Here is a 70,875-nt window from a genome sequence, read left to right as displayed (position 1 = left end):
ACACGAACAAATAGTGCATTAAGTGTATTGTTCATTGCTTGTTTATGGTAGTAAATGCTTTGACATTAACTGATACAAACTTATTGTAAAGTGTCACCCTTTAAGGTAACACTTTAGAGTAATAGTCCATTAGTTAATATTAGTTAATGCATTTACTGACATGACTTAGAAGTTTAATACATTAATTACAGTATTCATTCATCTTTGTTAACGATTTAATGTTTAAGTTAAATAACGTTAGTTCATTAATGCACTGTGCATTAAGTAATGTCAACAAGCACAACTTTGGATTTTAATAATGCATTAATGTTGACCTGTAATTAATAAATGCTGCACAAGATTGGTGACACTTAGTGTTAGTAAATTGATTAACTAAAGGACTATTATTCTGATGTGCTACCATATTTAGATTGAGAAAGTAAAGGCTTAACTAGCTTAACACTGTTTGTTCTGTAGCCAATAAAAAACATAAATAATAAAACAAATAAAACTTTCTTCAGAAGATAATATACTATCGTAAGTACTGTGAAAATGTCCTTGCTCCATTAGCTTGAATAAATATTTCACAGGAGCGTCCTCAACTGTAGTTCATGCTGCAACAGTATGAATAAATGTTAATAAGTGACATTTATTATGTGATATACCTTGTCTTTCAGAGGAGCTGAGTGGTTTCTTCGGCAGACCGCCTTTGTCCTCAACTGCTAAAGAAGGACAAAAAAACACAAGATAGGCAAAAGTCAGTGTCAAAGCAGCAAGAAGACAATCTCATCAGCACAGTGTTTTGATGTTGTGTTTCATTGATTATGCTATGGTACATAAACAATTAAAGACAATAATAAAGGGTTATACACACTGCAAATTTTAGATTGTAGATTTAACTACCTTAGAGTTCAAATTAACAATCCCTCAGTGTTTATATGGGAACCACTATAAAAGTGTTAAAATAACACTTTTGAAAGTGTTAAAAAATTTACCACTCAGAGAGTGTTAATTAGCAAACTCTTATTGTGTAAAATATATGTAAAATGTATATCAAAATACTGGCAGCAGTAGCCAAAACCAAAGATGAAATCAACTGAGAATAAAACTTTAAATAAAATAATAATGAATGAAAAAATAAACAAATTACAAAGTAAAATTTTATTTTTATTTTCAATATCTTTAAAACAACTCATCACATTAAACAACTCATCATGGAGCTTCACTTATTACTGAGCTTTGGCTTTAATTCTGTCATGTGAACAAAAGCTCTTTATGAAATTTCTGTTGTTCATTTGAAGTCACCATGATGGAGGACAGAGTCTGCTTTAGTAGGGCTCTTCAACTTCTTGCTATAAAATGTTTGTTTTAATTTGGATGCTATAATTATTAGTGCTAATCACACTATTCTTACATGTAGCATGAAAATTCAAAAGAAAATGTAAGAGTCAGTCTGAAGAGATTAACTATGATATCAAAGCCATCTTCTCCTGCTTGTTTTCTAATTCAGTGTCATATTAGTTATGTGTGTGAAATGAATAAAATACATAAATGAAACCACTGAAGCTTTAACAATAAATGACTTTAAAAGCATGATTTACAATGTGAATGTTTGATCTATGGCAGCATTTAAAAACACACAGACATCAACAATTAGTCTTTGAATCTCAATGATGGTGACAAACATAAAAATAAAAATCAATTAAAAAAACTACTGAAATATTACCTCCCAAACACAACACAAAATAAATAAAAAGAAAGAGATTGTAACAACATAAAGCTGCATAATTTATTTATGATGCAATGCATGCTGGGAGCTTTGTAAATTTTGTTTCGCAAAATATGAAATTTTTTTGAAAAAGCACAAAATGAAATTTTTTTGAAAAATCGCAAAATATGAAAAATTTTTGAAAAATCACAAAAAAGAATTTTTTTTGAAAAGTTGCAAAATATGAAATTTTTTTGAAAAATCGCAAAAAATCACAAAAAATGAAAATTTTTTGAAAAATCAAAAAATGAAATTTTTTTGAAAAATTGCAAAATATAATTTTTTTTCGAAAAATCACAAAAAATGAAAATTTTTTGAAAAATCGCAAAAATTAAAATTTTTTGAAAAATCGAAAAATATAAATTTTTTTTTGAAAAATCGCAAAAAATCACAAAAAATGAACATTTTTTGAAAAATCGCAAAATATGAATTTTTTTTGAAAAATCGCAAAAAATCACAAAAAATGAAAATTTTTTTGAAAAATCGAAAAATATGAATTTTTTTTTTGAAAAATCGCAAAAAATCACAAAAAATGAAAATTTTTTGAAAAACCACAAAAAATGAATTTTTTTTGAAAAATCGCAACAAATCACAAAAAATGAAATTTTTTGAAAAATTGCAAAATATGAAAATTTTATGAAAAATCGCAAAAAAACACAAAAAATGAAATTTTTTTGAAAAATTGCAAAATATAAATTTTTTTTGAAAAATCGCAAAATATGAAATTTTTCTGAAAAATCGCAAAAAATCACAAGAAATGAAATTTTTTTGAAAAATCACAAAAAAATGAAAATTTTTTGAAAAATTTAATTTTTAATATGACATTTTTTTGAAAAATCACAAAAAATGAAATTTTTTTGAAAAATCACAAAAAATGAATTTTTTTTTGAAAAATCGCTAAATATAACATTTTTTTGAAAAATCGCAAAATATTAAATTTTTTTGAAAAATCGCAAAATATTACATTTTTTTGAAAAATCGCAAAAATCACGAAAAATGAAAATTTTTTGAAAAATCGCAAAAAATCACAAGAAATGAAATTTTTTTGAAAAATCACAAAAATGAACATTTTTTGAAAAATCGCAAAAAATGCATTTTTTTTGAAAAATCGCTAAATATGAATTTTTTTTGAAAAATCACAAAATATGAATTTTTTTTGAAAAATCGCAAAATATGAATTTTTTTTGAAAAATCACAAAAAATGAATTTTTTTTGAAAAATCACAAAAAATGAATTTTTTTTGAAAAATCACAAAAAATGAATTTTTTTTGAAAAATCCTAAAAAAATTAAAATTTTTAGAAAAATAACAAAAAATCTATTTTTTTGAAAAATCACAAAAAATGATTTTTTTTTAAAAAAACACAAAAAATCACAAAAAATGAATTTTTTTTGAAAAATTACAAAAAATGAAAAATTTTTGAGAAATCCCTAAAAATCACAAAAAATGATTTTTTTTTGAAAAATCGCAAAACATCACAAAAAATGAACATTTTTTGAAAAATCACAAAAAAAATGACAATTTTTTTGAAAAATCACAAAAAATGAAAATTTTATGAAAAATTGCAAAAAAACAAAAAATTAATTTTTTTTGAAAAATCGCAAAATATTAAATTTTTTTGAAAAATCGCAAAATATGAATTTTTTCTGAAAAATCGCAAAAAATCACAAGAAATGAAAATTTTTTGAAAAATCACAAAAAAATAAAATTTTTTTGAAAAATCGCAAAATATGAAATTTTTTTGAAAAATCGTAAAATATGAATTTTTTTTTTGAAAAATCGCAAAAAATCACAAAAAATGAAAATTTTTTGAAAAATCGCAAAAAATCACAAAAAATGAATTTTTTTGAAAAATCGCAAAATATGAAATTTTTTTGAAAAATCGCAAAAAATCACAAAAAAAGAAAATTTTTTGAAAAATCACAAAAAATGAACATTTTTTGAAAAATCACAAAAAATGAAATTTTTTTAAAAAATCGCAAAAAATGAATTTTTTTTTGAAAAATCGCAAAAAATCACAAAAAATGAATTTTTTTTGAAAAATCGCAAAATATGACATTTTTTTGAAAAATCACAAAAAATGAAATTTGTTTGAAAAATCACAAAAAATGCATTTTTTTGGAAAAATTGCTAAATATGAAATTTTTTTGAAAAATCACAAAATATGAAATTTTTTTGAAAAATCGCAAAATATGAAATTTTTTTGAAAAATCGCAAAAATCACAAAATATGAAATTTTTTTGAAAAATCGCAAAAAATGCATTTTTTTAAAAAATCGCAAAAAATGAAAATTTTTGGAAAAATCGCTAAATATGAATTATTTTTGAAAAATCACAAAATATGACATTTTTTTGAAAAATTGCAAAAAATGAAATTTTTTGAAAAATCCTAAAAAAATTAAAATTTTTAGAAAAATAACAAAAAATCTAATTTTTTGAATTTTTTGAAAAAAAAAAATTTTTTTTTTTTTAAAAAACACAAAAAATCACAAAAAATGAATTTTTTTTGAAAAATTACAAAAAATGAAAAATTTTTGAGAAATCCCTAAAAATCACAAAAAATGATTTTTTTGAAAAATCGCAAAACATCACAAAAAATGAAAATTTTTTTTTAAAAATAGTAAAAAATATAAATTTTTAGAAAAATAAAAAATCAAATATTTTGAAAAATCACAAAAAATGAGCATTTTTTGAAAAATCACAAAAAATGAAAATTTTTGAAAAATCACAAAAAATGTAACATTTTTGAAAAATTGCAAAAAATCACAAAAAATAAAAATTTTTAGAAAAATCGCAAAAAATGAAAATTTTTTGAAAAATTGCAAAAAATCACAAAAAATATTTTGAAAAATCGCAAAATATAAAAATTTTTTGAAAAATCGCAAAAAATCACAAAAAATGATTTTTTTTTAAAAAAATCTTTAAAAAATGAAAATTTTTAGAAAAATAACAAAAAATCTAATTTTTTGAAATATCACAAAAAATGAATTTTTTTTAAAGAACACAAAAAATCACAAAAAATGAAATTTTTTTGAAAAATTCTAAAAAATGAAAATTTTTAGAAAAATAACAAAAAATCTAATTTTTTGAAAAATCACAAAAAGTAGAAATTTTTTGAAAAATCACAAAAAATGACAATTTTTTGAAAAATCGCAAAAAAATAAATTTTTTTTGAAAAATCACAAAAAATCACAAAAAATGACAATTTTTTGAAAAATTGCAAAATATGAAATTTTTTTGAAAAATCCTGACTTGTCTACTCAAAGCTTAAGTGTGATGATCCGAGGGCAATAGTTAGCTTCCAATTCTCAGACTTGCTGCACACTTCAATTAGGATTCATCCAATCTTGCTTGAATCTCACTGTCATGTTACAAACCTAAAAGGTTCCGCTAAGCTCTGGGAATGGAGATCTTGACTTCAAGTACCCCGTGGCTCTCAATTGACGGTCTCATGTTAGGTGGATGATGATGAAATGCAAACAAGAAAATAGCTGCAGAAAGGTTGTGATTTCAAGTTAATGAGAGTGGCCTTGACTTGAATTCGAAACTCTCAAGACCAGTCACACTATACACTAGAACCATACCCCAGAACCGATGAGACACGAATGTGAATGATTGCAGAAAGAAAATGTTTGGCCATTAGTTCTTATTTAATAGAATGCAAACTGTCATCGAGATCCTAAAGTGCAGTTTTCCACTTGATAGAAGATTGGTGATATGGCCCAGTGGCCTAATGGATAAGGCATCAGCCTCGGGAGCTGGGGATTGTGGGTTCAAGTCCCACCTGGGTCGTTCTTGAAAATCTCCCTTTAACTTGAGATCAGTGTTTGGTGGATGAAACACGGTAGCTGTGAAAACCTTCTTGAGATGTGTTTGCGTGTCATTAACTTCCTTCATTGGCATCCATACTACCTGTTATGACTAAAAGGGTAACGAGATACCTAACGCAAATGGCCATTTTGAAGCCTGCATGGTGCCTACAGAGAAGAGACTGTGTACAAACACAAAGATGATGCTTACATATTAAGCTGGTACGTTGTTAACTACCGAATCATTCCCGCTCCTTTTTTGTCTGTATTATTGTACAGGTTAGACTAATTTAGATCAGAAATCCAATAAATCTTCATTAACTAAAGTTGCTACAACTAACACAGAAACACCAAAGCATCACTGCTTTTCTGTGACAGATGTAGGGCTCGTTCAGGATTTGAACCCAAGACCTCTCACACCCAAAGCGAGAATCATACCCCTAGACCAATGAGCCCAGTAGAAACGCTCTGCAGTGTCAAAAAAAAATTCTGTAAAACCGGTCCAATCTACTTTTTGTTCATGTAATTTTTGTTATGTGTGTCAGCAACTCCCTGGATGCATGTTACGGTTCACATGCAGTACAGAAACAGCATAGTGGCCTAATGGATAAGGCACCAGCCTTCGAAGCTGGAGATTGTGGTTTTGAGTCCCACCTGGGTTGTCTTTCACGCAGTTCCTTTTAAGTTGGCTGTGCTGCACAATCCATTGTGACTTTCAAAAAGCTAGGTTCATACCCTTAGGTCAAAAAGACATGACAATGGAAAACTCTTCAGAGAAGCTGTTTTGTCATTAGGTGTATGCACCAGATCGTCTGAATGCAATATGGTGTAGGGATCCTAAAGTGCTGTTTTCTGAGTTAAAAGAACTTCCTAAACCGTACAACAGATGTGGCACATGCTAGTATTGGCCCAGTGGCCTAATGGATAATGCATCAGCGTTCAAAGCTGGGAATTGTGGGTTCAAGACCCATTTGGGTTGTGTTTGTTGGGTTAAATATAAATTGTGTGGAAAAAATCCTGACTTGTCCTCTCAAACCTTAGGCTAGATGATCTGAGGTCAATATTTAGCTTCAAATTCTCAGACTTGCTGCACACTTCAATTAAGATTTATCCAATCTTGCTTAAATTATCCAATCACTTTACAAACATCAAAGGTTCTGAAAAGCTCTGGTAATGGAGATCTTGACTTCAAGTACCCTGTGGCTTTCAACTAATGGTCTAATGTTAGGTGGATGATAATGAAATGCAAACAAGAAAATAGCTGCAGAAAGGTTGTGATTTCATGTTAATGAGAGTGGCCTTGTCTGGAATTTGAAACCCAAGATCAGTCACACCATACCCCAGGACCAATAAGACACGAATGTGAATGCTTGCACAAAGAAAATGTTTGTCCATTAGTTGCACACATCTTATTTGACGAAATGCAAACTGGCATTGAGATCCTAAAGTGCAGTTTTCCATGCGTTGGCATCTTGTTGAAGGCATACAAGAGCTCCATGACAAAAGCTTGGTAACATGGCCCAGTGACCTAATGGATAAGGCATCAGCCTCTGGAGTTGGGTATTGTGGGTTCAAGTCCCATCTGGGTTGTCTTTGAAGGTCCACTATAGATTTAATTACAGATCATTTCAACCAATTATTGCAATGAAAAAAAAAACTGATGCATCAACACATCAAAGCACTCTCTTGCTGACATCAGGGCTTTCCTGTTGCAGTCGGGTGTGCACGTCTCTAACACCACTATAAGACGACACTATAGACGTCAAAGCCCTGTAGGCCTTCCTAGAAAAACAACTGCAAGGCAAGGAAAATGAACAGGTATTGTGTATTATCATCTTGTCAAATCAAGTATTTCAGCAACACTTATGTCAAAATGTTAATAAAACTAATTAATAAAATTATTGTATGTGTTTGTTGTATAGTGCTGCACTTAAAACGATTGACGAAAAACTGCACAAGGACAATGAGCGATCTGCTAAAAAGATTCAGAGTGAGCTTCTGTTTAGAAAACAGTTAAAAGCATCAGTCTGCAATATTAGAAAACCAGTAAAACAACTCAGGTGGACCTATGGAAAAGCCAGGTAAGCCATTTTGAACAATGCCATAATGAAAAGATTTATTTATTTACATTAATCCATGCATCTCTTTATTTAGGCTATTTGCTTTATACGAGCTTACATGTCCTACAAATTTATTAATAGGACATACCCTATTAATAAACTGCCATGTTGTGAAACCGAAAGCAAAGCATCCAGTAAAAATTCAAGTCTGGGGAGCCATATTCCATCAGGGACCTGGACCGCTAGTTGTGCTAGAAGGTTAGTTCAAATCTCTTTAATATGATTGAATCATTTCTTTGCAGTTTCTTTTTTTATATATATATATATTAGGGATGTAACGGTATTGTAAATACCGTCATACCGCAATATTAAATTTTTTCGATATTACCGAAGTCGCATGACTCGGTAAAACTATAGGTCTTCAGAGAAAATTTGCTCAGGCGAATGAAGCGAACGGGAGGTAGCTGAAACTTCATTTCCCATCAGCCCCGGCGTGGCCATAATCCTTTGCGGTCTGTTGTCGCTACAGATCCAGTAATGCGGAAATGGAGTGTGCTGCTAGTAGCGGAGATGAAAAAAAGATGGAAATGATCGAACCTAAAGCGGGTGTTGTCGCCGCGCGCGTGCTGAATAGCGGTGCTGTCGCGCGCGTTCTGATCAGCTGTGTTGTGGCGCGCGTATTGTAAAGCGCCGAGGGGGGGTTGAGCGCGCATACTCGAGAGGTGTTGTCGCGCGCCTACTGAAGGGCTGGACTGGACGGAGGTTGTGTCGCGTCGCGGGGGCACTTTTGATCGTTTTGGAAGGGCATTTTCTATCCAAGACTAAAAAGGGCATGTGCACTGCACAGGTTGAGCCCTATGTGTGCACGTGCCTGCAAGTTGGGTAATACGACTAATAACAGTCATGGGGACTGCAGAAACACAGCACACTGTTCAGATTGATGCAGACATTGACTTGTACCGCAAAGAGACCTCTATCTCACTCATGGTTTGTCTTCTCAAGTGGGGGAAAGACAACGCACAACGTTACCCCACTGCTGTCAACATGGGCCAAGTCATATCTCTCTTGTCCCAGAAACCTCAGTCCCAAATGAGAGGGTTTTTTTCTGTTGCAGGGGACATTGTAAATACCCAGAGATACCAGCTTTTACCAGATTATAATTATATGATAATTTTTCTTTAAACCCATCTCTATCTAAGTGAGTGATTAAATGTTAAATGTGATGAGTTTTCAACAATACTAAATCGAAACTTTATTTTTTTACATGGTTTAATAATTTTTTGTTATTAAAATTGAAGTTACTGTTTCAAAGCTTACAGATAGATGGCTAATTTGTATGTCATTGACACTTTTGGCACTTTTTTGGAGTATTTTCAAAAGTTTTTTTTTTCCTGTAAATGATTCAATAAATACCGTACCGTGACATTCATACCGAGGTATTACCGTACCGTGAAATTCTGATACCGTTACATCCCTAATATATATATTTTCTATTTTCAGGAATTATGGACAGATGTTTTTACGAAGACACTATAATAAAATTCAATCAGGCTCCATACGTAAAACAACACTTTAAGAACCATATCCCTTCTTCCAAGGTAGATACAGTATGTAGGCCTACTGTACCAACTGTGTGTGTGTGTGTGTGTGTACATGTTCACTGATGTGTGTGTGTGTGTGCACACGTTCACAGCTGTGTGTGTTGAACTTTTTTATCAATCTTGATGATTATTGAATCATGAATAAAGTTAACACATTGCTTAAAGGGCGCATAGTTTACCCCTTTTTTATGATTTAACATTATTATTATGGTTCTTCTGAGTGTGCCAGTTTAGGTTCAGTTCAAAACACAATCCAGATTTTTTTATTATAATGTGTTATAAGGTGTCATTTTAAGGGCGTGTACACAGCTTGCTGTTTTACATTTACATTTATTCATTTAGCAGACGCTTTTATCCAAAGCGACTAACAAATGAGGACAAGGAAGCAATTTTCACAACTATAAGAGCAACAATAAATAAGTGCTGTAGGCAAGTTTCAGGTCTGTAAAGTCTAAGAAGGAAAGCATTAGTAATGTAAGAATTAAAAAAAAAATTTTTTTTGAGTACAGTTAGTGGTATAGCTAGAGGCAATTGCAAATTAGGAAGTGAAGAGGAGACTAAATAGTTGAGTTTTAAGTCGTTTCTTGAAGACAGCAAGTGACTGCCGTTCTGTTGCAGTAAGGGAGTTCATTCCACCAACTGGGCAGATTGAATGCGAGAGTTCGGGAAAGTGATTACTTCCCTCTTTGGGATGGAACCACGAGGCGACGTTTATTCACAGAACGCAAGTTTCTTGAGGGCATATAAATCTGCAGAAGTGAGAGCAGATAAGAGGGAGCAAAGCCAGAGGTTGCTTTGTAGGCAAACATCAGAGCTTTGAATTTGATGCGAGCAGCAACTGGCAGCCAGTGCAAACGGGTGAGTAGCGGAGTGACATGTGCTCTTTTCAATTCATTAAAGACCACTCGTGCTGCTGCGTTCTGGAGTAGCTGAAGGGGCATGTTGCTTCACATGAAAATTAGTTCCAAATTCAGTCGTTCGGTGAGTAAATGAATATGATGAATGAGAACACACAGGCATGTGCGTATAGAGATACAATGTAATGCTGTACAGTAACGTGTCATTTGTTTGTTTCAGTTGATTTTATTTGAATGGTTTCGTGAGGATGTGATGGTGTGCTTTATCTGCCTGATTCCCTCTGAAGTGGGCGGGTTGTGTGACGTTCGATTTGGGGGACCTTATGGGGGCGGGGTTTGCGTGACATGCTGCGAGCTACTAGCCCGAGAGTGGAAACACAACATGATTTCGGCCTCACTGCTTAACCTCCTGGGCAATTGGCCCACCGCGATTAAATCCCTGGCCTCACCTCACAGCCTCGAAGTCCAATGCGCTATCCATTGCACCACAGAGCCTGAGTGCTCTCCTGCCTCAAGCACTATTGCACAGAAAGCACTTTTTGGTACTCTCTGGCCCATAAAAGCACAGCTCACTGCGGACAAGGCACTGCTGGGATTCAAACCTTGACAGGGGCTAATTTTTTAATCGAAAAAAGAAAAAAAAAACTAACTATGGTAGCGCTGCATGTGTGAATGTCTGGACTTGAAATATTAAAGTCCAGTTGGTTAGGCATTACCACACTATGCTATATAAAGCCATCGTCCAAAGCCCTCTTGAACGAGCAGCGTTCTTAAGGATTTGAATTTTGTTAAGAAACAGACTGCTAAAAATCCTGCTGCGTAAACACTCGTTACTCTTAACAAATAGCAACCTTGACAACTGTACATTAGGCACTGCTGGGATTTGAACCCAGGATCTCCTGTTTACTAGACAGGCGCTTTGACCAACTAAGCCACAGCACCAACGTTGTAGAAAAGACAAGACGTTTTTGCATACAGAGACTAAAAAAAGACAGCAAGTCTAAAATTGGCAAGCAAAGAGGTTGTTTAACTCTATTTGTCGCAATATTTATTACGCCTCAAAGCTATACAATTTTATTATGCATTCCTGTAAGCTCTATAAAAGAAGCACACGCACCACCTGGACTAAGGCGCTGCTGGGATTTGAGGCCAGGATCTCCTGTTCACAAGACAGGCGCTTTGACCAGCTAAGCCACAGCGCCACAAAAATGAAAGTAAGAGACATTTGCCCGATAACAAAAATTAAATAAAAATTAAAATGAATAATAAAAAAAAACATTACAAAAACCAGCATGTCAGGATGCAGAAAAGCAAAATTTACTATGCTTTCTACTCAGTTACTTTGCACATGCATAATGAGGCTCTTGTACGACAAATCCAAAAGGCGTGATCTCAACAATAGGTGGTAGTCACTTTTGCCCAAAACCACAGGTTGCCTTCGAGTCATTCCTCAAGTCCACTCGGCCCTGCACCGTTTTCTAATCTCCCTTATTTAAAACAGCTCAATTAAGTCATCGGCTTCATTGTAGAGTACCCCTAGTATCTGAGCCTGCACTGCGCAATGAAAGAAAGAAGCAAAACGGGATGGACAGATGTCTAAAATGTTGGAAACGCACCACTTCTAAGTCAGTGAAGAAAAAGGGCAAAGTCTGCGAATCTGGTGGGACTCTACCCAACAACCTTTGAAAGGCTCAGCTCACAGCCTAGAAGTCCAATGCGCTATTCATTGCACCAAAGAACCTGAGTGCTCTGCTGCCTCTAGCACTGTTGCACAGAAAGCACTTTTTGGTATTCTCTGGCCCATGAAAGAACAGCCAACTGCAGACAAGGTACTGCTGGGATTCAAACCCAGGAACTCCTGTTTACTAGACAGTCGCTTTGACCAACTAAAGCACAGTGCCAAATGATGTTGACATAGGCTAATTGTTTAATCGGAAAAAGAGAAAAAAAAAAAACCTAACAACGGTAGCGCTGCATGCTTGAATGTCTAGACTTGAAATATTAAAGTCCAATTGGTTACGCATTACCACACTATGCTATATAAAGCCATTGTCCAAAGCCCTCTTGAACGAGCAGCGTATTTATGGATTCGAGTTTTGTTAGGAACCGACTGCTAAACATGCCGCTGCGTAAACACTCGTAACTCTTAAGAAAAAGCAGTCCTGGAAGCTGTACAATAGGAACTTTAGGGGTTTGAACCAAGAATCTCCTGTTTACTAGACAGGCGCTTTGACCAATTAAGCCACAGGTCCAACACTGACTAAAAAAAAAAAGACGCTTTTGCACACAGAGACTAAAAAAAGACAGCAAGTCTAAAAATGGCAAGCAAAGAGATTGTTTAAGTAAGCTCTACAAAACAAGCCCACGCATCACCTGGACTAAGGCATTGCTGGGATTTGAGCCCAGGATCTCCTGTTTACAAGGCAGGCGCTTTGACCAGCTAAGCTACAGCACCACAATAATCAATCTTAAGAGACATTTGCCCAATAACAAAAATCGAAAAAGAAAAAAAAACAATACAGAACAAAAACCAGCATGTCAGGATGCAGAAAATGCTGACAAGATGGACGTGATCTTTTAGAGTCTGGATGATCATGTCTCAAACCTGACCAGTAACCTGGCCTCTGTTCAAGATCAAAGCAAAAAATGTGAAAGAACAGCCAACTGCAGATTTTATTTATTTAATTTAAATAATTTATTTTATTTAATCTATCCTTTATCATGTGTTAAGTGTTTTTTGGAACCTACAGTTTCATTACATCAAAACCCAGAGTCAGCTTGGAAAATGGAAATTGGGACAAACATATGCTATTGGCCATTGAAAGAGTTTCAGATCAGAAAGCCACTCTCCCCTAATCTGAGGAAAAGGTGCAGTTTGGATTTGAATCTAGCACCTGCTGTTGCCAAGACAGGTGCTCTGGCCAACTTATGCCTGTTTCACACTGCAAGCGTCAGTTGCGCATGAGCAGAGTGTGCGCAGCGCGTGAAGAGAGCAGAAGCAACACGCAAGCGTTTGCCTTTCACACCAGGTGTCTGCGTGCAGCTCTTTGGCAGCTGCTGCAGAGATCAACCTATCTCTGTCTATTCTATCTAGTTACGTATGTGTCTCTATATTAGGGATGTGCGGAGCAGCCGGTATTTGTATTTGTATTTGTTGAGGGGGGAAAAGTATTTGTATTTGTATTCGAGTAAAATTCAAAATGGCGCAAAAATATATATTTTTTCTATTACACTTCTAATTTACGTTATAGTGAAAGTATTGTTTAATTATACCCATTATATAAATTATAGATATGCAATATTGGTTGTTGTTTTTGAACATGTGACAAGAAATGTCATTGAAAAGAAAATAACATAGAAGCCATTATCTCATCCATGGTTAAACCAACAACTAATAAAATACCATTGTGAATATTATGAACCCCACCACCACCGTTCTTGTTGAAGGACACTGAATAGACAGAATAAAAACAAATAATACTTCAAAAAACTGTTCTTCTTCTGAAAGAACTTCTTTCCAATGGACAGAATTCCAAAAACTAATATTAACTAAATCAATCTAAATAAAACCCTGCCTGGGAGATCTGGCAGAACAAAAGTATTCTATATAATACTAAAAGATACAGCCCTGCTATTATCATCTGCCAGCCACAAAAAAGACACAAAGTTTGTTTGTTTGTTTGTTTTATGTTTGAAACTGACTTGCTGGGGCAGAATGTGGCTGTGTTGATGCTTTTAGTGCATGTGATAATACATTACATAGAAGGTTGCGCGGTGCTCTGTTCAGTGAGAAGCGCTCTCTATGGCAAGCCTTTTTAGCATTTAAATCTTTGTTCTGACTCCATAAATATATTAGAGATATCTCTAATTATATTTTGACTAGTCATAATTATAATTCCACTACTCAGAATGACAATTAGACATATCTGCAATTACAATTGTACTAGTACGAAATCAGATGAATTTTGACTAGTAACAATTGTAATTTTTACTAGTCATAATACATTTAGAGATATCTTTAATTCATCATATTTAGAGATATTTACAAATATATTTGAAGATATCTCTAATTAATTTACTAAAAGTCTAATTACAGTTGTAGATATCTTGAATTGGATTTTTTACTAGTCAAAATTCATTTGGAGATATATCTAATTACAATTGTGACTAGTCAACTTATTTAGAGATATCTACAAATATTTTTCAATGGAAGTCAATGGAGGAATATGACTAGTCTATCATAATATATTTGCAGATATTTCCAATCTGACTAGTCGAATTATAATTATGACAAGTCAAAATATAATTAGAGATATCTCTAAATATATTTATGGATAGTCTGAACAAGGTTTAAATGCTAAAACGGCTTGCCATATGCTCTCACCCAGTAGCACAGTGGAGAGTTCTCTAGTTATATCCTTTCAGTCGTTTGATATGCAGTGACATGCAGTCAAATATTTCGCCAAACAGTCCTTAGGGATGCGGTGACACGCAGTCAGATATTTTACCGGACAGATCCGCCACTTTTGGCGCGCATAAACAATCATAAAGCTCTCGTGCTGCAGGAATGAGGAGGTCTGCTGAAGGCGCGCAGCTGACGTGCTGTGAGAGGTTTGCGTCTTTAATAAACTACGGCAGTTAGCGATCACCGAACAGTAAGAATGATTAATAAATCCATATGAAACAACCCCTTAAAAGTCACGTCTCGCTTTCAGTTTCGGGCTTTGGCGCGTTTTGCCTCTCTCTCTCTCTCACGCGGGCATGCACTGTGGTCTCATGAGGAAACGCTGCTTTTTGATATAGTGTTTTTCTTGCTTCCGAATACAAATAATTTTTCAAGTATTTGTTCGAATCAAGTATTCGTAAAAACACGCTATTCGTGCCTTTCCGAATACCGTATTGGGGTTCGGCTCCACCCTTACTCTATATACAAATACACTTTTTAAACTTTTCATCTGCACCAAGACTCGCGACAACTTCATCCTATGCTGCTTCTTTAACCTGCAAATGTTTATTTTTCAAATTTTATAGATCAAATAGTACTGTATGCTTCTCAAGCTCTATGAGAAGTGTCTACAGTCAGAAGACAATCGCCTGTGATATCATGTCGTTTGTTTTTTGATTGTCAGGTTGTTGTAGGCCTAGTTATAACAATATTTATACAATATAGTTATAATGATATTTATACATTGTTAGGACTGCGTTGTTTTGTTTGTGTTTGATTTTTGATTCTAGATTGGGGGCGTGCCTTCAGCGCACCTGATGCTGGTCAGCGCCCTTATTTAAACCCCGGTAGAGAGTTTGTCGGGGCCGCTGTCTATACACTTGGCAGTTCGCCAGAGCCGCGCTCCTATTTGGGCATTATGCTTTCTTTCGCATCCATACACTATCATTGACTACATTTACCGCATCCATTCATTTGCATTTCACACTGATTAAACATACTGATACTGATATTTTGATTATATAATTTAAATTGAGTTAAATAAATATTCTTTTTGATTATACTTCTCCTTGTCGTCTCCCTTATTATGTTACATCCTTGAGCCAGGTGTAACAACATGATCAAACTAGTGTTACTTTCTCTGCTTTAGTGATGTCCAGCGGCAGAATAACAGCTCGTTAATTCATGCTTGTGCAGTTGATGAGACGGAGAAAAGTAATTAATGTATGCACTTCTTTTACTTATTTTCGTGTTGTCAGGTTCACAGTGCAAACAGCTCCCGGTGGGAATAACTTGAGTGAACATAAAACAAAGCCGAAGCTCTGCTTGAGCTCACATCATCCAGCTTGCGTGTCGAACTACACTACCCACAATACACTTCGCTATGGACTACAACTCCCTTAAATATTCTATTTCCCCTCCTGAAACACTAGCGTGCAAATTAAGCTAAACTGATACTAAAATTGTTTTACATTTGGTTTTGTAGTTCGGGCCAAAATAATGTTTGTTGCCGTTTTTAATCGTTTAGGTTCATTTGATCGTGTAACCCTCGATACACAAATGTATTATAAGCTGTTAATCAATTGACCAGATGCTCAGAAGTCTAAATTTCTCCAAAGAGAGAGAAGATACAACAACAGTGAAGGACTCGAACACAGAGGTAAGAATAATAAAAGATTGTATTGTAAAACTTTCACAGAAATATAAAATAAAATTAATAATAAATATAAATAAAACAAATTCTAGGCTTGTTTCACACTCATCTAATGACCTCAATCTTATTTACACTCTCTAATAACACTTCTCTTTCTTCACTGGGTTTTTGGCTGTATCACTAATAAGGTAAGTTAATATTATGTTATTTTTCTGTTTTTCTATTGTTAAGGTCTAATATTATATTTTGGTTACTATTATAAACAATAATATAATACTAATATACTAATAACAATACTATATTAAAGGTTTTTAAGTGTAAGTTAATAATACAATACTAAAATTGTTTTATTATTCAATATATAATCAAGGTTTCCCTTCTTAAACCAATTAACTTCTCTCTATAAAGCTTCAAAAATTGCAACAAATGAACACTCCAATGAAACAATGTACAAATAAAATAAAAATGAAAATAAAACATTCACTTAAAACATTTCAAAATGTCCCAAAAGTCCAGTACAGGTGATGAACACTCAAAAAGATTCTTTTGCAAAACAACTAGGTTGCAAATTCAGTTCCAGAGATCCAGGATGTTGCACTTGTGAGTGTGTTGTAAATTTACACTCTTACCATGACGCTGAATAGGTTTCACTTTGTATCTTTCCAACAGGTGTATCCAAAAAATCCACTTAATGGGAGGCTCGCCAGTCCAACTCCACAATTAGACACGCACCGATGGAAGTTGAGACAATCCAAATCCAGAAAAGAGTTCACACTTCAATTAATTCAAATGCAGAGCTGATCACATTCAGCAACTGACTTCAATAGAACATCTCACCGATGAAAAACCAGAAGAAGATGCACAAGCAAACAAACAAAGGGGAGAAAAAAACCATTAGCATTTTACAGTGTATGCATTATCTCAGCTTAACACATTTGTAAATAAACAGCAACAATAAATGACCATGTATATGCTTCTCTCTGCTGAATTTCTGTGTTTTTCCTATTTCTTTCTCCTATTTGGCATTTTCTTTTTACAAATGACAGCATTTTACTTAAACTCTCTCACTTAAACTTTACACAATCACTTGTATAATACTGTGTATAATACTGTGTTTTTACTAGACCAAACAAATGGTTAATTGATGAAACACATTTTTGACACTAGTTTAAATCATGTTATAATGAAAAAAAAAAAAAAAAAACACGAACTCACCAAGGAAATCATTCAAAATCAAAGCGAAAAACCAGGAAAACTCCAGGTGGCACTCGTGTGCAGATTTCACTCACAGATACAAATCTTGTTTTTTTCTCTCAATCCTTCATTAAAAATATATGATAGAAATCATTTCAGCATCTTATTAATGGTCAATTTTCACAGTTAATACGCATTTAAAACATTAAAAGATATATATCTAATAGTTTTCTACTGTTATTAATATAACAACTTACATCTCTGCATTCCCTTGCAAACACTGAATCACCATAGCAATGGTAAACACAAGCTAACAGACAGAGATTTGTTATTGTTTGTAAATCTGATCTGCTGCTATAGTTGTAGTGAATTAGCAATAACATGTCATGAGGTAGTGTGACCGCTAGAGGGGTCCTTAGCTAATAAGAAGCCTTCCACTGAGAGTTCGACAGAGCAGTGTGTTGTTGTCCTAGCCGGATCCACAGCATGTTTTTGTGTGCAGCATCTGTTAAATAAACAGCCTCAAATTACATCCATCCTGCCTCCAGATTCTACTGCTTCATAGAATATTACATAATTGGCGACGAGGATTTAAGGAGTGGCGTGTCAGAGGACATAATTGATTGATTGCTGAGAAAGGCTGGAGTAAACAGATCGCTCGACATCACTGGCAGAGTATATCAGCGATTATCAAGACAAAATGACTTCATTGGTGGGGACGGTGAGTCCTTTTGATAATGCATCACAGTTATGGGATGAATATATCGAAATGCTCGAATATTTTTTCCAAGCCAATGGAATTGACAGTGCTGAGAAAAAGAAAGCGGTGCTGTTAAGTGGTGTTGGGGCATCGACATATAGTTTATTAAGAAGTTTGATCTCCCCTGAAAAGCCAGGAGACAAAACTTATGAGGAGCTGGTGACTGTGCTAAAGACTCATTACAATCCTAAGCCAAGTGAGATAGTGCAAAGATTTAAGTTTAACTCACGTACACGGAAAGATGGTGAGACTGTTGCTGATTTTGTGGCAGAACTGAAAAAGTTAGCACAGCACTGTGAGTATGGGTCTACACTCCCACAAATGCTGCGAGACAGACTCGTCTGTGGAGTGAACGACGACCGAATGCAGAGAAGGCTGCTATCGGAAGTGGAGCTAACTTTTGAAAAGGCACTGACAATCTGCCAGGCAATGGAGTCTGCAAACAAGAATGTGAGAGATTTGCATGGATTGTTAATGGAGGACACAGCACAAACCATGAAGTCATTTAAAGGACCGGCAGCAGTGCATAGAGTGTACACATTTGAGAAGAAGGGTCGACAAAAAGACATGGTGTGTTACAAATGCAAAGGACAGCATGCACCAGAGGAATGCAAGTTTTTGAATGAGCTCTGCCATAAATGTGGAAAGCGGGGACACATCAAGCGCGTATGCAGGGCGAAACAAGCTGCTGGGGGGGGGGCAAAACACTCCATTCAAAGGACAAAAAGGAGAGAAAAAAGAGAAAGGTAGGAGGACTTATCTCGTTAGAGAGGAGGAATGTAACGGGAGGGAGGACACCAGTGATATTAACACAATATACAGTGTATCCCAAGTCCAGCCAAAAGTGGGCCCTATAACACAGAAAGTGAGTGTAAATGGCATGGAAGTGGACTTTGAAGTCGACACGGGTTGTGGAGTGACAATTATCAGCAGAGGGCAATATTCTAAGTTGTGGAAGAAAGCAGACATGCCAGAATGGAGACCCTGCAGTATGAAACTAAAGACCTATACAGGGGAAAGGATGGAAGTGCTGGGTCAAGCTACAGTAACGGTGGAAATCCAAAATGTAAAAAAAGAAATGACAATGGTTGTGGTAGATGGAGAGGAGCCTAACTTGTTGGGGCGAAGCTGGCTGAAAGATTTTGGGCTGTTGCCACAGCTGGTAAATCAAGTAACAGCAGTGCCGACATGGAAGATAGCAGATGTGTTAGATAGACACGCAGAGGTGTTTAAAGAAGAGCTGGGGCAGCTCAAAGGCACCACAGCTAAAATTCATGTCAACCCCGAGGCCCAACCACGATTCTTTAAGCCCAGACGTATTCCTTTTGCAGTCAAGCCCTTGGTGGAGGCTGAGCTCCAGAGACTGGTTGAGGAGAAAATTATTGAACCAGTGCAGTTTGCGGAGTGGGCAGCTCCTATCGTGCCGGTGAGGAAACCAGGTGGCTCTATTCGAATTTGTGGACATTATAAACTCACAGTAAATAGAGCATCCAGTGTGGAACAATATCCCATTCCAAAAGTGGAAGATTTGTTCACTCAGTTAGCTGGAGGTCAGAAATTTTCCAAACTGGACATGAGCCATGCGTATCAGCAAATTATGCTGGATGAAAGTGCAAAGAAATATGTCACTGTTAACACACACAAGGGACTGTACACATACTGTAGACTACCTTTTGGGGTGGCATCAAGTCCAGCCATTTTCCAACGCACCATGGAGGGAATTCTCCAAAACTTGAAGCACGTTGTGGTGTATTTGGATGACATATTAGTCACAGGAGCTAATGATGAAGAGCATCTGAGGAATCTGGAGGAGGTTCTGAGGAGACTAAAATCGAGTGGATTGAGACTAAAAAGGAGCAAATGTGAGTTCCTGGGAGAGGAAGTGGTATTCCTGGGCCACCGCATCAGTGCTGCAGGCGTGCAGCCAGACGCAGAAAAGGTGCAAGCGATACAGGAAGCCCCCATGCCACAGACAGTGAGTGAACTGAAGGCTTATCTAGGCTTGTTAAACTATTATCATAAGTTTGTGCCCATTCTGTCCACAGTGTTGGCACCCTTGCACAGGTTGTTGAAGAAGGAAACAAAGTGGACATGGGGCTCTGAGCAGGAAGAATCTTTTGCGAAGTCAAAAGAGCTTCTCCAGTCATCTGCTTTACTAGTGCACTACGATCCTACCAAACCTCTTATCTTGGCGTGTGATGCTTCACCATATGGAGTAGGGGCTGTTTTGTCTCACAGGATGGAAGACGGGACTGACAGACCAATAGGATTTGTATCACGGACGTTAAATGCAGCAGAAAAGAATTACTCACACTTGGATAAGGAGGGTTTGGCCGTCCTGTTCGGGGTAAAGAAATTCCACACATATGTGTATGGCAGACCCTTTACCATTGTGACTGATCACAAGCCCCTGATAGCACTGTTTAATGAGTTCAGAGAAGTGCCACAGATGGCTTCTCCACGTATTCAAAGATGGGCTGTGACTTTAGGGGGGTATGAGTACACTATTGTGTATCGAGCAGGGCGTGAGCATGAAAATGCTGATGGGCTGAGCCGGTTGCCACTGTCGGAAAAAGGAGTGGAAACCCCAGCAGAGGAGGAGAGAGTGCTACTGTTGGACGAGAATGATGTTTCATTGGTTAAAGCAGAGCAGGTGGAAAAATGGATTGTTAAAGATCCTGTGTTGGCTCGAGTAAGGGAGTACGTGCTTAGAGGATGGCCCAAGACAGTGGAGGATCCAGCTTTTGGAGTATACCTTAAAAAACAGGATGAACTGAGTGTCCAGGGAGGATGTGTATTGTGGGGTGCCCGCGTAGTAATTCCACCCCAAGGCCGGGCAGCCATACTCAGACAGTTACACAGTGGCCATCCAGGCATAACCAGAATAAAAGGGTTGGCACGGAGCTATGTATGGTGGCCCCAGATGGATGCTGCTGTGGAAGGGCTGGTAAAAACATGTATCAGATGTCAGGAGAGCAGGAACACCCCTCCTTGTGCACCCTTACACCCTTGGGAAATTCCACAGCTGCCATGGAGAAGGATCCATATTGATTATGCTGGTCCGTGGCAAGGGAAAATGTTCCTGATTCTGGTGGATGCGTACTCTAAATGGATAGAGGTGTTTCCTTTGAATAATTCTACATCTGCTGTTACCATCCAGTGCCTGAGACAAAGTTTTAGCCAGCATGGGTTACCGGAAATAGTGGTGTCGGACAATGGCAGTTGTTTCACGAGTAAGGAATTTCAGGAATTTATGAGTCGTAATGGCATCAAGCACATAACCACGGCACCATACCATGCAGCTTCTAACGGTTTGGCTGAACGAGCTGTGCAAACGTTCAAGAGTCTAATGAAAAAGAGCACAGGAGATTCCATTGAGGCCAGGCTTGCCAGAGTGTTGTTCAGTTATCGAATTACACCACAGTCGACTACGGGAAAATCACCTGCAGAGCTGTTGTGTGGACGCAAACTGAGGTCTACCCTGGATCTTGTTCATCCTGACTTTAAAAGCCAAGTGCAAAACAAGCAATTGAAGCAGAAGTGGTATCATGATCTGCATGCAAAAGAGAGACATGTGAGTGTTGGTGAAATTGTGTATACCAAGAACTTCAGTTTAGGACCTACCTGGATTCCAGGAACAGTGCAGAAAAGGACGGGACCCTTGTTGTATACCATCGCACTTGGTAATGGCCAGGTAGTGCGTCGGCACATTGATCAGGAGAGGACCAGACAGGTGGCATCTCCGGCTGAAACAGCTGTGGGGTTGGATACTTCCTTGCAAGAGTTGGAGGAGTGGCCATTGCCTGAATCAGTGGACCCTGTACCATCAGGGAACAGTGTTGGACAGCAGGCAAGTGGAATTACACCCGAGGTCACTGTGTCAGGGACTGTGAAGGCAGAGGAGCAGCCGGAACTCAGAAGGTCTGCGAGGACAAAGAAGTTGCCCAGTTACTTAAAAGACTATGCTTAGAGTAGTGGTGAGTTCCCCAGCCACAGGGCAAGAATGCGTCCTGGAACTCACTGGGATGGAGGCAGTCTACCCGAAGTCCCTAGCTTAGACTGTGTAAAAAAAATAAATAAATAAAAATCATAATGTTGTTAGTATATTTGATTAAGTTGTTAAGGCACTATTGTTATCAGGGGGAAGGGGATGTAGTGAATTAGCAATAACATGTCATGAGGTAGTGTGACCGCTAGAGGGGGTCCTTAGCTAATAAGAAGCCTTCCACTGAGAGTTCGACAGAGCAGTGTGTTGTTGTCCTAGCCGGATCCACAGCATGTTTTTGTGTGCAGCATCTGTTAAATAAACAGCCTCAAATTACATCCATCCTGCCTCCAGATTCTACTGCTTCATAGAATATTACAATAGTGTAAGGCACGATGATGTTCTTCTAAAGCACTATTCCCTTGAATGCTGTATAATACTCTATTATGAATTATTTATATAAAAAATAATTTTAATATATAATATTTAATCGAGTATTCTGCCAATGTTTTTTTTTCATATTTATAAGGGTGTTTCTATTTGCTCTATTGCTGTGTACTACCCACTAGTAACCTGGGTTACAATTGACTATATATAAATCAGTTGACATTATTAAGGCATTTATTGGGTACAATTGCTACTTTTTGCTGTCATTCATTGTGTTTTGGTCATTATTAATGCACTGTCACTTTAATTGAGCGTGAGCAGCGCGTCAAAAATAGACCCGGCGTCGAAACTATCGCTGCACTGCTGCTTCATCGACGCTCACGCCTCGCTCTGACACGCTGCTACTGCGTGCATTATGAAAGCTCTAATCTGTTAACATGGACGCCGAAAAAACACGCTCTGCTCACGCGCTGCTGGCGCTTGCGGTGTGAAACAGCCGTTAGTCTTAACACTAAAAGAAAAAACCTCTGGATACGATACTTCCAAATGCAGTTTCATCTAAGACAGTGCGGGGGAAGCAAAATTTACTATGCTTTCTACTCAGTTACTTTGCACATGCATAAAGAGGCTCTTGTATGACAAATCCAAAAGGCGTGATCTTAACAATAGATGGCAGTTACTTTTGCCCTAAACCACAGGTTGCCTTCAAGTCATTCCTCAAGTCCACTCGGCCCTACACTGTTTTATAATCTTCCTTATTTAAAACAGCTCAATTAATTCATCGGCTTCCTTGTAGAGTACCCATAGTATCTGAGCCTGCACTGCGCAATGAAAGAAAAAAGCAAAACGGGATGGACAGATGCCTGAAATGTTGGAAATGCACCACACCTTAAGTCAGTGAAGAAAAAGGGCAAAGCTTGCAACTCTTGTGGGACTCGAACCCAAAACCTTTAAATGACTCGGCTCACAGCCAAGAAGTCCAATGCGCTATCCATTATCTTAGATTAAATGATTTCCATTTTCCGAGCTGAAAGTGGGTTTGGATGTAATGTAACTGGAGGTTCCAAAAAACACTTAACACATGATTAAGGATAGATTAAATAAAAATAAATTAATGCATTTTTTGCTTTGATCTTGAACAGAGGCCAGGTTACCGGTCAAGTTTGAGACATGATCATCCAGACTCTAAAAGACCACATCCATCTGGTCAGCATTTTCTGCATCCTGACATGCTGTTTTTTGTTGTGTATTTTTTTCTTCTTCGATTTTTGTTATCGGGCAAATGTCTCTTACAATTAATTTTTGTGGCGCTGTGGCTTAGCTGGTCAAAGTGCCTGTCGTGTAAACAGGAGATCCTGGGCTCAAATCCCAGCAGCGCCTTAGTTCAGGTTGGTGCGTGTGCTTTTTTCATAGAGCTTAAAGAAATAAATTATAAAACTGTATAGCTTTGAGGCATAATGGATAGTGCGACAAATTGAATTACATTTGAGAGCTCATCTGATTCACAACTAGTTTACTGCACACCCATGTTTTTTAGTTGTTTATCTCCCTCTCCATAATCTCCATTCCTCAAAACTATTGAGGATTTTTTTCCTGCCTGCAGATGAAAAGTGTAAGACCGAAATCCAAACACACCTATACCCCTTCTCCAAGCTATAGCAGTTGATGCTTTTCATGGCTGGATTTGCCATGCAAGGTGACATTTCCCCCACTGCTTGGCCACACCAAAACAGAAAAGAGAATGCAGTATAGCTGTTTGTTTTATTTATTTATTTATGTATTTTCTGTAACTGTATTTAGTAAACACTTCTGTTGATGGTATATGTAGACCACATTTTCTGCAACTTTGTGTTGGTTGGTATCAACACTTTGTACGCTGTTTTTGTGGGGAAAATACAGTAAAATATATTCGTTATTTGTTTGTTTTGTATAAAAACAATTTTCAGAAAAATTTGACAATGCACTTCTGTAGGTCTATGTACTGTCTGTAGTAAGTGTAACACTGAACTGAAAAAGGCTTACAGAAAGTCATTATGATGAATAGAGAAGAAGTGGTCATAGTGTTTTACATTAAGCACATTAGTGTTTAACTTATCTTATGAATGTCTGTTAATGTGATGGCTTGTGTGTGTCATTTGAAAACAAAATACCATTTTGAGAAGAAATCACATTGTTTTGAACTTATAGTTTCATTTTGCAGAAGAATTGAAGAGTTTTGCCCAATGTGTGTGTGTTTTGTGATTTGTGTGTAGAGTTCTGACAATATGAAACATGCTTTCAGAAATTGTGTGTAAACAACTGGAAAAAACTGGAAACAACCTCTTTGGTTGTCATTTTAAGACCTCCAGGAACAGGTTTGGTGACCCCTGGCTTAAAAGCATAGTTCACTCAGACAGCAACTTTACAGGGCAACACTATCTGCTGACGAACTGGCATTCTCAGAAAATAGGCCTCTGTGTAAGCCACAACGCCCTTACAAAACAGCAGACAACTGTAAGGGCTCAACCAAAATTTGAATCTGGGATTTATCATGGCATCAACGAGAATCATACTCCTAGACAACCATGCCACTATGCAAAGGAATGTTTTATGTGCCGACACTATCTGCTGACAAACTGGAATTCTTCGAAAAACGTTTTTTTATGGAAGCCATAATGCCCTGTAAAACTACAGAGAAACTGCAAGGACTCATCTGGGGTTTGAACCCGGGACCTCTCGTACTCAAAGCGAGAATCATACCCCTAGACCAACAAGCCACAAATGCTTGCATATTTCACAAGACATCAGAAGCAACAGCTGGTCAGAAATCCTTATCTAACAAACATTGAAGCAGGGCTTTTGCTTCATTTGAACCCGGGACTTCTGCAATGGTTCGTCCAGGATTTGAAAACGGGACCTCTCGCACCTTATGCGAGAATCAAGCCCGTAGACCAACGAGCAACTGCAAAACAGCCACTTTACATGGCAACACTATCTGCTGACAAACCGGCATTCTCAGAAAAAAGGCCTCTGTGTAAGCCACAACGCCCATACAAAACAAAAGTCAACTGTAAGGGTTCAACTGAAATTTGAACCTAGGATTTTTCATGGCATGAACGAGAATCATACTCCTAGACCAGCAAGCCACTATGCAAGAAATATTTTATGTGGCGACACTATCTGCTGACAAATTGGAATTCTTTGAAAGACGTTTTTACGAAAGACATAATGCCCTGTAAAACACAGTACACCTGCAAGGGCTCATCCGGGAATTAAACCCGGGTCCTCTCGCAACCAAAGCAAGAATCATACCCATAGACCAATGAGCCACTAAATTGAGACAATTTCACAAGGCGTTAGATAGTCAGAAATCTTTCTCTAACGAATCAAGGGCACCCTAAGTGAGAGTCATACCCCTAGACCACCGAGCCACTGCAAAACAGCAACTTTATATGGCAACACTATCTGCTGACAAACTGGCATTCTCAGAAAAAAGGCCTCTGTGTAAGCCACAACGACCTTACAAAACAGCAGACAACTGTAAGGGCTCAACCGAAATTTGAATCTGGGATTTCTCATTGCATGAACGAAAATCATACGCCTAGACCAGCAAGCCACTATGCAAAGGAATGTTTTATGTGGCGACACTATCTGCTGACAAACTGGAATTCTTCGAAAGACATTTTAGTGAATGACATAGTGCCCTGTAAAACACATGACACCTGCAAGGGCTCGTCCGGGATTTGAACCCAGGACCTCTCACACCCCGAGCGCGAATCATACCCCTAGACCAATGAGACACTAAACTGAGAGAATTTCACATGGCATCAGAAGCATCAGATAGTCAGAAAACTTTCTCTAACGAATCAAGGGTACCCTAAGCGAGAATCATACCCCTTGACCAACGAGCCACTGCAAAACAGTAACTTTATATGGCAACACTATCTGCTGACGAACTGGCATTCTCAGAAAAAAGGCCTCTGTGTAAGCCACAACGCCCTTACAAAACAGCAGAAAACTGTAAGGGCTCAACCGAAATTTGAATCTGGGATTTCTCATGGGATGAACGAGAATCATACTCCTAGACAACCAAGCCACTAAGCAAAGAAATGTTTTATGTGCCGACAATATCTGCTGACAACCTGGAATTCTTCGAAAAACGTTTTTTATGAAAGCCATAAAGCCCTGTAAAAAAACAGAATAAATGCTAGGGCTCATCCGGGATTTGAACCCGGGACCTCTCGCACCCTAAGCGAGAATCATACCCCTAGACCAACGAGCCACAAATGCTTGATTATTTCACAAGACATCAGCAGCAACAGATGGTCAGAAATCCTTATCTTACAAACATTGAAGAAGGGCTTTTGCTTCATTTGGACCCGGGACTTCTGCAATGGTTCGTCCAGGCTTTGAAAACGGGACCTCTCGCACCTTATGCGAAAATCAAGCCCGTAGACCAACGAGCAACTGCAAAACAGCCATATTACATGGCAACACTATCTGCTGACAAACCGGCATTCTCAGAAAAAAGGCCTCTGTGTAAGCCACAACGACCTTACAAAACAGCAGACAACTGTAAGGGCTCAACCGAAATTTGAATCTGGGATTTCTCATTGCATGAACGAAAATCATACTCCTAGACCAGCAAGCCACTATTCAAGAAATATTTTATGTGGCGACACTATCTGCTGACAAATTGGAATTCTTTGAAAGACGTTTTTTACGAAAGACATAATGCCCTGTAAAACACAGTACACCTGCAAGGGTTCATCCGGGTAATGAACCCAGGTCCTCTCACAACCTATGCGACAATCATACCCATAGACCAATGAGCCACTTAATTGAGAGAATTTCACAAGGCATCAGATAGTCAGAAATCTTTCTCTAACGAATCAAGGGCACCCTTAGTGAGAGTCATACCCCTAGACCACCGAGCCACTGCAAAACAGCAACTTTATATGGCAACACTATCTGCTGACAAACTGGCATTCTCAGAAAAAAGGCCTCTGTGTAAGCCACAACGACCTTACAAAACAGCAGACAACTGTAAGGGCTCAACCAAAATTTGAATCTGGGATTTCTCATTGCATGAACGAAAATCATACGCCTAGACCAGCAAGCCACTATGCAAAGAAAGTAAAAAAAAATCATTTTGAAAACGAAATGCATTGATTTTATTTTTTTGCTGTTTGAAACAACTAACACTCATTTGGGGGATGGTGGGTCTCTAGCGGGGGGGGTCTTTGGAACGACCGCTGGCAAACGCTATGGATGAGCTCACCGGGGGCGTTGGTTGGACCAGGGGGAGAGCCCACCAAGCCATGCCCGGATAGAGACCACTCTCTCCGGCATGACCCGCGCCTGGAGGGGGGGTAGCGCGTCCCTGGGTTTCGCTGACCTGCCGTCGAGTTTTCGATAACAGACTCAAATGAAGGACTTAGTGCAATTTTCGATTTCGCGGTTGAACGAACCAGGGGTCTAACGAGGGCCCCGTTGCCCCAAAACAAGCGTTCAAACCCGGGCAAACCAGGTGGGCGCTGCTGCCCTGGTCCTTCCAAGGATCCAGGCCTCTTGGCCAGCAAAGCTAACCCAAAACAAGCGTTCAAATCCGGGCAAACCAGGTGGGCGCTGCTGCCCTGGTCCTTCCAAGGATCCAGGCCTCTTGGCCAGCAAAGCTAACCCAAAACAAGCGTTCAAATCCGGGCAAACCAAGTGCGCACTGCTGCCCTGGTCCTTCCAAGGATCCAGGCCTCTTGGCCAGCAAAGCTAACCCAAAACAAGCGTTCAAATCCGGGCAAACCAAGTGCGCACTGCTGCCCTGGTCCTTCCAAGGATCCAGGCCTCTTGGCCAGCAAAGCTAACCCAAAACAAGCGTTCAAATCCGGGCAAACCAAGTGCGCACTGCTGCCCTGGTCCTTCCAAGGATCCAGGCCTCTTGGCCAGCAAAGCTAACCCAAAACAAGCGTTCAAACACGGGCAAACCAAGTGGGCGCTGCTGCCCTGGTCCTACCAAGGACCCAGGCCTCTTGGCCAGCAAAGCTAACCCAAAACAAGCGTTCAAATCCGGGCAAACCAAGTGCGCACTGCTGCCCTGGTCCTTCCAAGGATCCAGGCCTCTTGGCCAGCAAAGCTAACCCAAAACAAGCGTTCAAATCCGGGCAAACCAAGTGCGCACTGCTGCCCTGGTCCTTCCAAGGATCCAGGCCTCTTGGCCAGCAAAGCTAACCCAAAACAAGCGTTCAAATCCGGGCAAACCAAATGCGCACTGCTGCCCTGGTCCTTCCAAGGATCCAGGCCTCTTGGCCAGCAAAGCTAACCCAAAAACAAGCGTTCAAATCCGGGCAAACCAAATGCGCACTGCTGCCCTGGTCCTTCCAAGGATCCAGGCCTCTTGGCCAGCAAAGCTAACCCAAAACAAGCGTTCAAATCCGGGCAAACCAGGTGGGCGCTGCTGCCCTGGTCCTACCAAGGACCCAGGCCTCTTGGCCAGCAAAGCTAACCCAAAACAAGCGTTCAAATCCGGGCAAACCAAATGCGCACTGCTGCCCTGGTCCTTCCAAGGATCCAGGCCTCTTGGCCAGCAAAGCTAACCCAAAACAAGCGTTCAAACCCGGGCAAGGCCAGTGGTCTGAACACCATGGGAGTCAGGGGTCCATGGCAGGCCACCGCGCGCAAAGGCCTATTTGGGTCACCAACGGTAAGCGATGGGTCAGAAAGAGCCAGGGGGGGTCTTTGGTGATCAGTGCTTGCCCGGGATAAGTGAGGGTGTATTGGGCAGAGAGCGCGTGACATGAAGCCTCGGAGGCCAATGGTTCACCAGCGGCACCATTTACGCACCAGCTGAGACCTAAGTGCGCTCACCGGGGGCGTTGGTTGGACCAGGGAGAGAGCTCACCAAGCCATGCCCGGAAAGAGACCACTCTCTCCGGCATGACCCGCGCCTGGAGGGGGTGGTAGCGCGTCCCTGGGTTTTGCTGACCTGCCGTCGAGTTTTCGATAACAGACTCAAATGAAGGACTTAGTGCAATTTTCGATTTCGCGGTTGAACGAACCAGGGGTCTAACGAGGGCCCCGTTGCCCCAAAACAAGCGTTCAAATCCGGGCAAACCAAGTGGGCGCTGCTGCCCTGGTCCTTCCAAGGATCCAGGCCTCTTGGCCAGCAAAGCTAACCCAAAACAAGCGTTCAAATCCGGGCAAACCAAGTGGGCGCTGCTGCCCTGGTCCTTCCAAGGATCCAGGCCTCTTGGCCAGCAAAGCTAACCCAAAACAAGCGTTCAAATCCGGGCAAACCAAGTGGGCGCTGCTGCCCTGGTCCTTCCAAGGATCCAGGCCTCTTGGCCAGCAAAGCTAACCCAAAACAAGCGTTCAAATCCGGGCAAACCAAGTGCGCACTGCTGCCCTGGTCCTTCCAAGGATCCAGGCCTCTTGGCCAGCAAAGCTAACCCAAAACAAGCGTTCAAATCCGGGCAAACCAAGTGCGCGCTGCTGCCCTGGTCCTTCCAAGGATCCAGGCCTCTTGGCCAGCAAAGCTAACCCAAAACAAGCGTTCAAATCCGGGCAAACCAAGTGGGCGCTGCTGCCCTGGTCCTTCCAAGGATCCAGGCCTCTTGGCCAGCAAAGCTAACCCAAAACAAGCGTTCAAATCCGGGCAAACCAAGTGCGCACTGCTGCCCTGGTCCTTCCAAGGATCCAGGCCTCTTGGCCAGCAAAGCTAACCCAAAACAAGCGTTCAAATCCGGGCAAACCAAGTGCGCACTGCTGCCCTGGTCCTTCCAAGGATCCAGGCCTCTTGGCCAGCAAAGCTAACCCAAAACAAGCGTTCAAATCCGGGCAAACCAAGTGCGCACTGCTGCCCTGGTCCTTCCAAGGATCCAGGCCTCTTGGCCAGCAAAGCTAACCCAAAACAAGCGTTCAAATCCGGGCAAACCAAGTGGGCGCTGCTGCCCTGGTCCTTCCAAGGATCCAGGCCTCTTGGCCAGCAAAGCTAACCCAAAACAAGCGTTCAAACCCGGGCAAGGCCAGTGGTCTGAACACCATGGGAGTCAGGGGGTCCACGGGAGTCAAGGGTCCATGTCTGAGCTGCTAACCCGTCTCCCAGCGTCCGTCACCCCGCAGCAAACATAAGACCCCATCGCTGACGGAGGCTAGAACGACGTGCGGCTGGTGCCCCATACACGAGCCCAGGGCCGGTGGTGACCCATTCACAAACCCAAAGACCGATTGGGTCACCAGCGGTACGTCTTGGCCAGTTGGGTCACCAGCAGCACGTCTGTCTGATCCATGCGGTTTGGAGGAGTTAGTGTCCCCGGGCTTAATAGTGGGGTGCCCGGGCACGGCTGGTGATTAGGTGCAAATCTAGGGGGTCCTTTGGAACCAGCGCTTGCCGCCGGAGGGTGTGTGTACCTCGGGCAGAGCGCGCAGGGCACAGGCCCCCCCACCGCTGGATCTCAGAGGCCCCAGGCCAGGGAGAGGGGCTGGGCTCGCTCCCCAAGAAGGGTGTGTGTACCTCGGGCAGAGCGCGCAGGGCACAGGCCCCCCCACCGCTGGATCTCAGAGGCCCCAGGCCAGGGAGAGGGGCTGGGCTCGCTCCCCAAGAAGGGTGTGTGTACCTCGGGCAGAGCGCGCAGGGCACAGGCCCCCCCCACCGCTGGATCTCAGAGGCCCCAGGCCAGGGAGAGGGGCTGGGCTCGCTCCCCAAGAAGAGTGTGTGTACCTCGGGCAGAGCGCGCAGGGCACAGGCCCCCCCCACCGCTGGATCTCAGAGGCCCCAGGCCAGGGAGAGGGGCTGGGCTCGCTCCCCAAGAAGGGTGTGTGTACCTCGGGCAGAGCGCGCAGGGCACAGGCCCCCCCCACCACTGGATCTCAGAGGCCCCAGGCCAGGGAGAGGGGCTGGGCTCGCTCCCCAAGAAGGGTGTGTGTACCTCGGGCAGAGCGCGCAGGGCACAGCCCCCCCCCCACCGCTGGATCTCAGAGGCCCCATCAATGGTTCACCAGCGGCTCCATCAATGGTTCACCAGCGGCACATCTTTACGCATCTAGCGCCAAAGGTCCAACAGGAATACGTTATGCCTGGCGCTCACCGGGGCGTTGGTTAGACCCAGGCCCGAGCCCACCAAACCATGCCCGACGGGAGACCACCCTTCCCGGCCTGCTTGTCGGGACGTCCCGCGCCTGGAGGTTTTTGCCCGACACCCACAATCTCTGACCTGCCATCAGGTTTTCGGGGAAGGCGAAGAAATATGGACTTAGTCTCTGACAGTCCAGTCGCCAGACCCCACGGTGACTGATCGATAGGAGCTAGTGTGGCGCCCCAGGGGCTAGGCCCCCACCCAGGCCCCCCGAAGCACCAATGGGGTCGGCCTCTATGGGTGTGGCAGATCCTCCCCGTCCTGGGCGCTCTATCAGGGAGGCGTGGGGGTGTCCCTCCGCACACAGCGCCCCCCCTTCCCGCCCCGATCTGTGGGTAAAGGACCCAGATGGCCCGTCTGGCTAAATGACCCAGAGCTTGTCTGCTGCTCAGCCCGCCCGCCAGCCCGCCCCCCTGGACTCCGTTTCCCCCGCGCCGATACTCGGCCCGTGCCCACGCCCCACGCCCCTCGCCCTGCGAGGGCTGGGGGATGTTCGGTGGGTTCGGTCGAGTCACCCGGCGTGGTGAATCGAGGCCCCAGGGGCAGCGTAGGAAACGAGCTGGTGTGGGCTTCGATTCTACCCCCCGCCCGAGTGTGTGCGTCTGCATCCCGTCCGTCCGCCCGCAACGCCGCCCACCCCCTGGGTTTATCCTTGCTGGCTCCCGGCTGACCCCCACCCCGCCTACCCTGCTCCCGGGGGGAGTGAGGGTGGTTGGTTGGGAGGGGAAGCTAGTGGACTCCGGCGAGGTGAAACGTGAAACACCCCTCTCCCCCCTACTTGAGAAGTCGTAACAAAAGAAGGCTTGAACCGAATGGATCTCCGTAGGGCATCGGCTTACACCTCCTGGTGCGGGGGGGTGTCCTTCCCCTTTAAGAAATACGGGTCCACCAACGTCATGACGTGGAAGTGGACGCCGCCTCAGCCCGCTTATTAACCGCCGCACGTGGCGTGCGGGCCCCTTTCCCCCTCTGCATTGGCTCTAGCACGGTCATGGCTGAATGTGCCCTATGCTTCAACGTCTACAGCCGGCTTGCGCCTCACCTGACGGCCGTTCACAAGGTGGCCAACTCGGACGAGAAGCGGCTGCTGCTCGCGCTGGCCGCCGGCCGCGTGGACACGCGGAAGACACCGTGCCCGGTCCCGGGCTGTCGCCGGACGCCAGCCCGCCTAGACAGGCACTTGAGGCAGCACGCGGAGCTCTCGACCTCGGGAAGGAAAGAGGCTATGGGGAGGGCGAAACGCCGGAAAGTAGCTCGGGAGTTGCAGTGGCTGCGGTCCACCCAGCCTGCAATCCCCGTCGTGTCCCAGCTAGCATCGTCCTCCGAGGGGGAGCGGGACTCGGAGGACCCAGAGGCCGGCCGCCCGTGCGCCGACCGCGGCTGCAGCCGCGCCACCGAGCGCATACAGGCTCAGCTCACGGACCTGGGGAAACAGGTTACCAAGATGCGGTCCACCCTGCTCCAAATCACACGCCTCTACCGGGAGCTAAGGAAGGGAGAAGGGGGGAGAAGGAGGAGGAAGAGGGCCAGGAGAACCAGGTCGCCTCCTGCACCACCGCCTCCCGGGCGAGGGGCGGCCGGAGGTCCGACGCCCCCCGAGCCTCCGGAGGCTTTGGAACCCTACCCGTTCCCGGACCACGTCCCCGCGCTGAGTTGAGTATATTTCAGGCACGTCACTGTCGCTCTGCTGGGTGTGTGGCTTCGGGGAAGTTGACTCTTGGTTGTGCTCGTTCCACAGACCTTCTCTTGGGGGAGTTCGAAGGGTACCAACTGGGCAGCGAGCCCACCCCCCGCCTGCGGAACAACGTCACTTCGAAGCTGGGGAGAATCAAAGCCTTCCTTGGTTACATGGCCAGGGGCACCGCGGAGCCAGGGGACTTCCTTTTCCTCAACCAACCAGCCCGAATCCGAGCGTGGGCCGCCCGGCTAGGTCAGACGCGCATGGCCGAGCCCACCAGGCAGCACTACCTGAAGAACGTGGCTCAGTTCCTAGACTACCTCTCGGAGACGCCGCCGGCCGCCTGTCAGCTCTCCAGCACGGCTCTGGTTCTGATTCGAAGGGAGGTCAGAGCCCTCATCCGCGGCATACGCCGGCGTGTCGTCGTGCACGAGGTAAGGACCAAGCAGGCGAAGGAAAGCCGACTGATCCCCAAGGCCAGCCTGGTGCGCTGTCACCGGACCGCTGGGAGGAAAATTCCCGCCCTGCTAGGTAAGCAAGCCCTTCCGCCGTTCCAGCGATTCCCCCTGTTCGTTCTTCCGGGGCACCAACAGCCCTTGGTTCATCCAGCCACGTCTGTCTGCCCCTCTCCCCCGCGAATGGGACTCATTCGGGGGGGAAGGGGGGCAGACCGACGTGGCTGGATGAACCAACAGCTGCTGGTGGCCCGGAGAGGAATTGTGCGTTTCTTCTTCAGGGGCACCTCCGGGCCACCAGCAGCTGTTGTTTGAGCTGCTGGCGCCCCGGAGAACAAGTCACCAGCAGCCAAGAGCTGTTGGTGACCCAGAAAGGAAATAGAACCGTCGGTGGTCTAATCTGTCTAATGTCCTTCACCAGATAGCCTCGAATCCAACCCAAGCACTAGGCAACAGTGGCGCTTCTATGGCTTTCTGACTGGCTACCTAACCTCCATCTCTGGGCACCGCTGTGGAGTCTTCCAGAATCTCACAATCCAGGAGGTTGAAGAGGCCTCCAGAAGCCCCGACGAGTCTGCTTATGTCATTAACGTGAGTATGGCGCAAGTAAGGTGGGGGTCACCAGTAGCATGCTCTCTCTCTCACTCACTCACTCACTCACTCACTCACTCACTGCTTGTTCTCTGATGGCAGATTACCACTCACAAAACAAACAGAGCCTTTGGGGCGGCTCAGCTGTCCCTAAACAGGGAGGAATACAGCTGGTTCCGCAGATTTTTGGCGCTGCGGGCTGGTCTCCCCGGAGGGAGCCAGGCTACCTATTTCTTTTTCACTTCCAGAGCCAGTCCTTGTCGGACCCTGAACAAGTACTTTCAGTCTGCTTGGCTCAGTATGGGCCTTCCAGGCAAACCCACCTTTACTGACGTACGCACTGCGATCGCGACTCATGTGAGTAGGCATTGTGACGCCCCTGTAACTACCAGCGGCGGCTTCTATCCTAATCAAGCTTCTGTCTCTCTCCGACGCAGGCAAAGAATGCACACTCTTCAGAGGATCGCCGCAAGGTGGCGCAATTCATGTGCCATGACACTTCAACCTCAGATAAGTTCTACGCACTTCACCTCGGACCTCTCCAAGCACGCGAGCGCCGCAGACTCTTTGAAAGGGCCCTGGTGGAGGAGGAGGAGGAGGAGGAGGAGGATGGGGAGGCAGCGGGCACTGAAAGCCCCCCGCGGAAAGGGCGCAAGAGGACAGAGACTTCCGTCTCTCCCCTGTTAAAAATCACATTCTCTTTGGCGTGGACAGCAGAACGTGTGGCATTGGCTAACTGCCCTTTATGTGTCTCTTTTCCAGGAGGGAACCAGCAGGAGGACGCTGCCATGGCGCCCTGCCAGGGGGAAAAGCCAGGGCGCTCGCCCGCTCGAACAAACAGAAGACTCTGAATCGTCCTGAATAAATATTGTACAACTTAACGGTCAAATGGTGTTCAGTGTCTTCATTATTCCTTTTATTTATTATCTGTGTGGTAAAAGTAAATTCAGTGGGGACAAAAATGAGCCCTGTCTTCTTAGTTCAACGCTGTATGCCTGCTGCGTCCAGGTCCTGCCTTGGCTACGTTCCGATTGGGACAGATTAGCCCTAACTTGTGTGTTAAAAGTGTCACGTGGGATGCCCTCGTCCAGGTTCTGCCTTGGCTACGTTCCAATTGGGACAAACTATCCCTGCCTTGAGTGTTAAAAGTGACTCGCGGGACGCCCCCGTCCAGGTTCAGCCTTGGTTGATAGCTCATAGGGAGAATGAATCCCTTTTCCAGCACAAGGGGGTGATGGGCTGGACAAATCTGTCCAGGTCTGCAAATGCTTTGAACGCCCAGAAGGCCTTGAGTCCAATTCTGTATATTAGCAAGCTTCTCCCGGGACAGCTCGGTCCTTAGAGATGCATGAATAGGTCAGGACAGGGCAGCTGTGGAGTGGAGGTTAACTTTATGGAGTAAGTGTAACACTGAACAGAAGAAGGCTTACAGAAAGTCATTATGATGAATAGAGAAGAAGTGGTCATAGTGTTTTACATTAATCACATTAGTGTTCAACTGATCTTATGAATATCTATTAATGTGATGGCTTGTGTGTGTCATTTGAAAACAAAATACCTTTTTGAGAAGAAATCACATTGTTTTGAACTTATAATTTCATTTTGCAGAAGAATTGAAGAGTTTTGCCCAATGTGTGTGTGTTTTGTGATTTGTGTGTAGAGTTCTGACAATATGAGACATGCTTTCAGAAAATGTGTGTAAACAACTGGAAAAAACTGTAAACAACCTCTTTGGTTGTCATTTTAAGACCTCCAGGAACAAGTTTGGTGACCCCTGGCTTAAAAGCATAGTTCTCTCAGACAGCAACTTTACAGGGCAACACTATATGCTGAATGGCTCAACCGAAATTTTAACCTGTTATTTCTCACGGAATGAACGAGAATCATACTCCTAGACAAGCAAGCCACTATGCAAAGTAATGTTTTGTGGCGACACTATATGCTGGCAAACTGGAATTCTTCGAAAGACATTTTTATGAAAGACATAATTTGCTGTAAAACGCAGGACACCTGCAAGGTCTCATCCGGTATTTGAACCTGGGACCTCTCACATCCAAAGCGAGAATCACACCCCTAGACCAATGAGCCACTAAAGTGCTAGGATTTCACATGGCGTCAGAAGCATCAAATAGTCAGAAATCTTTCTCTAAAGGGAATCAAGGGCACCCTAAGCGAGATTCATACTCCTACACCAACAAACCACAAAAGCTTGAATATTTCACAAGACTTCAGAAGCAACATATGGTCAGAAATCCTTATCTAACAAACATTGAAGCAGGGCTTTTGCTTCATTTGGACCCAGGACTTCTACAATGGTTCGTCCAGGATTTGAAAACGGGACCTCTCGCACCTTATGCGAGAATCAAACGCGTAGACCAACAAGCTACTGCAAAACAGCCACTTTACATGGCAATACTATCTGCTGACAAACTGGAATTCTTCAAAAGACATTTTTACGAAAGACATAATGCCCTGTAAAACACTAGACAACTGCAACGGCTCGTCTGGAATATGAACACAGGACCTCTCGCACCCGAAGCAAGAATCATGCCCCTATACCAACGAGCCACTGCAAAACAGCAACTTTAGATGGCAACACTATCTGCTGACCAACCGGCATTCTCAGAAAAAAGGCCTCTGTGTAAGCCACAACAACCTTACAAAACAAAAGACAACTGTAAGGGTTCAACTGAAATTTGAACCTAGGATTTCTCATGGCATGAACGAGAATCATACTCCTAGACCAGCAAGCCACTATGCAAGAAATATTTATGTAGCGACACTATCTGCTGACAAATTGGAATTCTTTGAAAGACGTTTTTCCGAAAGACATAATGCCCTGTAAAACACAGGACACCTGCAAGTGCTCGTCCAGGAATTGAACCTGTGACCATTCGCAACCGAAGCGAGAATCATACCCATAGACCAACAAGCCACTAAATTGGGAGAATTTCACAGGTGTCAGATAGTCAGAAATCTTTCTCTAACGAATCAAGGGCACCCTAAGTGAGAATCATACCCCTAGACCACCGAGCCACTGCAAAACAGCAACTTTATATGGCAACACTATCTGCTGACAAACTGGCATTCTCAGAAAAAAGGCCTCTGTGTAAGCCACAACGACCTTACAAAACAGCAGACAACTGTAAGGGCTCAACCGAAATTTGAATCTGGGATTTTTCATTGCATGAACGAAAATCATACTCCTAGACCAGCAAGCCACTATGCAAAGGAATGTTTTATGTGGCGACACTATCTGCTGACAAACTGGAATTCTTCGAAAGACATTTTAATGAAAGACATAGTGCCCTGTAAAACACATAACACCTGTAAGGGCTCGTCCGGGATTTGAACCCGGGACCTCTCACACCCGAAGCGAGAATCATACCCCTAGACCAACGAGCCACTGCAAAACAGTAACTTTATATGGCAACACTATCAGCTGACGAACTGGCATTCTCAGAAAAAAGGCCTCTGTGTAAGCCACAACGCCCTTACAAAACAGCGGACAACTGTAAGGGCTCAACCGAAATTTGAATCTGGGATTTCTCTCGGCATGAACATGAATCATAGTCCTAGACAACCAAACCACTATGCAAAGGAATGCTTTATGTGCCGACACTATCTGCTGACAAACAGGAATTCTTCGAAAAACGTTTTTTATGAAAGCCATAATGCCCTGTAAAACAACAGAATAACTGCAAGGGCTCGTCCAGGATTTGAACCCGGGACCTCTCGCACCCTAAGCGAGAATCATACCCCTAGACCAACGAGCCACAAAAGCTTGAATAATTTACAAGACATCTGAAGCAACAGATGGTCAGAAATCCTTATCTAACAAACATTGAAGCAGAGCTTTTGCTTCATTTGGACCCGGGACTTCTGCAATGGTTCGTCCAGGATTTGAAAACGAGACCTCTCGCATCTTAATCGAGAATCATGCCCGTAGACCAACGAGCAACTGCAAAACAGCCACTTTACATGGCAACACTATCTGCTGACAAACCGGCATTCTCAGAAAAAAGGCCTCTGTGTAAGCCACAACGCCCTTACAAAACAAAAGACAACTGTAAGGGTTCAACTGAAATTTGAACCTAGGATTTCTCATGGCATGAACGAGAATCAAACTCCTAGAACAGCAAGCCACTATGCAAGAAATATTTTATGTGGCGACACTATCTGCTGACAAATTGGAAATCTTTGAAAGACGTTTTTCCGAAAGACATAATGCCCTGTAAAACACAGTACACCTGCAAGGGCTAATCCAGGAACTGAACCCGGGTCCTCTCGCAACCGAAGCGAGAATCATACCCATAGACCAATGAGCCACTAAATTGAGAGAATTTCACAAGACGTCAGATGGTCAGAAATCTTTCTCTAACGAATCAAGGGCACCCTAAGTGAGAATCATACCCCTAGACCACCGAGCCACTGCAAAACAGCAACTTTATATGGCAACACTATCTGCTGACAAACTGGCATTCTCAGAAAAAAGGCCTCTGTGTAAGCCACAACAACCTTACAAAACAGCAGACAAGTGTAAGGGCTCAACCGAAATCTGAATCTGGGATTTCTCATTGCATGAACGAATATCATACGCCTAGACCAGCAAGCCACTATGCAAAGGAATGTTTTATGTGGCGACACTATCTGCTGACAAACTGGAATTCTTCGAAAGACATTTTAATGAAAGTCATAGTGCCCTGTAAAACACATGATACCTGCAAGGGCTCGTCCGGGATATGAAACCGGGACCTCTCTCAACCAAAGCGAGAATCATACCCCTAGGCCAACGAGCCACTACATTGATAAAACTTCACATGGCGTCAGAACCATCAGATAGTCAGAAAACTTTCTCTAACGAATCAATGGCACCCTAAGCGAGAATCATACCCCTAAACCAACTAGCTACTGTAACAGCCACTTTACATGGCAAAACTATCTGCTGATGAACTGGCATTCTCAGAAAAAAGGCCTCTGTGTAAGCCCGTAGACCTTACAAAACAGCAGACAAATGTAAGGGCTCAACTGAAATTTGAATCTGGGATTTCTCATTGCATTAACGAAAATCATACTCCTAGACCAGCAAGCCACTATGCAAAGGAATGTTTTATGTGGCGACACTATCTGCTGACAAACTGGAATTCTTCGAAAGACATTTAAATGAAAGTCATAGTGCCCTGTAAAACACATGACACCTGCAAGGGCTCGTCTGGGATTTGAACCCGGGACCTCTCACACGCAAAGCGAGAATCATAGCCCTAGACCAATGAGCCACTAAATTGATTTTATTTCACATGGTGTCAGAAGCATCAGATAGTCAGAAAACTTTCTCTAACGAATCAAGGGCACCCTAAGCGAGAATCATACCCCTAGATCAACGAGCCACTGCAAAACAGCAACTTTATATGGCAACACTATCAGCTGACGAACTGGCATTCTCAGAAAAAAGGCCTCTGTGTAAGCCACAACGCCCTTACAAAACAGCAGACAACTGTAAGGGCTCAACCGAAATTTGAATCTGGGATTTCTCACGGCATGAACGAGAATCATACTCCTAGACAACCAAACCACTATGCAAAGGAATGTTTTATGCGCCGACACTATCTGCTGACAAACTGGAATTCTTCGAAATACATTTTTTTGTCTTTATTTTAACAAAACAAAAAAGAACAGAACATTGACAACAGCTTACAACCAAGAAATTTCTTAGCATCACAGCACATAATGAAAATCAAAATCAAAAAGAAGACATAAAAATACAGAGTAATAATAAAAATAGAAAAGTACATAAATTAACCAAAGTTTATGGTGATCTAAGGTTTTGCAAAAATGTACCTGAAATCCTAGGACCTACATATTCAAGCAACGGAGTCCAGATCTGATAAAAAGTGTTTTTCTATGGAGAGAGATTAGACTCAATAATAATTCACGCAAAAGACACGATGTACACATGCGTAGCCAAATTCACATGCGTAAAATATTTATTTATACTCACAAAAACAATTCACATGCACAAAATAAAAATACATTTTCATAAAATACATTTCACAAATGCAAAACACTATTTGCAAATATATAAGAGTGTACAAAAAGTTTTGAATGTTTAAAATTCACGAGTTCATCCTGAATGAGAATGTGCAAATCCTCTCTCACGTACGACTCACCCTGAATACGAGTGTGTGCATTTTTGAGACTTTCCTGTCAGCACACACCTCCCACGTGAGTCACTTGTGCCCTGTAGCCAATAAGATGCGAGCTTACTGTTCAACCAATCACAACTCCCTGAGAACGTGGGAATGACCGATGCGCTTCACTGTGCGCTCCATTTGCGCAGTCTGACCTAATTAACGGAGATGATCCTCTAAGAAAAAGAATACTCCTCTATTTAGCATGGCAGGTGAAGAGCGGGATGCGCGGGTAAGTGGTTACTTGATTTCTATAGTGGTTTATGTATGCAAAGATTAAGTATCAAACGTTTGTTAAAGCAATGGCTGCTGTTGTTTATAATGTAAACTTTATAACGTAAATTAAGTCCTTTATTAAGCCAACATGGCGAGTGAAGAACGGGATGGTCGTGTAAAATAGCATGGCTTCTGTCATGGTCGATTCTAGGATTGTCATTCAAGGGAGCTCAGCTATAAATTTGATCAAGGACTAATTTGGAGGTGGAATCGATCGCGTACTAAAGTGAAGACCGGGAGAGCGTAATGCCGTTTTGGGTGTGGGTGGGTATGGGGGGTGGAGAGAGGAGATGATCGCCGACTGTAAGGAACGGGCGGGGTGGGGGTCGGCAGTGTTGATCGCGGACTATGAAGATAACAAATGATAAAAGGTATAATTGGTATTTGTCTTACAGGCACTGTCATCAGAAGTAGAAATAGCAGCAAAAGCTCTGATCGATGTATTAGCCAGGGGCCTTACTCCATCTTCGTAAAGAAATGCACTAGCTAGTGGTAGTAGACCAATAAGAGAAAGCATCTCAAGTGGGACCATTCCTTTGCCTGCAGAGCCTGAAAACATGGTAAGGCAAGCCTTAAAAAGGTAATTTTTCATGTTTACTGTAAAACACAACTTTTTGTGTCATGCAAAAAATGTTTCTTATTATTAATATGTTTATTCATTTTGCCCTTTTGTCACTATAGGCAATTCCCAAGTATGTTTGGGACAGAGATTTTTCTGTGGCCAAACCTGGAAACATTAAAAAAACTGATTTTCAAATCCATGTCCTCTCTGAACCCACACCCTTCACACCAAAAGGAGATGAAGACCTTGAGCTTGTCCATGCTGGACTTGGAAAAAGGCTTTTAACTGTTCCAGATCATTTTAAACACAGTGAGGTAATTGCAAATGTTACTATAATACTAGGAATTGATGGGAGTTTTATATCTGTTGGAAAAAAAAAAAAAAAACTAAATGATGAATTTTGTTTCATTCTTAAGATTGTCAGTCTGCTTGAAGGAGAGTTTCCCAAATTAAAAACACTTCAGGGTGGCTGGATGTTTTACAAGTCTACAGGTATTTATGTTTTGCATGTTACATATAAACAAAAAATGATTTGTGTGCATTTGCAATAACTTTGCACTTTTGTAAATTAATGAAACTGGTATGTGCTTTGTTGGCGTTAATAATTTAGTAATAAGCTTCATTAGTTTAAACTTTTTAGTCAAGGACATGTTTCTCTGCCATGTTCTAAGATTATGGCATGCCCTACTTCAGTTTTCCAGTGGTAAACAGAGCTTTATTGAACATTTCTGTCCAAAATTTTAGGTGACACATTTATAACAATATTGCTAGCCCAAGAAGGCAACAGTAGTCCTGAATGTGATTCTCAATTGATTTTGCCATTTGGTGGGGGTGGGCGGCGTAAGCTGTCTATAATTCCCACAGATGCTGATGGATACTCAACTCGACTCCTAAAATCAGTGTCAAATAATGGAAAGAACATGCTGTTTGTAGTTCCATTACAGGAACAGCTTTCCACTGAACCATTACTTTATGATTCTGTGGAGTTTGCTAAGATGCCACAGTCCAGCTGTATTAAATGTGGTAAGAAAATACCACTGCCATTGCTGCCCTTACACATTGAAGAGTGTAAAGAAGCTGAGACAGTAAGTCATACAGTATTATGGTTTTATTTTTCTATCAATATTATTTATTTACAATGCCAATGCATTTTGATTACTTTTATTAGGAGTCTTCAAATGATGTGACCATTCTAGATGATGATGTAGACGAAAATGTAATCGAAACTGTTGACCAGCCAAGCCCACTTCACCCCATCTTAGAACCATCATTACAGGTCTTTGATCAAAGCCTATTTCTTGTATTTGGGTATACTCACTATATTTGAATATACCCAATTCGTGGTTCCATAAAGAATGTGTTTGAAGCTATTAAAAATTTGAGACTATTCTTAATATTTTAGAATCTTTTTATGGGGTAGAATATGTATGTTCTTCAACAAATTTGCTACAAACATACATTGTTTAATTTATTTTTACTTTTTACAGATTTGTCCAATTTGCCAGATCTCTTTCCCAACTGATGTCTTGCCTTTTCATGCAAGCATGTGTGGTGAAGGGTACACAGCAAATTTTAGATAGTAGATTTAACTACCTTAGAGTTAGAATTAACACTCCCTCAGAGTTTATATGGGAACCACTATAAGTGTTAAAAATAACACTTTTGAAAGTGTTAACATTGTCAACACCAAGAGAGTGTTAATTAGCAAACTCTTATTGTGTAAAATATGTTAAATTTCCAAAAATAATACCAGCAGCTGTGGTTGCCAGAATCTTTCTGTGAAAAACATGGAAGTTTTATAGAACTGTATAAATTTACAAAAAAATAACCATATTTCATGAACTAACACATTGTTTATTTTACAAAATCATAGCTTAGTGCACAAAAATGTAAAGTCTTTAGATACAATAATGTGTTCATGTGTGATTGCAATTAGCAAACAGATTTTGACAGCATTAGTAACTACACAGTTACCTTTAAACAAAAGAAGATGCAGCATAACATCAAATAATCTCAGTTCATCTTGGACTTGAACAGAGACGCTATTATCCTCCACAATGGTGACACAAAAACCGTTTTGCTGTTTTTCTTTCTTTTTTTTTCATTTTTAGATTTTACGGAAAAATACCAGCAGCTGTGGTTGCCAGTAATCTGCTGTTTTTACATTCATAAATTCAGTTTACAGAATATTTCTGTTAAAAGCACATTCAACAGTCTGTATTTTTTATCGATCTCACACTGCAAATTTTAGATTTGGTAGATTTAACTACCTTAGAGTTAAAATTAACACTCCCTCAGTGTTTATATGGGAACCACTATAAGTGTTAAAATAACACTTTTGAAAGTGTTAAAATTTTTAACACCCAAAGTGTTAATTAGCAAACTCTTATTGTGTAAAATATCTGTTAAATGTATGTCAAAATACTGGCAGCAGTGGTTGCCAGTAATCTGCTGTTTTCAACATTTTACATTCGTAAATTCAGTTTCCAGAATATATCTGTTAAAAATACATCCCATAGTCTGTATTTTTTATTTGAACACACTTAAGCCTTAAATTCCAGAGCAAAATCCTAACTAGTGTCCTCACTACAGAGGGCTGAACACTGAGACAGTGATGAAGTTAATGAGACAATTAAGTGTCTAATTAAAGGAGGATTGAGAATTGATGAACAACTGTTAACAAGCAGAATCACTGAAGGACAGAAAAACACAAGCCAAAACCAAAGATTAAATCAACTCAGAAAAAAAAACTCTAAATAAAATAATAATCAGTAAAAATAAAACAAATTACACAATAAAAAAAAAAATTATTTTTCAACATCTTTAAAAAAAACTCATCAAATTAAACAACTTATCATGGAGCTTCACCTATTACTGACCTTTGACTTTATTTCTGTCATGTGAACAAAAGCTCTTAATGAAATTTCCGTTGTTCATTTGAAGTCACCATGATGGAGGACAGAGTCTGCTTTAGTCAGGCTCTTCAACTTCTAACTATAGATGTCTTTTATTTTGGCTGATTACACTACTTAAACATATAGCATGGAAAGCCGAAAGAAAATTAAAGTGTCATACTGAAGAGATTATTAATGATAATATAGCCATCCTTTCCTGCTTGTTTTCTAATTCAATATCATATTAGTTATGTGTGAGAAATAAATAATATACATAAATGAAACCACTGAAGCTCCAATAAAATAAAATAAAAACAATATTTACAATGAGAATGTTTGATCTATAGCAGAACTCAAAAACACACAGAGATCAATAATTAGTCTTTGAATCTCAATGATGGTGACAAACAAAAAAAATCAAGTAAAAAAAAAAACACTCTACTGAAATATTACCTCCCAAAAACAACACAAAATAAAGGAAAATAAAGAGATTGTAAGAACATAAAGCTGCATAATTTATTCATGCTGCAATGCATGCTGGGAGATTTGTACTATGCTGGCACCCAGCATGCATTGCGGCATGAACTATGCAGCTTTTTTTTTTTTTTTTTAGCAACCACGGTTGAGTTTCATGTCCTGATTCTTGATGCCTGTGTGTCATAAAGAGCAAGCTGGAGCTTGAATGTTTAGTGCATGACACTCTAATTATTAATTGCATCCTAATTATTTGTTGAATTTTCTATGAAGAGCAGCAGACTGCCAGTAGTATTGTCCCATGCAGTTTTAATACAACTATATTTACATATCTTTATGAATCAACTTAATAAACACCTGAAATTAAATCTATAACAATTAAGCATAAACAGTATAGTTTCTCTTGATCTTTCTTGCTATAGCTAATGAGTTTTAGAAACACAGCTATAGCAGTCAGAGAAACAATAGAATATAAGAGTAAAGCTTCAAGAGCTCAAATAAGCAGCCTCTGATCTCCATGATGGTGAGGTCAAATGAAATATTTTTAATAAAAAAATCTAAACCTCTGTTCATTGTCAAATATTCTTACAGAAATGAAGTCAAACTGTAATCAGTGAAGCTGCTTATACTATTAGTTAATGGAGTTGTTTAATCCTCTGTTTTAATTCAGTTGGTTTGGTGTGAGGCTGTGTCTGTAGTTTTATTTCTTCCTTCAATTTCTTATTCCTTCAGTGATTGTGCTTGTTAACAGCAGGTGTCTGAATTCACTTATTTGTGGTCATTCACTCTGTCTAGTGGACTAAACTAATTGACCAATTTAAGGGCCAGGTGAATGAGGGTGTGGCGAGATTTCAGACACTCTGATTAGTTTCTCAAATACAAGGGTTTTCTACAAAGGTAGATTTATGTTACTCTGTATGACAAGGAGGCAAATCAGCTTCTAACGCCGAGAGGGTTATTTTACCTTTATCTAACTCTAGAATTTTAACACTTTACTCTGAATTACCACAACACTGGAAATTTAACACCAATGAATTTGCTGTGTAAAGTTATGCTAAAAATTGTAGGATGACATGCCTTTAATACTAAAGGATTAGTTTGCACAGTTTGTTTTGGTTGTATATATCTCGAGGGAGATGTACAAAGATCAGATGGAATGTAGGGTAAAAAATTAACAAAATAATTTTCTGGTGGACTGTCTTAAATTTAAATTAATGTGTTGGTTTCATAAACTGGGTCAGTAGTAGACATTATTAGATTTGATGTATGTAGCTTTTATAAGCCTTGCTTTGAGAAAATCATTACTTGTGACTTTTGACATTAATGACTATAAACAGTATGTCATTGTAAGTTACATCCAGACTTTGTCTGGCACTAGGGTCTAAGCCTTGTCTATGAAACTGGGCAAATGCTTTTAATATGCATGAAAATTTTTGAAGTGGCTTAATGAACAAAATTGAAATTGTTTGTGTCTTGCCTGTTTTAGAGAAAGGACTTTTGGTGACAATGATTCTTCATTCACTTTAAATACAGAAGAATTGCCAGGACCCTCAACTGCACAATCTTCAACATCCCTGTCTGCAGGTTAGACACAACACATTTATTTTTTTTTTAGTGCTGTTGTACTGTAAAATGATAAGTGCATCTTTATTCATTTATTCTTTCATCTTTTTTGTATTGTTATTCAACTATGCTTGTAAAATGGTATTTAGATAAATTGTTCATTTGATTTCAGCATGGAAAAATGAAATTGACCCATTCAAATCATCTCGAATGTTCTGTGATGAGTTGCTCTCCATCAATTCACACTGTCTATCTCTATCATTACTCATCAACCAGTTTGATACTATGGATGAACAAGATAGTACCCTGGTTTCATTTTATAAAATGAACAGTGCTAATTGGTCCACTCCATTGAAATATAGATTGACTGGTACTCCTTTTTTATTATTAAAATCATTTGAATCGCTTATAGTCTGTACAGTTTGTGCAACGAACTTGCTTCATTTTGTATTTTTTTTAGGAGATGCAGCTGTTGGCAAGGGAGTTAACCGCCATATTTTGTCAATGATGATGCAAAAACTGAAGACTGGCTTCACTTTAAATTTGGGTTTGTAATTGGTTGCAGTTCGGTTACATGTGCACACACACACACACACACACACACACACACACACACACACACACACACACACACACATATATATATAAGTTAATTTTCGTCAACACTGCCTGTAACCCTGACCTTTTTCTGTATGATTTCGTGCACTGTACTTGAGAAGCCTTTTGCACACCTGATAAGATGTAAAATGTTCATAACATTATCTTTCTATTTACTGGTGGGCAATGCAGATCGATGCTGACTGGTACACCACCACAGTGCATACAGAGAAAACATTTGTTTAGAATTTTACAGATGTGATTTGATGTTTTATGTCTCTTTTGCTTTTGGGCTATTACAGATTTTATACAACTAGTACTATTAGTTAATTCTTACTGATTGGATTTTTTTAGGTTCATCTACTACAGCCCTTTTTGAGGGGGAAAAAAAACCACCGTGTACCTTCTGCATCTGCTGTACTACGGGACAGCAACCTGTTCCAGATGGCTGGCCGGATGATAGGCCATTCATTTTTGCATGGAGGTCCTAGTCTTTCTGGACTGAGCATACCCGTGGTCATAATCAGCTCAGACCTCAATTATTTTAAAATAATTTAATTCACAGGAATTAGAAAAAATAAGAAAGTTACATTTATTTTTTAATTCTCCCCAAAATTAAAGAACTTCAGTTAAAATGATTAATGATGTGTCTCCATCAAAAGAATTCCTGAGATTAAAAGTTGATACTGAGGAGAACTTGTCAATTTTGTGAAAGTTATTAAAAACACTGAGCATGTTTATACAACTGCATATACTCATGTACATGACTCATAACACATAATGTCGTGCAGATCATTAATTCTATTTTATTTACTTGTGTAAATATATATTTATTCACTTTTTAAATTAAATACAGTAATATTATTGACTAATATGAAAATGTTTATCTGATTTATGTACAATGCAGTTTTTACAGTAATATTTTTTTGTCTTTTAGTAGAAATATTATATGAGTGACTTGCTTTGTTTATCAAATAAAGTGTATCTAATTGGATTTGCATTTTAAACATTAAATAAAAGTTTAAAAGATAATATTTTTTGTTTCACATATTTAGGTTTTAGTTATAATACTCCCAAAATATTTTGGCAGAAATCCACAGATTTTTATCAATATTCTTCACAGAAATAGCAAAAAACGTTGACAGATTCTTTCTGGCCCTACTCATGACTCATAATACGTAATGCATAATACAGAATGTCTCATGTCAATATCCATTTAAACCCTTTTTACAATAAACAAGTTAAATTTGGTGTAACTAAAACAAATTGTACACAGCATTACCTGGTTAACAACCTTTTATGCTTTGCAAAACATTCCTTATTTGTAAATGCAGGTTTTTGGACCTTCTTTTTAAGTGTGACTTTGAGATTATTAGACTCATGAAAGGCCTAATAAAAGTATCCTCTTTCAATTTTTATTTTGCTCACCTATCATTGCTGTTTAGGAATAGTATATATATATATATATATATATATATATATATATATATATATATATATATATATATATATATATATATATATATATATTAGGGATGCACGATATATCGGCGGCCATATCGGTATCGGCCGATAAATGCTATTTTTAGGACTATCGTTATCGATCCGATGTCTAAATTCGGCCGATATCTTTAAGCCGATAAATTACGTAATTGTACAGACTTGCGCGCTGCGCACGCGTGGGCGGAACTTGTTCAGACTTGCCCACTGCACTATAATGGATCTCTCTTCACACTGTTTATTCCTTCAAAGTCTGTCATTTCTTCAAGTGGTATTGCTGTGCGTTAATAAGTCAGTAAGTAACCATGTTTCTTATCATTGTAGATGTGTTTGATCGAGTGTCATTGTGTATTTTGCTTTAAATCGCCTCAGGAAAAATATTAACTATGTAAACCTTTCCAGCTCCGTCTCTTTGTTGTGTAGAGATAGCAGGGATTCTTAACTTATTACTCCAGGGCCGAATAATATTAGTTTCGTGGTGAATTGCCTTCTCTTTTAGTTGCAGCCGGCGAATGAACGAGGAAACATGTAACTTGGTCCAAAATATTTATTACTTTCCGTGTGGTACAACAAATCAGTCACCTAAAATAGTCTCATTGCCCAAAAACCGCTCCTCTCTCTCTCCCTCTCCCTCTACGCTTCACACACACACACACCAAACTGCAACTGGACCCGCACATTTTACAACACGTGTAAACAGTTGTTTGTAATCTGATTATTTGTTATTATCAACGTGTTGCTTGTCATGTGTTGTTGATGTTAGATGTATTAAGTTTGATCGAAATATTCATATTGATTATGACGAGCGCGCGAGCTGTCACTGCACACACACACACACTGTAGCACGGGGGAGAGGTGAATCCAGTCATAGAGCCTCTCGACCAGCGGCTCATTCTGTCTTTATATTCAGCTCTGTTAGCCATAAAGTCAGCTCATTGCAGGTTTTGTATGAAAATCTGACTCTGATGGCAACTCTTCCTCTACAGTTGAGTAAAACTCAGCGGTTTATCATAAACTTTTCATCGATCATTTTCCCCCCGCAATTGACAGCAAGAACGAGCGCAGACGCATCTGATTGACAAGCAGCAGCTACATGTTCGAAAGAATCTAAAACGCCAAATAGCATGAATCTGTGCCGCATTTTCTAAACGTACTATCTGTAAGCTATTTACTTGTACGGTGGCTATGAACTGTCAAAACACCTCTAAAAAAGGCTTTTTCGGACATGACGTATTTGTACATGTGTACATCACTGTAACACGTTTTATTCAAGAACATTTGAGCTGGTTTCAGTCCTTAGTGCTTTCATTCTCATCTTATTTAAATATATTTAATTTGCTTGTTGAATAAATCATATTTTGTTATTTAACCTTCTTAATTTTATGCAACAGTCAAGTTGCATGTTAATTTGCTATGAAGAAAAGGAAGTAATGTATTTTTTGCATGCTGATTTATGTGAAATCTTGAATATAGGTCTATAATCACCTTGCAATTTTGAAGTTAAAGCTTTTTTGCTTTGAGTATAGACTATTTAGTTCATAAAAGAAGTTCAATCTTTTATGAAGTTTGCTGTATAAAAATATATCATTTTGAAATATTTATAAATATCGGCCTATACATATTGGCTATCGGCCTCCAAGTCTTAAGAATTATTGGTTATCGGTATCGGCCAAAAAAATCCATATCGGTGCATCCCTAATATATATATATATATATATATATATATATATATATATATATATATATATATAGGAACAATCAGAATGTTAATAATTAAATATCTTGTTACTCTTAAAATAATTTACCTTTAACACAATAAACCTAAAACTATAACCTACACACACACACACCACTTGCAGACAGCACACAATATAATCTATCAGTGCACATGAGTAGTACAATATGTAATGCATATAAATAATATTTGGAATTTACAGATAGCTGAAGTCCTTCAGTAGTCTAATGAGTACTGGAATTAGCATGTAAGCTAACAAATCACTCATGTTCTCATTCACAATAGCAACACTGGGTTTCCCATACACCGATTTATTTGTAGTAATGTGGGAGTTTTCACATGAACATTTCTTTAAGGGAAACTAGTTGTCCATAGAAAGTTTAATTGTCTTTATGAAGAAAACTTGTTTATTTTCTAAAATATGTCCATCAAAATAAAAGTGTAGTGTTTTAAAAGCAAAGTCTCCATTTGTACCCACAACACATCAAGAGTTTATCAAGTCAAAATCTCATAATTTGACAAAAATCTGATCTGTGGTAACTGGCAAATGGCATTGTGTAGTCTGAACAGGGCTTTATGGAGTCTGCATCAGTCTCTCACTGTCATTGCAAGTTCACACCGGCCGAGTTTAGGTGGACTTTCATTCACCAACATTTTTTGTGAAACGGCAGACAAAAGCCCAAAATTGGAGGCAAATCGGTGTTTGTTCAAGGGAGTGAAAATCAAACAATGTGAATAATCAAAAACACAATCTAAGGGTGTAGGACAGTTTACCCTGCATATCCCCAAACATTTTCTCCTCCCTAATCTTTCTAATTCTCTTTTCAGTGCCGATCATTTGATTGCAGTGTGCAATGTGCACAAATTTGGTTTTCAGTTCATAATAACTTGAAACACATATAGAGTTATTTTGCTTTATTGCAGCCCTGTAGAAACTCTCACAACCTGGCACATCTTCACCCCTCTTCAGTTATTGAGTTTAAATCTTTAGGTTCAAAGGGTTTCATTCCAGTAACTTGAGATGTATTCAGGAGTTCACACTTGTCTCGAGATGCTATCCCATGCTATCCCATGAAAGCCTTAAGCTCTGCTGGACAAGGCCTCATTTTTTCTCTCCATTGTGAAGCTTCATGTGATTGACGAGGCATCTTTTATGTTTGAAGACCTTTCCACTCTCACTGCATCGAAAACGCTCGCCTGAGTGAATCTTCATGTGTTGCTTAATGGAGTCTTTGCATGAGAGACTCTTTCCACAATGATCACATGTAAACACTGTGGTTCCAGTATGACCATTCGTGTGATTCATGATTCTAGCTTTGGTTGTGAAGCTCTTTCCACACTGAGCACATGCAAACGGCTTCTGTTCGGTGTGAGTTATCATGTGGTGTTTGAGTGAGCCTTTATGTGGGAACCTTTTACCACACTCTGTGCATGTGTAAGGTTTCTCTCCAGTGTGAATCCTCATGTGGATGGTAAGGTTTTGTTTTTGAGAAAAACCTTTCCCACACTGTGTACAAATAAAGCTTCTCTCTCCAGTGTGAGTTTTCATGTGGACTTCAAGGTTGCCATTTTGCTTACAACTCTTTCCACACTGAGGGCAAGAATAGAGCCTCTCCCCAGTGTGAATTCTTCTGTGCACTGCCAAGTTTCCTGTAGAATAGAAGCTTTTTCCACACTGTTAGCATGCGTACAGCCTCTCTCCAGTGTGAATTCTCATGTGCACTTTTAAGTTTCCTGTATTATAGAAGCTTTTTTTCACACTGTTTGCAGGTGTAAGGTTTCTCCCTAGTGTGGTCACGGTTTGGCTTTTGACTGAAACTCTTTCTACTCTGTTTACAGCTGAAATTACACCTAGACTTGGATTTCCGGGGTTTTCTGTGTGATGAAGTCTTTTAGTGAGTGTGGGTTTTTCATCACTCATTATTTCTTGTTGTTTCTCTTCTATTTCACTCCATTGATGTGTCTCTTCTTTCAGCACCATCAGGTCTTCAAAAAAGTGAACTTTAGTATAAAGGCAAACTGGCAAGCATGAAATGGATGTTTACCCTAAATATTAAAATGAGCTTACCATTTACTCTCCATCATGTGGTTTTAAACATTTCCTGTCTTCTGGAACACAAAGTAAGCTAGCATTTTTATCACAATATCGTAATTTGTCTTCAACAGAATCAAGAAACTCATCAAGGTTTAAAACCAAACAATGGAAAGTAAATGGTGAGGCTATTTTCATTTCTGTGTCAGAAAGTCATACCAACACTGACTCACATAATCAACACATCTCTTGACTCTGGTTTATTCCCCACTGTATTACTACTGTAATTGTGAATCTTTACTGTTCCTGTTTCAACAGGGTGCTCTTGCTAAAAGGAGCAATGGCAGAGAGAGACTTCCAGTGCAGACTTTGTTAAGATGCTGCAATCTAATCGTGGGAAAGACACTTGCTCCTGAGCAGATTCGAGCTTGGGGATGTGTTGCTGTCACACCAACAAGTCTGCCGTGAGTTTCAAAGAACACATTATACTGACTAGTTGCCAACTTAAATGTACTTTCTTATTTCCAGCGTTCACTGAGACTCACACACACACTCAAGCAGTTTGGCCATATTTAAAACCTTTTCTGGCAGCTGTAGGATTCGAACCCACACCCCCGAAGAGACAGGAGCCTAAATCCAGCGCCTTAGACCACTACGAGCAGAAGCGTGCAGTATCACTTTGCAAGTCTGTTTGCTCAAGCAGAAAGGTCATTCTCAAGCATCCTAAAAGGACTGCCTGGCAGCAGTGGGATTCGAACCCACGCCCCCAAAGAGACTGAAGCCTTAATCTAGCGCCTTAGACCACTCGGCCACGCTACCTTGCCAAGCTGCTTTCCCAGAGCAGTTTTTGCACCAACTTGTTTCAAGTAGCGCAACAGCACTGGGAAATCAGTTGAATTTGGCCATGCATTGCTGGAGCTCCTCAACAAAGAAAGAGAGCTGCTTAATACCAGCTTAGGAAGCACTCCCACCTTCCTGTCAAGCACAGTTCTGTCTCTATTAGAGCACACCTCAAGGCATTTGAAGTCTACTCCAAACGGCAGCCAGCTGCGATGCATTTAAGCACCTGATTACAAGGTAACTGTTATTTCACAAAAGAGTGAGTTACTGATTCCATCACAGCAGACCCCACATTGTTGTTGTTATTATATTCAAATCCAGTTATAGAGTATTACTACTCTAATTGTGAATCTTTACTGTTCCTGTTTCAACAGGGTGCTCTTGCTAAAAGGAGCAATGGCAGAGAGAGACTTCCAGTGCAGACTTTGTTAAGATGCTGCAATCTAATCGTGGGAACGACACTTGCTCCTGAGCAGATTCGAGCTTGGGGATGTGTTGCTGTCACACCAACGAGTCTGCCGTGAGTTTCAAAGAACACATTATACTGACTAGTTGCCAACTTAAATGTACTTTCTTATTTCCAGCGTTCACTGAGACTCACACACACACTCAAGCTGTTTGGCCATATTTAAAACCTTTTCTGGCAGCTGTAGGATTCGAACCCACACCCCCAAAGAGACAGGAGCCTAAATCCAGCGCCTTAGACCCCTCGGCCATGCTACCCTAGATGTATCTTTGCAGTGGTCCGTTTTCTGCCCAATTTTACGGAAGCAGAACAGCAGAGAAGACGCAGAGCTTCCTAGTGAAGCCCTTAAACTTTGGCCAAGAAGTCTACATTTGGATGCGAGCTGAAGCGTGCAGTATCACTTTGCAAGTCTGTTTGCTCAAGCAGAGAGGTCATTCTCAAGCATCCTAAAAGGACTGCCTGGCAGCGGATGGGATTTGAACGCACACCCACAAAGAGACTGGAACCTAAATCCAGCGCCTTAGATCCCTTGGCTACGCTATCCCAGATGACTCCATGCAGAGGTCCCTTTTCTGCCCAATTTTACGGAAGCAGAGAGGACGCCGAGCTTCCTAGTGAAGCCCTTCAACTTTGGCCAAGGAGTCTACGTTTGGATGTGAGTGAAAGCATGCAGTATTACTTTACAAGTATGTTTGCTCAAGCAGAGAGGTCATTCTCAAGCATCCTAAAAGGACTGCCTGGCAGCGGTGGGATTCGAACCCATGCCCCCGAAGAGACTGGAGCCTTAATCCAGCGCCTTAGACCGCTCGGCCACGCTACCTTGCCAAGCTGCTTTCCCTGAGCAGTTTTCACACCAACTTGTTTCACGTAGCGCAACAGCGCTGGGAAATCAGTTGAATTTGGCCATGCATTGCTGGAGCTCCTCCACAAAGAAAGAGAGCTGCTTAATACTAGCTTAGGAAGCACTCCCACCTTCCTGTCAAGCACAGTTCTGTCTCTATTAGAGCACACCTCAAGGCATTTGAAGTCTACTCCAAACGGCAGCCAGCTGCGATGCATTTAAGCACCTGATTACAAGGTAACTGTTATTTCACAAAAGAGTGAGTTACTGATTCCATCACAGCAGACCCCACATTGTTGTTATTATATTCAAATCCAGTTATAGAGTATTACTACTCTAATTGTGAATCTTTACTGTTCCTGTTTCAATAGGGTGCTCTTGCTAAAAGGAGCAATGGCAGAGAGAGACTTCCAGTGCAGACTTTAAGATGCTGCAATCGAATAGTGGGAAAGACACTTGCTCCTGAGCAGATTCGAGCTTGGGGATGTGTTGCTGTCACACCAACGAGTCTGCCGTGAGTTTCAAAGAACACATTATACTGACTAGTTGCCAACTTAAATGTACTCTCTCATTTCCAGCGGTCACTGAGAACACGCACGCACTCAAGCAGTTTGTCCGTGTTTAAAATCACATCTGGCAGCGGTGGGATTCGAACCCACGCCCCCGAAGAGACTGGAGCCTAAATCCAGCGCCTTAGACCCCTCGGCCACGCTTCCCTAGATGTGTCTTTGCAGTGGTCCCTTTTCTGCGCAATTTTACGGAAGCAGAACAGCAGAGAAGATGCAGAGCTTCCTAGTGAAGCCCTTAAACTTTGGCCAAGAAGTCTACATTTGGATGCGAGCTGAAGCGTGCAGTATCACTTTGCAAGTCTGTTTGCTCAAGCAGAGAGGTCATTCTCAAGCATCCTAAAAGGACTGCCTGGCAGCGGATGTGATTTGAACGCACACCCACAAAGAGACTGGAGCCTAAATCCAGCGCCTTAGATCCCTTGGCTACGCTATCCCAGATGACTCCATGCAGAGGTCCCTTTTCTGCCCAATTTTACGGAAGCAGAGAGGACGCCGAGCTTCCTAGTGAAGCTCTTCAACTTTGGCCAAGGAGTCTACGTTTGGATGTGAGTGAAAGCATGCAGTATTACTTTACAAGTATGTTTGCTCAAGCAGAGAGGTCATTCTCAAGCATCCTAAAAGGACTGCCTGGCAGCGGTGGGATTCGAACCCACGCCCCCGAAGAGACTGGAGCCTTAATCCAGCGCCTTAGACCGCTCGGCCACGCTACCTTGCCAAGCTGCTTTCCCTGAGCAGTTTTCACACCAACTTGTTTCACGTAGCGCAACAGCGCTGGGAAATCAGTTGAATTTGGCCATGCATTGCTGGAGCTCCTCCACAAAGAAAGAGAGCTGCTTAATACTAGCTTAGGAAGCACTCCCACCTTCCTGTCAAGCACAGTTCTGTCTCTATTACTGGATACAGCATCATGTCTAGAGCATCATGTCTAGACCAATTATGTCCTCTTGCATCCAGGCCAGCCTGTGCCAGTCCTCCTGCACCCTGGCTCTCGGATGCTCTCCGTGAGCATCGCTCAAAACTTCGAGCTGCAGAAAGAATTTGGCGGAAAACTAAAAATCCTGCACAGCTCTTAACATACCAAACTCTTCTGTCCTCTTTCTCGGCTGAGGTTACTTCGGCAAAGCAGACATATTACCGTCTGAAAATCAACAATGCCACTAATCCTCGCCTACTTTTTAAAACCTTTTCCTCCCTCCTCTATCCTCCTCCTCCACCCGCATCCTCCACACTTACTACTGATGACTTTGCTACATTCTTTTGCACCAAAACTGCAAAAATCAGTGCTCAATTTGCTGCACCTACAACAAACACGCAAGGTACACCACCAACACCACACACACTCACCTCTTTTTCTCAGCTCTCTGAGTCTGAGGTGTCCAAACTGGTGCTATCTAGCCATGCAACCACCTGTCCACTCAATCCCATTCCCTCTCATCTCTTGCAAGCCATCTCTCCTGCAGTCATACCAACACTGACTCACATAATTAACACATCTCTTGACTCTGGTTTATTCCCCACTTCATTTAAGCAGGCTAGGGTAACCCCACTGCTAAAGAAACCCAACCTGGACCATACGCTACTTGAAAACTACAGACCAGTATCCCTGCTTCCATTCATGGCCAAGATTCTGGAGAAAGTAGTGTTCAATCAAGTCCTGGACTTTCTTACTCAAAACAATCTCATGGACAACAAGCAATCCGGCTTTAAGAAAGGCCACTCAACTGAGACTGCCCTGCTCTCGGTCGTGGAGGATCTCAGACTGGCTAAAGCAGACTCTAAATCATCAGTCCTCATTTTGCTGGACTTGTCAGCTGCTTTTGACACTGTCAACCACCAGATCCTGCTATCTACGCTTGAGTCACTGGGCGTTGCGGGCACTGTTATACAATGGTTCAGATCTTACCTCACTGACAGATCATTCAGGGTGTCTTGGAGGGGTGAGGTGTCCAACCTACAGCATCTAAACACTGGGGTACCTCAAGGCTCTGTTCTTGGGCCACTTCTCTTCTCCATCTACACATCATCTCTAGGACCAGTCATCCAGAGACATGGATTCTCCTACCACTGCTATGCTGATGATACCCAGCTATACCTCTCTTTTCATCCTGATGATCCCTCGGTTCCAGCTCGCATTTCAGCCTGCCTGTTGGATATTTCAGACTGGATGAAAGATCATCATCTTCAGCTGAACCTCGCAAAAACGGAAATGCTTGTAGTTTCTGCCAACTCGACTCTACACCATAACTTTTCAATCCAGATGGATGGGGCAACCATTACTGCATCCAAAATGGTGAAAAGCCTTGGAGTAACGATTGATGAGCAACTAAACTTCTCTGACCACATCTCTAGAACTGCTCGATCGTGCAGATTCACACTCTATAACATCAGAAAGATCCAACCCTTCTTATCTGAACATGCAGCTCAACTCCTTGTTCATGCTCTTGTTCTCTCCAAACTGGATTACTGTAACTCTCTACTAGCTGGGCTTCCAGCTAACTCTATCAAGCCTCTTCAACTGCTCCAGAATGCAGCAGCACGAGTGGTCTTCAATGAACCTAAACGAGCACATGTCACTCCGCTGCTAGTCCGTTTGCACTAGCTGCCAGTTGCTGCTCGCATCAAATTCAAAGCTCTGATGTTTGCCTACAAAGTGACTTCTGGCCTTGCTCCTTATCTGCTCTCGCTTCTGCAGATCTATGTGCCCTCCAGAAACTTGCGTTCTGTGAATGAACGTCGCCTCGTGGTTCCATCCCATAGGGGGAAGAAATCACTTTCGCGAACGCTCACGCTCAATCTGCCCAGTTGGTGGAATGAACTCCCTAACTGCATCAGAACAGCAGTCACTCGCTACTTTCAAGAAATGACTAAAAACTCAACTATTTAGTCTCCACTACACTTCCTAATCTGTAATTGCCTCTCTGAATATCACACTAACTGTACCCACAAAAAAAAAATACTAATACTAATACTACTAATACTTCCCTTCTTAGACTTTACAGACCTGAAACTTGCTTATAGCACTTATTCATTGTTGCTCTTGGTTGTGTAAATTGCTTCCTTGTCCTCATTTGTAAGTCGCTTTGGATAAAAGCGTCTGCTAAATGACTAAATGTAAAATGTAAATGTACATGTCTATTAGAGCACACCTCAAGGCATTTGAAGTCTACTCCAAACGGCAGCCAGCTGCGATGCATTTAAGCACCTGATTACAAGGTAACTGTTATTTCACAAAAGAGTGAGTTACTGATTCCATCACAGCAGACCCCACATTGTTGTTATTATATTCAAATCCAGTTATAGAGTATTACTACTCTAATTGAGAATCTTTACTGTTCCTGTTTCAATAGGGTGCTCTTGCTAAAAGGAGCAATGGCAGAGAGAGACTTCCAGTGCAGACTTTGTTAAGATGCTGCAATCTAATCGTGGGAAAGACACTTGCTCCTGAGCAGATTCGAGCTTGGGGATGTGTTGCTGTCACACCAACGAGTCTGCCGTGAGTTTCAAAGAACACATTATACTGATTAGTTGCCAACTTAAATGTACTCTCTCATTTCCAGCGGTCACTCATTCCCCTCGGCCACGCTACCCTAGATGTAGCTAGATGTAGAGAGGTCATTCTCAAGCATCCTAAAAGGACTGCCTGGCAGCAGTGGGATTCGAACCCACGCCCCCGAAGAGACTGGAGCCTGAACGCCAGCTGCCGAAGGATAGTCTGACAATATTTCACAAATGTTGAAGATGAGAGCCAATCGGAGCGATTGGCTCCAACATTGTAGCCAATCACGTTGCAGCGCTTCAACATTTGCAGCCAATCGCGGACCGGAATTCTCAACATTTTCAACATTTGACCAATCAGAGTCGAGACAATGTTGAAGCCGCGGGGGAGGAACTGTTCCAAGAATCACCGCTAGGTGTGCAGTCAAACAGGTCAGTCAGATGTCAATCAATTTTCCGAACTGAGCCGAAGGTACACGAAGGAATGACGCGGTCCTCTGGAGGCGGGTCAGAGGTCAAAAAAGTTCATTGACCATCAGTGATATTCAACGAACAGCATCATTCGACAGAGCACAGCATCGTTTTGCTTACAGTAAAGGATTTTTTCCGATAGTGATTTCTTAAAAAAGGTAGGAAAAACTACACAATTGCACAAATTAATGTTTTAGTGTGTTGTATTTCAAATTTGGATACTTTAAATTTAAAACCGTTTAATTTATAGGAGAAAAATGTCTGGAAAATCTCATAAAGCCATGTCAGACGCTGACTGGATTTCACGTTTGAAAAAGTTTGCCAGCACAGGAGTTTGGCCATCAAATGAGGGAAACAGGCCAGCTCCTCAACAAAAAAAGTGGCATGAGATTTATCAAAGGGTGTGTATTTCGTTACATGATATAACGTTTGTTGAAATTTGCTTAACAGAGTAACGTTAACTTGTTAGGCTTCAGTACATTCAGTACAGTATCTGTGTAAAACATGTCATACTTGTTTTTAAATATTAAAGTGTTTTAAATTGCATGTATTTTGAGATTTACGTCGAATAATTTAGTAAGTTTGACCGTTTATGAGAGAGATCTGAAAAGGTGGGGGAAGGGATTATGAGTACAGTATACAGCATGTGGTTTTAAGGCCTGAAATGTTCCTGTCCAGTTCCTTTTATTCTTCTTTTCGTTTTTGGAGATACAAACTGTACGATTACATATTAGACAAATATTAAACACATTCTAGAAACAGTGGTAAATTAATTTACAGAGCTATTGTGTGCTTTATTAAGGGAGTCATTGAGTAAAAATTCTTATTTAGTTATAAAAGTTTTTTGTATTGTATAAAATTATTTAATATATCTTTCATGATTTTTTCAGATTGAGAAATACCCATTGCAATCTCGTGGGCAGAGGACTTTGCTTGGAGGTGTGCTGAAATGCACATGTGGTTTTCACACTCAAAAGGTACATTTTTGAGTCAATATGTGTTAATTTTTATTTACTAGAATGCCTTTCCTTTTTCATGATTATATGTATTTTTGTGATTTATTTTCAGCAGAGTACTGCTTCTGCTGCTCCAGCACAAACGGTGCAACAACCTGCCCCTACTGTACCTGCTCAGGAGGTGATGGAGACGAGACAACTTGAGGCCCAGCCCCAGCCCCCGTCTACTCCATCAGTGGCATCAAAGATTTCACCGCAATTGTCAATGGTACATTTTTTTTTTAAATCAAAAGAAATGACAATTTCAGTGTTTCAAGTGTTCAAGGTGTTCAAAGTTCAGTTCAAAGTTCAAACATAGGAGAGAAAAGAACAAATAGCAATAAAAAAGTTGAGGTGTTGCTAGAGACCTCTTGCACAGTGGGGGGTAGCAGACACTTGCTGATTGGTCGGTTTGAGTTTCTGTGATTGGATTAAATTACATGGTCAGGTCATGGTCAGGGTCACAGTTTTTAAAGCTACATTTTAACCTCTTGTCTTCAGATAATGATACATAATAAACACTAATAGTAAATACTTTGTTTTGATTTTAAGTGTAAGCTAAAATTTGTACTTTTTCTAAACAACGAGTCTGAGGTATTATCTTGAAAAAGTACTTATTTAAAAATATATATATTTTTTTTTTTGCTACCACAGGTATGATAATATTTTTTCTTCTGGGAGAAAGTCTTATTTGTTTTATTTCGAATACATTTTTCAAGGTCAATATTATGAGCCTCTTTAAGCTTTTTTTTTTTTGGCATAGTCTACAAAACAAACCATCGTTATACAATAACTTGCCTAATTACCCTAACCTGCCTAGTTAACCTAATTTACCTAGTTAAACCTTCAAATGTCACTTTAAGTGGTATAAAAGTGTCTTGAAGAATATCTAGTCAAATATTATTTACTGTCATCAGGGCAAAGATAAAATAAATCAGTTCTTAGGAATGAGTTATTAAAACTTTGATGTTTAAAAAAATGTGCTGAACAAATCTTCTCTCCATTAAACAGAAATTGGTGGAAAAAAATTAAAAAGCGGGCTAATAAATCAGACTTCAACTGTATATAACACATAGTGTGATGTTGTAATATACAATGTATGTTTTTGTTGAAATGCATGATGTAATAACAGTACAAAAATACTGTAAATAACATAATGCAATACTTTATTCCTTTGGTAGTAAAAAAAAAAAAATATTTGTTTGCATATTGCTCCTTGATCCAGAAAACTATAATTTTAATCAAAGCCTAACGTGTCACATTTATTTTCAATGAACCAGTTATCTAATTAAATCTATTCTAACTTATATCTTATTTCTACCTGTAAAAGTAGCTGAGGGTGGTAGTAAAAAACAGCTTGAACTCGAAACACTGTAGAGAAATCAAACTGATTGTACAACTGACATATAGAAAGATAGTTTCTAATTGCTTGAAATTTAATGTGATATACACTAATGTTCAAAAAATGATTATTGTTAAAATATAAAAGCTTAATATTACTCATATTTTGCAAGAATTCTATTGTGTTTGATTTGCTCATAAATTAAGTAGATTTTATTTGATTTGAATTGTTTGAATAAATTATTCTTTATTTATTTAATTTGCCTATATTATTATTTCACATTATTCCACTTTTTACTAAATATTTGATCAAATAAATGTAGCCTTGATAAACATAATTAAAACATAAAAAAAAATACATTGAGCAGATCGCAAACCTTTGAACAGTAGTGTACATTTTGCCATTGTGAACACAGTGTTTTTAATGAAATGCTTTTTGTCTTGCCCTTTTTGAGTTCACCAAACCAAGATTTTCCGGATCCCACATTGCTGCAGCAAAGCCAAATCTTAGTGTGGCTAGAAGACCATCACAGGTTGACGTTCAGCCCAGTTCAGCAGTGTGTAGTGCTTCTACACCAAGCACGGCTGTAAGTATTGTCATAATCCACATAGCTTTCTGAGAGAATTTGGTATAAGCATTTTTTTTATACGTAAATTCGTATTTTTATTAATTACAGTCACATTAAATCTCAATAAAACATCTCTGTAGTATTCTTTTAGTGCATAAAAACATATATATTAAAAATAAGCACCATTCTTTAAACTTTTTGTTCTGCATAGAAGCGCTGTGACAAAATTTTACAGTTTAGCAGCAATCATTCATTTCCAATGTATTTTATACATTAATGTTCAAATAAAGTAATGGTTGCAAAAAATTCTGATTAGTTAATGTTACTTATAGATATATATTTACAAAATGCACTTTGTTATACTGCTTGTTTGTACAGACACAGGACCTTCAAGTTTCTGCCCCCGTCCTCACATCCACTACGGCAGTGACCAGTTCCACAGAGCCGTCCAGCATTGTCTCAGTAAGTAATTTCATATTTTCTGTCCAAAAAAATGTAATTTGGTTTGCATATTTGCTGCCCCAGCTGAATTCACACAAAGTGGTTTTAAGACCAGTCAATTAAATTGACTTGATGTTAATTATTTAAGCTTGATATATGTATAAATGTTAACAAAATAAAAAGAGGAAAAAATAAAGCAAAGAATCACAAAAATTACTCCTTCTGCTGTTGATATTTTATGTTCACAGTAGTAAAAGAAAAGAAAATGGATGGAAAAGAAGTAGAAAGGAAAAAGAGAAATAACTGTATTGGAAAATACTTTTGCTTCTTTAAAGAAAATGTTTATTGGTGAAATTCTATTAATGATTTTTGGAATTGAAATACATAATAAGGTATTTAAAAACAATCACTTAAAATCAAAGGTATTTAGATTATAATCATAATAACATCATGTAAGGGTACTCTCTCAAATATGTAAGGTGCATTTACATTACCAGACTAAAGGTTTGATCTATTTTCCTTCACAGACTGCACATTCTGGGTCATTGTTGCAATCTCCATCAGCTGTTCCACTCCCGCGCCTTTGGGCTGAAACCTTGCCACCAGAGGACCACAAGTGGATTGCCAGCAGGCTTTTTAAAATAGGGTCCAAAGGAAAGCCAGAGCTTCGAGACAACCTCCAGCTCTGGTATTACCCTCCACAGCCTGCACTTACATACAATCAGGCTCCAGCTCCAGACAGATTTTTCTGTCATTCACTTTTTCTGTGGATGCCATACAAGCTGTGGAGGGTCAAAGTACTTTGCCCTAATCCTGCATGTGGACAGCATCAGCTGACAGATGGAGGTCTGCACAAAAGGGCACGGCAGGTTCTGGACATCGACAGGATGTACAACATGGTTACAGAAACCCTCAAATGTACCAAGTGCAAAGCCTCGCATGTGTCCTGGAGTCAGACTGTCTTGCAGCAGCTGGATCTTGGCCATCGCTCAGAGTTTCGGGTCATTCTCACGCAGAAGTGAGTAATTGAACACCTTTATTCCTCGTGCAGTTGTTAACCTATTATCACAGATATATGAAAATACTTTACAAATATAGTTGTTGTTTTTGGATGAAGACCACAGTTTACATTAAGCTTTCTAAGTATTTAAAATGTCAGCATAAAATGACTCAGCAACAATGGATCAGTCGACTTTAAAAATTTGTTCTTGGAATGTACGGGGTATGAGTAACCCAATCAAGAGAAAAAAAGTAATTTCTTTTTTGAAGAGTAAAAAAGTGGACATAGCGCTGCTTCAAGAGACTCATATGAAAGATGCAGAACATCTTAAACTTCAGAGAGACTGGGTGGGGCAAGTATTTTTTTCATCCTTTACTTCAAATAGCAGTGGAGTCTGTATTTTAATTAACAAAAAAAAAACCTTTTACACTGGATACTTATATTAAGGACAAGAGTGGGAGATATGTTTTGATAAAAGGCTTACTTTTAGATGATTATATTTCACTAATGAATGTGTATATACCCCCAAACCATCCATTAGATTTTATGTCCAAGGCTTTTGTTCAGTTAGCTGAGCTTGCCTGTGCACAGTCCGTAGTAGGAGGGGATTTAAACTGTTTAATGAACCCACTTCTAGATAAAGATCCTGTTGATAACTCCTTTCCAACCAGGCGAGCTAAGCTGATTGATAAAATCTTTGGTGATCTGAGATATGTTGATGTTTGGCGAATGCTTAACCATGGTAGTAAAGGGTTTACTTATTTTTCAGGTGTTCATAAGACTAGCTCAAGGATCGATTATTTCTTCACCCCTAAAGTTTTGTTATCCTCGGTTGTTTCCTGTGAGATTGGCAATAAAACCATCTCGGATCATGCACCTTTATATATGCAACTATTGCATGGCGATAGATTGCCGCATACTGGTAGATGGAGATTTCACCCCTATTTATTGAAAGACCATAATTTTATTTCATACTTCCATATGGAATTTAAACTATTTTACACAATTAATAATACTTCTGAGGTTTCTCCGTCAACATTGTGGGAAACTTATAAAGCTTTTTCCAGGGGCCTTATTAATAATGAGGTTATTGAGCAATTTAGTGAGGTTTCAAGCTATAAAATAATTTTTTCTAAATCTGAGGCTATGCCCCGGGGGAAACAAAGATCTCAACCGCCCCAAGTTTCTTTTCCTTTTAAAGTAACAAAACAGGGCTTTACCTATCTTGGGATCTTTGTCACTCCAATGTTAAAGAATATGTATAAGACACATTTTGACCCTCTTCTGCGTTGTGTACGTGAAGATTTGGATAGATGGACTTCTCTACCACTGTCTATTTTAGGAAGGATAACCCTGATCAAGATAGTAGTCTTGCCCCGATTTTTATATTTATTCCAAATAATCCCAATTCTTCTAAGTTGCACTAGAATTAGGGATGTTAACAGCTGGTTCAGTTCTTTCATTTGGAATAGAAAGAAACCAAGACTAAAATTGACTAAGATGCAACTTCCTGGACATAAAGGAGTCCTTGCAGTTCCAGATATTAGGTTGTATCAGCTGGCCACCCAATTTCGATATGTTTTTGAATGGGTAAGAAATTAACCATATTCTGTCTGGTTAGACATTGAATCAGTCAACTTAAGTGATGGCTCAGCAATTTCATTGGCCAGTCTACCATTTGTTTTAGATGTTCAAAGAATCCCTGGTCTAGGGCAGAATAGGATCGTGAGTAATACATTAAGAGTGTGGAAAAAAAATAAGGAACTGGGAAGGAAAAGGCAAAATTTTGTCCCCTATAACGCCGATACAACGAAATTTAGATTTTCAACCTGGAATTACGGACGAAGGTTTAACATTGTGGAGGCATGCAGGTATAACCACTATAAAAGATTTATTTGAAAAGGAGGTACTATTATCATTTGAACAACTGAAGTCAAAATATAAATTACCCCCAAATAATTTTTTTAGATATTTACAAATTAGAAGTTTTGTGCAGAAACATGTTGTCCCTGGATTTTCTTGTTTCCTACCCCAATAGAAAAGGTGCTCCTCGATAATAGATCGAAATCACTAATAAAGCGTTGTTATGAAGATTTGCTGCTAGTGTAACCCCTCCTAGTTCGTATGGTTTTTTATAATGATCACGCGGAAGCAGTTTACCTGAACAAGTTCACTTTATAGTGTTCTCCAAAAGAAAACAGGGCTCCACACAGACAATAAGTGTACCAGGTCTGGTCATCAGAAAAAAAAATCACTCTCAACAGCTTTTGATCAACTAGTGAACTGACAAAATGGCCGGCTGACTCCACCCATTATACCCCCTTTCTCACCTGTAGGTGTCTATTTTTCCCCATGATGTATATCACAGTTTAACAGTGAACATAGGATTTTGATTTAATTAGAACAGATATTTTTAACAAAAACAAGCATTTTGACACCATTCATTACTCAATTCACAGTTTCATTTTTTCCCCCGTTACACTAGGCGCAAAAGTTAATAATGAGGCAACTCAAGATGTTTGGCAGAAAGATCTAGGATGTTCAATCGATCCAGAAACTTGGATACACATTTGGCAGTTTGCTGGCAATATATCAATCTGTAATAGAACTAAAAAAACAACAGTTTAAAATTTTAAATCGTCTCCAAATTACCCCATCATGTAGACATGTTTAATCCAAATTATTCTCCATTCTGTTTAAAATGCAAAGTTGAAGAAGGTGATTTTATACATTGTATTTGGAACTGTACATATATCAAAGGCTATTGGGTACAGATTTGTAGGAGATTAAGTCTTATATTTAATACAAGATGGGACTTTGATTCTCTTAATTTTTTGTTAGGTCTTACTGATAATAATTTGAAGAGTGCAAGAAACAGGAAGTTGTTTAACTTTCTTACCTATGCTGCACGTAAATGTATTTTTCTCAAATGGATATCTGACAAACCCCCAACAGTATCAGAATGGTAATATTTGATCTTATGTCATTGGAATACTTTACTCACTGGTCAAGGGGAAAAAGGGACACTTTTTATCAGATCTGGACTCCGTTCCTTGAATATGTATGTCCTAGGATTTCAGGTACATTTTTGCAAAACCTTAAATCACCATAAACTTTAGTTAATTTATGTACTTTTCTATTTTTATTATTACTCTGTATTTTTATGTCTTCTTTTTGATTTTGATTTTCATTATGTGCTGTGATGCAAATTTCTTGGTTATAAGCTGTGGTCATTGTTCTGTTCTTTTTTGTTTTGTTAAAATAAAGACTAAAAAAATGTCTTTCGAAAAATTCCAGTTTGTCAGCAGATAGTGTCGCCACATAAAACATTCCTTTGCATAGTGGCTTGCTGGTCTAGGAGTATGATTTTCTTTCATGCAATGAGAAATCCCAGATTCAAATTTCGGTTGAGGCCTTACAGTTGTCTGCTGTTTTGTAAGGTCGTTGTGGCTTACACAGAGGCCTTATTTCTGAGAATGCCAGTTCGTCAGCAGATAGAGTTGCCATATAAAGTTACTGTTGTGGAGTGGCTCGTTGGTCTAGGGGTATAATTCTCGCTTAGGGTGCCCTTGATTCGTTAGAGAAAGTTTTCTGACTATCTGATGCTTCCGACGCCATGTGAAATTATCTCAATTTAGTGCCTCGTTGGTCTAGGGGTATGATTCTCGCTTAGGGTGTGAGAGGTCCTGGGTTCAAATCCCGGACGAGTCCTTGCAGTTATTCTGTTGTTTTACAGGGCATTATGGCTTTCATAAAAAACGTTTTTCGAAGAATTCCAGTTTGTCAGCAGATAGTGTCGGCACATAAAACATTCCTTTGCATAGTGGTTTGGTTGTCTAGGACAGTGGTTTTCAAACTTTTTCAGCTGAGGGCCCCTTTGTGTAGGGCGAATTCTTTTGGGGACCCCCCAAAAATAAAAATGACGCCACCCCCTCAAATTACCAACTGTACTTAATTTTTTAAAATTGTATTATTCAATACATTTATATTATTATATATTATTCAATAAATTTATATTATTCATTATATTGATAAAATTTTTGTAAGATGTTAGTTGAGTTGACATGGTTTCAGTGCTTCAATCTATTGATCAAATCTTCATGCGCAGTGTTCATTGTGGTCTGCTCGCACTGGATTCCATCAAGCCATATTTTGTGTACAAGTTGTCACTTTACACAGTTTTTTATGCCATTTTTATGCTTTTTTTCTACCTATGCACAGCTAGACTCTTCTGTATTTACCCTTACAGCTGAGAGTCTAAATGTATCTAAAGATTTAAAGCTTTAAAGTTTTAAAGAGTTTTGTCATTCATTTTGTCTAGCAATACTACAATGGAGGCTGTAGTGGTTCAGTGTGTTTTGTTTATTTTTATTTTTATTCCTTTTTTTGTGCACATCATAATTTACTCAGGTCAACAATCCTGACTTACACTCATAAAAAAAATAATTTCCTAAATGCAATCTAGAATTGGGTGTTCAAGTTCAAAGAGCCACAAGTTTTGCTTTGCATAATTTTAGAAGCTTTACTGACTTTAAAATGTTCATACCAGTTTGTTCTATTAATAATAATACTGAACATTACATTTAAATTAGTTACACAAATAAATATGGGAAAAAGTGGACCAAAATGCATTTATATTCAGAGTATTAAAATTTGATCAGGTTGAGCTCCATTAAATACAGAGCACTAATACATTTTAATATTTAATAATTATTAGCCCTATAACATAACACAAACAGATACATTATAATTTTTATAGGCTATAGTGGTTTTACTCAGGGTGTATACAATTTAGTTTTTTTAATCATTATGAACCAATGTAAGAGGTCCACTGCAGAGCTCATCCAGCTGTCATTAGTGTAACAGGAGTAAAACAGAACTCAGTAAAATTTTAAACAAAAAATGAAAAAAATTTTTAAAAATCACAAAAATGAAAATTTTTTGAAAAATCGCGAAAAAATCACAAAAAATGAAAATTTTTTGAAAAATCGCAAAAAATGAAAAATTTTTAAAAAATCACAAAAAATGAAAATTTTTTGAAAAATCGCAAAAAATCACAAAAAATGAAAATTTTTTGAAAAATCACAAAAAATGAAAATTTTTTGAAAAATCACAAAAAAATCGGAAAAAATTTTGATTTTTTGAAAAATAACAAAAAATCGAAATTTTTTGAAATATCACAAAAAATCGAAATTTTTTGAAAAATCACAAAAAATGAATTTTTTGAAATATCGCAAAAAATAAAAATTTTTTGAAAAATCACAAAAAAATAAATTTTTTTTGAAAAATCGCAAAAAAATCACAAAAATTGATTTTTTTGAAAAATTGCAAAAAATCACAAAAAAATGAATTTTTTTTGCAAAATCGCAAAAAATGAAAATTTTTCGAAAAATCGCAAAAAATGAAATTTTTTTTGAAAAATAAAAATCACAAAAAATGAAAATTTTTTGAAAAATCGCAAAACATAAAATTTTTTTGAAAAATCGCAACAATTCACATAAAATAATTTTTTGAAAAATCGCAAAAAATCACAAAAAATTTATTTTTTTTAAAAAATCGCAAAAAATGAAAGTTTTTTTGAAAAATAACAAAAAATCAAAAAAATTATTTTTTTTTTAAAAATCGCAAAAAATGAAAGTTTTTTGAAAAATCACAAAAAATGAAATTTTTTTGAAAAATCTCAAAAAATCACAAAAAATTTACATATTTTGAAAAATCGCAAAAACTCACAAAAAAATGAAAATTTTTGAAAAATCGCAAAAAATGAAATTTTTTTGAAAAATCACAAAAAATTACAATTTTTTGAAAAATCGCAAAAAAGTCACAAAAAATCGAATTTTTTTTGAAAAATCAAAAACTCACAAAAAAATGAAAATTTTTGAAAAATCGCAAAAAATGAAATTTTTTTTAAAAATCACAAAAAATGAAAAATTTTTGAAAAATTGCAAAAAATTAAATTTTTTTGAAAAATCGTAAAACATGAAAATTTTTTGAAAAATCACAAAAAATCCCAAAAAATGAAAATTTTTGGAAAAATCACAAAAAATTAAATTTTTTTTCATTTTTTTGTGATTTTTTCAAAAATTTTCGATTTTTTGTGATTTTTTGTTATTTTTCAAAAATTTTTCATTTTTGCGATTTTTCAAAAATTTTTAATTTTTTGTGATTTTTTGTTATTTTTCAAAAAATTTTCATTTTTTGCGATTTTTCCAAAAAATTTCATTTTTTGCGATTTTTCAAAAAATTTTCAATTTTTGTGTTTTTGCGATTTTTCAAAAAATTCATTTTTTGTGATTTTTTTGCGATTTTTCAAAAACTTTTCATAATTTGCGATTTTTCAAAAAATTTTCATTTTTTGCAATTTTTCAAAAATTTTCATTTTTTTGGGATTTTTTGTGATTTTTCAAAAATTTTCATTTTTTTGTGATTTTTTGTTATTGTTCAAAAAAATTTTCATTTTTTTGCGATTTTTCAAAAAATTTCATTTTTTGTGATTTTTCAAAAAATTTATTTTTTTGTGATTTTTCAAAAAATTTTCTTTTTGTGTGATTTTTCAAAAAATTTTCATTTTTGTGATTTTTTGCGATTTTTCAAAAAATGTTCATTTTTTGCTATTTTTCAAAAAATGTTCATTTTTTGCGATTTTTCTAAATGAATTCATTTTTTGTGATTTTTTGTGATTTTTCAAAAAAATTTCATTTTTTGTGATTTTTCAAAAATTTTCATTTTTTTGATTTTTCAAAAAAAATTAATTTTTTGCAATTTTTAGAAAAAAATCTCATTTTTTTGCGATTTTTCAAAAAAATCTCATTTTTTGTGATTTTTTGCGATTTTTCAAAAAATGTTCATTTTTTGCGATTTTTCAAAAAAATGTTCATTTTTTGTGATTTTTCAAAAAATTTTCAATTTTTGCTATTTTTCAAAAAATTTTCATTTTTTGTGATTTTTCAAAAAATTTTCATTTTTGTGATTTTTCAAAAAAAAATTATTTTTTGTGATTTTTTGCGATTTTTCAAAAGAATTTCATTTTTTTCGATTTTTCAAAAAAATTTCGATTTTGTGTGATTTTTTGCGATTTTTCAAAAATTTTTAATTTTGTGTGATTTTTTGCGATTTTTCAAAAAAAATTCATTTTTTGATTTTTAAAATGTTTTTTCATTTTTTGTGATTTTTTGAAAAATCGCAAAAAATGAACATTCTTTGAAAAATCGCAAAAAATTAAAATTTTTTGAAAAATCGCAAAAAAGCACAAAAATGAACATTTTTGAAAAATCACTAAAAATCGCAAAAAATGAAAATTTTTTGAAAAATCGCAAAAATTCATTTTCATTTTGAAAAATCGCAAAAAATGAAATTTTTTTGAAAAATAACAAAAAATCACAAAAATGAACATTTTTGAAAAATCGCAAAAAATAATATTTTTTGAAAAATTGCAAAAAATGAAAAATTTTTGAAAAATTGCAAAAAATCACAAAAAATTAACAATTTTTTAAAAATCGCAAAAAATGAACATTTTTTAAAAAAATCGCAAAAAATCACAAAAAATTAAAAAAAATTTAAAAAATCGCAAAAAATGAACATTTTTTGAAAAGTTGCAAAAAATCACAAAAAATAAATTTTTTTGAAAAATCGCAAAAAATGAAATTTTTTTGAAAAATCGCAAAAAATGAAATTTTTTTTAAAAATCAAAAAATGAAAT

General features: G+C 39.3%; 2 protein-coding genes, 3 long non-coding RNA genes and 11 other non-coding genes across 16 annotated transcripts; 6 read left to right on the top strand and 10 right to left on the bottom strand.

Annotated features, from left to right (window-relative positions):
• The first annotated feature begins 5,464 nt into the window (after positions 1–5,464).
• trnap-cgg (transfer RNA proline (anticodon CGG)) lies at positions 5,465–5,537 on the top strand. Its single transcript has one exon. It is a non-coding gene; the product is annotated as a tRNA-Pro (tRNA).
• A 5,403-nt stretch (positions 5,538–10,940) lies between these two features.
• Positions 10,941–11,014, bottom strand: trnat-agu (transfer RNA threonine (anticodon AGU)). Its single transcript has one exon. It is a non-coding gene; the product is annotated as a tRNA-Thr (tRNA).
• A 186-nt stretch (positions 11,015–11,200) lies between these two features.
• Positions 11,201–11,274, bottom strand: trnat-ugu (transfer RNA threonine (anticodon UGU)). Its single transcript has one exon. It is a non-coding gene; the product is annotated as a tRNA-Thr (tRNA).
• Positions 11,275–16,494: 5,220 nt separating this feature from the next.
• LOC141381726 (uncharacterized) lies at positions 16,495–17,656 on the bottom strand. The gene is made up of 3 exons (XR_012402370.1): positions 17,622–17,656; positions 17,386–17,489; positions 16,495–17,002 (listed from the first exon to the last, which is right to left on the bottom strand). It is a non-coding gene; the product is annotated as an uncharacterized lncRNA (long non-coding RNA).
• Positions 17,657–23,802: 6,146 nt separating this feature from the next.
• On the top strand, positions 23,803–23,876 carry trnat-ugu (transfer RNA threonine (anticodon UGU)). Its single transcript has one exon. It is a non-coding gene; the product is annotated as a tRNA-Thr (tRNA).
• Positions 23,877–26,685: 2,809 nt separating this feature from the next.
• trnap-agg (transfer RNA proline (anticodon AGG)) lies at positions 26,686–26,757 on the bottom strand. The gene has a single exon. It is a non-coding gene; the product is annotated as a tRNA-Pro (tRNA).
• Positions 26,758–32,533: 5,776 nt separating this feature from the next.
• On the top strand, positions 32,534–35,216 carry LOC141381650 (uncharacterized). The gene is made up of 5 exons (XM_073947512.1): positions 32,534–33,255; positions 33,342–33,812; positions 34,158–34,327; positions 34,430–34,684; positions 34,765–35,216. Exons 1-5 carry the CDS (start codon positions 32,595–32,597, stop codon positions 35,176–35,178), a joined length of 1,971 nt encoding a protein of 656 aa, XP_073803613.1. The 5' UTR covers positions 32,534–32,594; the 3' UTR covers positions 35,179–35,216.
• A 2,444-nt stretch (positions 35,217–37,660) lies between these two features.
• On the bottom strand, positions 37,661–37,732 carry trnap-cgg (transfer RNA proline (anticodon CGG)). The gene has a single exon. It is a non-coding gene; the product is annotated as a tRNA-Pro (tRNA).
• Positions 37,733–38,031: 299 nt separating this feature from the next.
• trnap-agg (transfer RNA proline (anticodon AGG)) lies at positions 38,032–38,103 on the bottom strand. The gene has a single exon. It is a non-coding gene; the product is annotated as a tRNA-Pro (tRNA).
• Positions 38,104–42,286: 4,183 nt separating this feature from the next.
• LOC141381747 (uncharacterized) lies at positions 42,287–42,911 on the top strand. Its single transcript, XR_012402399.1, has 3 exons — positions 42,287–42,438; positions 42,522–42,629; positions 42,841–42,911. It is a non-coding gene; the product is annotated as an uncharacterized lncRNA (long non-coding RNA).
• Positions 42,912–46,207: 3,296 nt separating this feature from the next.
• On the top strand, positions 46,208–46,832 carry LOC108184048 (uncharacterized). The gene is made up of 3 exons (XR_012402381.1): positions 46,208–46,305; positions 46,457–46,654; positions 46,745–46,832. It is a non-coding gene; the product is annotated as an uncharacterized lncRNA (long non-coding RNA).
• A 6,053-nt stretch (positions 46,833–52,885) lies between these two features.
• Positions 52,886–52,967, bottom strand: trnal-aag (transfer RNA leucine (anticodon AAG)). The gene has a single exon. It is a non-coding gene; the product is annotated as a tRNA-Leu (tRNA).
• A 1,225-nt stretch (positions 52,968–54,192) lies between these two features.
• On the bottom strand, positions 54,193–54,274 carry trnal-aag (transfer RNA leucine (anticodon AAG)). Its single transcript has one exon. It is a non-coding gene; the product is annotated as a tRNA-Leu (tRNA).
• A 655-nt stretch (positions 54,275–54,929) lies between these two features.
• trnal-uag (transfer RNA leucine (anticodon UAG)) lies at positions 54,930–55,011 on the bottom strand. The gene has a single exon. It is a non-coding gene; the product is annotated as a tRNA-Leu (tRNA).
• A 481-nt stretch (positions 55,012–55,492) lies between these two features.
• trnal-aag (transfer RNA leucine (anticodon AAG)) lies at positions 55,493–55,574 on the bottom strand. The gene has a single exon. It is a non-coding gene; the product is annotated as a tRNA-Leu (tRNA).
• A 3,882-nt stretch (positions 55,575–59,456) lies between these two features.
• On the top strand, positions 59,457–63,583 carry LOC141381980 (uncharacterized). The gene is made up of 6 exons (XM_073949082.1): positions 59,457–59,465; positions 59,721–59,807; positions 59,902–60,054; positions 61,622–61,753; positions 62,114–62,197; positions 62,704–63,583. Exons 1-6 carry the CDS (start codon positions 59,457–59,459, stop codon positions 63,196–63,198), a joined length of 960 nt encoding a protein of 319 aa, XP_073805183.1. The 3' UTR covers positions 63,199–63,583.
• Positions 63,584–70,875: the final 7,292 nt, after the last annotated feature.

The sequence above is a fragment of the Danio rerio genome, chromosome 4 (assembly GCF_049306965.1).
Source record: "Danio rerio strain Tuebingen ecotype United States chromosome 4, GRCz12tu, whole genome shotgun sequence".
Taxonomy (NCBI): domain Eukaryota; kingdom Metazoa; phylum Chordata; class Actinopteri; order Cypriniformes; family Danionidae; genus Danio; species Danio rerio.
The sequence above is the reverse complement of the archived record's forward strand: the minus strand, read 5'-3'. Positions and strand labels throughout refer to the sequence as shown.

What these genes read in the sequence shown, in the direction of transcription:
- LOC141381650 (XM_073947512.1), top strand. Translation starts at nt 32,595, where the DNA reads ATGGCTGAATGTGCCCTATGCTTCAACGTCTACAGCCGGCTTGCGCCT. An exon ending in GGACCACGTCCCCGCGCTGA is followed by an intron (nt 33,256 to 33,341) that starts GTTGAGTATATT and finishes CTCGTTCCACAG; the next exon opens with ACCTTCTCTTGGGGGAGTTC. An exon ending in AGTCTGCTTATGTCATTAAC is followed by an intron (nt 34,328 to 34,429) that starts GTGAGTATGGCG and finishes CTCTGATGGCAG; the next exon opens with ATTACCACTCACAAAACAAA.
- LOC141381980 (XM_073949082.1), top strand. An exon ending in TTTCACCGCAATTGTCAATG is followed by an intron (nt 60,055 to 61,621) that starts GTACATTTTTTT and finishes GCCCTTTTTGAG; the next exon opens with TTCACCAAACCAAGATTTTC. An exon ending in AGCCGTCCAGCATTGTCTCA is followed by an intron (nt 62,198 to 62,703) that starts GTAAGTAATTTC and finishes TTTCCTTCACAG; the next exon opens with ACTGCACATTCTGGGTCATT.